The 60948-nt window shown below is 36.6% G+C and overlaps 4 protein-coding genes across 6 annotated transcripts; 2 read left to right on the forward strand and 2 right to left on the reverse strand.

Moving 5' to 3' along the window:
• Positions 1 to 29661: 29661 nt before the first annotated feature.
• On the reverse strand, positions 29662 to 33706 carry LOC104098944 (uncharacterized). The gene is made up of 4 exons (XM_009605803.4): positions 33361 to 33706; positions 31026 to 31323; positions 30676 to 30726; positions 29662 to 30285 (listed from the first exon to the last, which is right to left on the reverse strand). The coding sequence occupies exons 1-4, from the start codon at positions 33669 to 33671 to the stop codon at positions 29875 to 29877; spliced, it is 1071 nt and encodes a 356-aa protein (XP_009604098.1). The 5' UTR covers positions 33672 to 33706; the 3' UTR covers positions 29662 to 29874.
• A 2600-nt stretch (positions 33707 to 36306) lies between these two features.
• On the reverse strand, positions 36307 to 47864 carry LOC104095676 (protein DECREASED SIZE EXCLUSION LIMIT 1). Of its 2 annotated transcripts, none has more exons than XM_070175363.1 (14): positions 47758 to 47864; positions 47527 to 47638; positions 47376 to 47438; positions 46865 to 46936; positions 46643 to 46699; positions 45317 to 45486; positions 44201 to 44259; positions 44020 to 44110; positions 42969 to 43035; positions 38020 to 38102; positions 37825 to 37916; positions 37243 to 37349; positions 36731 to 36794; positions 36307 to 36656 (listed from the first exon to the last, which is right to left on the reverse strand). In XM_070175363.1, exons 2-14 carry the CDS (start codon positions 47628 to 47630, stop codon positions 36495 to 36497), a joined length of 1191 nt encoding a protein of 396 aa, XP_070031464.1. In that variant the 5' UTR covers positions 47631 to 47638; positions 47758 to 47864; the 3' UTR covers positions 36307 to 36494. The 2 variants fall into 2 exon arrangements, with proteins under 2 accessions (XP_070031464.1, XP_070031465.1); XM_070175364.1 differs by having other exon boundaries at positions 36307 to 36593; positions 47758 to 47862.
• Positions 47865 to 48778: 914 nt separating this feature from the next.
• LOC104095675 (kinesin-like protein KIN-14R) lies at positions 48779 to 56920 on the forward strand. Of its 2 annotated transcripts, XM_070175366.1 has the most exons (18): positions 48779 to 49111; positions 49552 to 50103; positions 50206 to 50276; positions 50361 to 50544; positions 51579 to 51688; positions 51794 to 51893; positions 51972 to 52058; positions 52170 to 52346; positions 52444 to 52717; positions 52832 to 52993; positions 53097 to 53312; positions 53392 to 53429; positions 53568 to 53731; positions 53860 to 54111; positions 55312 to 55377; positions 55500 to 55574; positions 55665 to 55736; positions 56051 to 56920. In XM_070175366.1, exons 1-18 carry the CDS (start codon positions 48925 to 48927, stop codon positions 56624 to 56626), a joined length of 3363 nt encoding a protein of 1120 aa, XP_070031467.1. In that variant the 5' UTR covers positions 48779 to 48924; the 3' UTR covers positions 56627 to 56920. The 2 variants fall into 2 exon arrangements, with proteins under 2 accessions (XP_070031467.1, XP_070031466.1); XM_070175365.1 differs by having other exon boundaries at positions 55500 to 55736.
• A 1097-nt stretch (positions 56921 to 58017) lies between these two features.
• On the forward strand, positions 58018 to 60562 carry LOC104095674 (HVA22-like protein e). Its single transcript, XM_009601849.4, has 5 exons — positions 58018 to 58192; positions 58460 to 58486; positions 58596 to 58718; positions 59053 to 59251; positions 60314 to 60562. Exons 1-5 carry the CDS (start codon positions 58146 to 58148, stop codon positions 60332 to 60334), a joined length of 417 nt encoding a protein of 138 aa, XP_009600144.1. The 5' UTR covers positions 58018 to 58145; the 3' UTR covers positions 60335 to 60562.
• The last annotated feature ends 386 nt before the right edge of the window (positions 60563 to 60948 follow it).

The following is a 60948-nucleotide window of genomic DNA, read 5'->3' on the forward strand; positions in this document are numbered from 1 at the left end:
TTTCAAGTTTGACCACGGGGTTGACTTTTTGATATCGGGGCCGGAATTCGATTATGAAAATATGAATAGCTCTGTTATGTCATTTATGACTTGTGTGCCAAATTTGAAGTCATTTTGGATTCATTTAATATGTTTTGGCACAACATTTGCAAATTGAAAAGTTTAAAACTCAAAATCCGAATCGAGGTGTGAATTGCAATTTTGATGTTATTTGATGTGATTTGAGACCCCGAGTAAGTCCTTATTATGGTACGGGACTTTTTGGGATATTTGGATAAGGTTCCGAGGGGCTCGTGTGTGTTTCGGATAAGCCACGAGATGTTTTGAACTTAGAAAATTTTATTGGTATAACTGAACCTGTTGCAGGCCTCTGATCTCGTAATTGCGAGATCAGGCATCGCAAATGCAAACCAAGCAGGTATGGCAATTGCGAGATTTTTATCGCAATTGCGAAGAAAGCCTAGCCTAGCAGTTCTCGCAATTGCGAGTTTATCTTCGCAATTGCGAAGGGCCAATTATCGCAAATGCGACATAATCTTCGCATTTGTGAAGGCAGCGAGATTATGAAGGGAATCGCAATTGCAAGTGTTTCTTTGCATTTGCGAACCTCAGGTCGCAATTGCGACACCTGCAGCTGAACAAAATGACTTTTGGACGGTATTTTTGATTCATTTCCCAAATCTTCAAAACCTAAAAACTCAAGAGGCGATTTTGGGCGATTTTCACGGGAAAACATTGGGGTAAGTGTTCCTTATCCTATATTGATTATATTTCATGATTTCATACTCATTTATATCATGAATCCGTGAATTTATGGAAGAAAAATCAGATTTTTCTAAAATCTTCCAAAAATAAAAATTTAAGATTTGAAGGTCCATTTGATATCGGAATTGGATAATTTTTGTATGGTTGGACTCGTCTCGGAATGGGTGTTCGAATTTTGTAAGTTTTTTCGAGATTTGAGACGTGGGTCCCACTGCCGAATATTTTAATGAATTTCAAATTTTATCCGAAAAATTAGTAAATTCATATGGAATTAATTCTTATGATTAGTATTGAATATATCGAATTGTTTGTGATAAGATTTGAAGCTTTTGGAGTCAAATTTAAAAGAAAAAGCTGTGGTTGAGTAATTGGTTGGAATTTGCAAAGCGAGGTAAGTGTCGTGTTTAACCTTGACTTGAGGGAATAGAACCCTTAATTTAATTGTTATGTGAATTGCATGTGAACGGCGTATAGGCGAGGTGACGAGTGTCTGTACGTCGTCAAATTAATTGTTTGTCTGCTTACTTGAAAATTCATAAATTATTTTAAATCATAAATTAATTATTATAATAACTGTTTCTCTCCTATTCTTTGTCAAATATTAATTCTTGAATTTCTGCATTAATTGTTACATGTTATTTGAATTATGTGTTTTAATTGTTATTTGACATTTATCATATTAAATATTAAACTGCCTATTTCCTCCTTGAATTCCTTATTTTATATTAATTATTGTATTTATTGGGGAAATTTCTTTTATAAGAATTGGTAAATGAATATGTTGGAGGAGCGGGTTGCACGCTGCAACAGAATTAATTATAATGAATATATTGGAGGATCGGGTTGCACGCCGCAATAGACTTATGAAAAGTCCATATTGGAGGATCGGGTTGCACGCCACAACAGACTTATGAAAAGTCCATATTGGAGGAGCGGGTTGCATGCTGCAACAGGACTAATTATAATGAATATATTGGAGGATCGGGTTGCACGCCGCAACAGACTTATGAAAAGTCCATATTAGAGGATCGGGTTGCACGCCGCAACAGACTTATGAAAAGTCCATATTGGAGGATCGGGTTGCACGCCGCAACAGACTTATGAAAAGTCCATATTGGAGGATCGGGTTGCACGCCACAACAGACTTATTAAAACATCGACATACATATATATATATATATATATATATAGGGGGATCGGGTTGCACGCCGCAACAGATTTGATTAAAGGAATATATTGTGAGGGCGGGTTGCATGCTGCAACAGAATTGAATGTGAATATATTGTGAGAGCGGGTTGCACGCTGCAACAGAATTGAATGTGAATATATTGTGAGAGCGGGTTGCACGCTGCAACAAAATTGATGGAAATGATAATTGGTTATGACTGCTGAGTTGGCTTCAATTATTATAAATGAGCTACCTGATTTATTTCTATTATTGTTGTTGTTACTAATATTGCGTACAGGTAATGTAAGTGACCCGCCTTAGCCTCGTCACTACTTCGTTGAGGTTAGGCTCAGCACTTCCCAGTACATAAGGTGGTTGTACTGATACTACACTCTGCACTTCTTGTTCAGTTTTCAGAGTTGGTCCCAGCGGCATGCCATAGACTTGCTCGGATTTCAGCTATTCAGAGGAGACTTAAGGTATAACTGCATGGCGTCCACAGTTCTGAAGTCCCCGTCTATTTTACTTTAGCTGTGTGTTTATTTTTAGACAGCATTATTTTATTCGGATCTTTATTTGTATTTATTCTAGAAGCTCATGCACTTGTGACACCAATTCTGAGATGGTATTTAGACACCGTTATTTTTATGGATTATTTCACTATGTTACAAACTTTGCTTCCTCTTTTGTTTTCTTGATTATTAATAATTTAAAAACAGTTTAAAATTTGTTAATATTATTCTAACATTGGCTTGCCTAGCAAGTGAAATGTTAGGCACCATCACGGTCCGAAGGAGGGAATTTTGGGTCGTGACAGTTGGTATCAGAGCACTAGGTTACATAGGTCTCACAAGTCACGAGCAAGCTTAGTAGAGTCTGAAGTATCGGTACGGAGACGTCTGTACTTATCTCTTTAAGGCTATGAAGTTTAGGAACAATATCATTTCTTTCTTATTCCGTCGTGCGATTTTATTCTATCATTGATGATTGAACCATTCTACTCTTATTCTCTCGCAGATGGTGAGAACACATAATACCTCTACCGATGGACAAGGACCAGAACCCCCGGTGGAAACTATGGCCTGGGGTAGAGGTCGAGGTAGAGGTCGTGCTAGATGCCGAGGCAGAGGCCGAGGTAGAGCTCAGTCCAGAGCTCGAGCAGCTGCACCTGTTGAAGAACCTCGGGTGGACCTTCAGGAGGAGGTTCCAGTTCAGAATGTACCAGTTGGACCAGTTCAGGTCCCGGAAGGATTCATAGCCACTCCAGTACTTCAGGACGCTCTAGTCCGTTTGGTAAGTCTTATGGAGGGCGTGGCCAGAATAGTACATTTTCAGTGGCACCAGTCGTCTCACAGGCTGGGGAAGGAGCACAAACTCCCACTACTCCCGCTCCGGAGCAGATGACTCCCCAGAATCAGGCTCCAGCAGCCCCGCCAGTTGGGGTAGTTCAGCCAGTTGTTGCGGCACAGATCGGTGATAGGCCCGCCATGTATTTTGAGGCCTTATTTAGACTGGATAAGTTTACCAAGATCTTTCCAGTTTACTTCAGTGGTACACCTTCTGAGGACCCACATGATTATCTTGAATGCTGCCATGAGGTGCTGCAGAACATGGGTATAGTTGAGACCAATGGGGTTGATTTTGCTGTATTTCAGATGACGAGTTCTGCCAAGAGATAGTGGAGAGATTATACATTGACCAGAACAGTTGGATCGCCTACTCTTACATGGGAGCAGTTCTCTCAGCTATTTCTGGAAAAGTTCCTCCCATACTGATAGAGGAATTCCACAAACAATTTGAGCGTCTACAGCAGGGCAGTATGACTGTTACTCAGTATGAGTCCCGTTTTATGGATTTGGCCCGTCATGCTCTCCTTTTACTACCTACGGAGGGAGAGAGAGTGAGGAGGTTTATTGAGGGACTCACTTACCCTATCAGACTTCAGATGGCCAAGGAGACCGGAAGTGATATTTCTTTTCAGGTGGCTGCTAACGTCGCAAGAAGGATCGAGATGGTTCTTACACAGGAGAGAGGGTAGAGGTCCGATAAGAGGCCTCGTCAGTTCGGTGGTTTCAGTGGTGCCTCGTCTGGAGGCAGGGGTAATTTTGGTAGGGGTCATCCTCCCAGACCATTTCATTCAGCATTTCATGCATCTCCCGGTGCTTTAAGGAGTCACGGTCCTATTATGCCTTACTCTGGGCAGCCAGTATTCAGTGCACATTCAGCTCCTATCAGTGTACCACCACTCCAGAGTTACTACAGTGGTTATCCGGCCCATCTGGGTCAGCTTCAGCTTCAGCAGCCACGGCATCATGATGGGTGTTATGAGTATGGAAACATTGGTCACATCAGGAGGTATTGCCCTAGATTGGCGAGTAACAGATCTCGGCAAGATTCTCGTGCCAACATACCGGCACCGGTTACTTTACCGCCTGCTCATCCAGCTAGAGGTAGGGGTCAGGCAGCTAGAGGTGGAGGTCAGGCTATTAGAGGTGGAGGTCAGGCCATTAGAGGTGGAGGTCAGACCGTTAGAGGTGAAGGCTAGCCGGTTAGAGGCCATCCCAGAGACGCAGTTTAGAGTGGTGGGGCCCAGCCCCGATTTTATGCTTTTCCAGCTAGGCTTGAGGCCGAGTCATCTGATGTTGTGATCACAGGTATTATTCCAGTTTGCCATAGAGATGCTTCAGTTCTATTTGATCCAGGATCTACTTATTCGTATGTGTCCTCCTATTTTGCTTTATATTTGGTTGTGCCTTATGATTCTCTGAGTGTTTCTCTGTGTATCTACACCGGTGGGAGACTCTATTGTAGTAGATCATGTTTATCATTTGTGTGTGGTTACTATTGGTAATCTTGAGACTAGTGTGGATCTTCTACTTCTTGATATGGTAGATTTTGATGTCATATTGGGTATGGATTGGTTGTCCCCTTATCATGCTATATTGGATTGTCATGCCAAAATAATGACCCTAGCTATGCCGGGGTTACCTCGGTTAGAGTGGAAAGGAACTCCTGGTCATTTTGCCAGCATGGTTATTTCTTATATGAAAGCTCGACGTATGGTAGAGAAAGGGTGTCTAGCCTATTTGGCTTATATTCGCGATCCCAGTGTGGATGTTCCTTCTATGGACTCAATACTAGTTATTCGTGAATTTCTAGGAGTATTTCCTGCAGATTTGCCGGGGATGCCACCCGACAGAGATATTGACTTCTGTATTGATTTGGCTCCGGGCACTCAGCCCATTTATATTCCACCATACCGTATGGCCCGGCCAGAGTTGAAAGAATTGAAAGAGCAGTTACAAGACTTGCTTGATCAGGGATTCATTAGACCCAATGCCTCGCCCTGGGGTGCACCAGTTTTATTTGTAAAGAAGAAAGATGGCTTTATGCGGATGTGTATAGATTATCGACAGTTGAACAAAACCACTATCAAAAACAAATATCCGCTGCCAAGAATTGATGATTTATTTGATCAGCTTCAGGGTGCCAAGGTATTTTCGAAGATCGATTTGAGGTCTGATTACCATCAGTTGAAGATTAGGGCATCTGATGTCCCTAAAACAGCTTTTCGAACTCGGTATGAGCATTACGAATTCCTAGTGATGTCATTTGGGTTGACAAATGCCCCAGCAGCATTTATGGATTTGATGAATCGGGTGTTCAAGCCTTATTTGGATTCTTTTGTAGTTGTATTCATTGATGATATCTTGATTTATTCCAGCAGTCGAGAGGAGCATGAGCAGCATCTTCGAAGTGTGCTTCACACCTTGAAATATAATCAGTTATATGCCAAGTTTTCAAAATGTGAGTTTTGGTTAGACTCAATTGCCTTTTGGGGGCATGTTGTATCGGTAGAAGGCATAAAGGTGGATCCTAAGAAGATTGAGGCTGTTCAGAATTGGCCTAGACCTACTTCAGTTACAAAGATCCGGAGTTTTCTGGGTTTAGCAGGTTATTATCGTCGGTTCGTGGAAGGGTTTTCATCTATAGCAAGACCATTGACCAGATTGACCTAGAAAGGTGTCCCATTCAGATGGTCAGACGAGTGTGAGTTGAGCTTTCAGAAGCTCAAGACCGCTTTGACTACGGCGCCAGTGTTGGTATTACCCACAGATTCAGGATCGTATACGGTATATTGCAACGTATCTCACATTGGGCTTGGTGTAGTATTAATGCAAGATGGAAAGGTAATTGCATATGCGTTGCGACAATTGAAAGTTCACGAGAAGAATTATCCAGTTCATGACTTAAAATTGGCAGCCATTGTTCATGCGCTGAAGATTTGGAGGCATTACCTCTACGGTGTCTCGTGTGAGGTATTTACTGATCATCGTAGCCTTCAGTATCTGTTCAAACAAAAGGATCTTAATTTGATACAGAGAAGATGGTTGGAGTTGTTGAAAGACTATGATATCACCATTTTGTATCACCCCGGAAAGGCCAATGTGGTGGCTGATGCTTTGAGTAGAAAGGCTGTGAGTATGGGCAGTCTTGCATATATTCCGGTTGGTGAGAGGCCATTAGCTGCAGATGTTCATACTTTGGCTAATCAATTCGTGAGGTTAGATGTTTCAGAACCCAGTCGGGTTCTAGCTTGCACAGTCGCTCGGCATTAGAGAGAGGTAGTATGATGATCCTCACTTACTTGTCCTTAAGGATACGGTGCGGCACGATGATGCCAAACAGGTTATTATAGGGGAAAATGGGGTTCTGCGAATGCAGGGTCATATTTGTGTGCCTAATGTGGATGGGCTTCGTGAATTAATTCTTGAAGAAGCACACAGTTTCAGGTATTCTATTCATCCAGGTACCACCAAAATGTATCAAGATTTGAGGCAACATTATTGGTGGAGGAGAATGAAAAAGGATATAGTTGCATATGTAGCTCAGTGTCTGAATTGTCAGCAAGTTAAATACGAGCATCAGAGACCTGGTGGTTTGTTTCAGAAGTTAGAAATTCCCGAGTGGAAGTGGGAGCGTATCACCATGGATTTTGTTGTTGGGCTCCCACGGACTCAGATAAAATTTGATGCAGTTTGGATCATTGTGGACAGCTTGACCAAGTCAGCACATTTCATTCCAGTGGCAGTTACCTATTCTTTAGAGAGGTTAGCTGAAATTTACATTCGTGAGATTGTCCGCCTCCACGGTGTGCCTGTGTCTATTATTTCAGATCGAGGTACGCAGCTTACCTCACATTTCTAGAGGGATGTACAACGTGAGTTAGGCATGAGGGTGGAGTTGAGTACAATATTTCATCCACAGACAGACAGACAGTCAGAGCGCACTATTCAGATATTGAAAGATATGTTCCGCGCTTGTGTTATAGACTTGGAAGGTTCTTGGGATCATTTCTTGCCACTTGCGTAGTTTGCTTATAATAATAGCTACCAGTCGAGCATACAAATGGCTCCATATAAGACATTATACGGAAAGCGATATCGATCGCCAGTTAGTTGGTTTGAACCGGGAGAGGCTCGGTTGTTGGGTACCAATTTGGTACAGGATGCCTTGGATAAGGTCAAGATTATTCAGGATCGACTTCGCACAGCTCAGTCTAGGCAAAAAAGTTATGTCGACCGTAAAGTTTGTGATATTGCATTCATGGTTGGAGAAAGAATATTGCTCCGAGTTTCACCTATGAAAGGTGTAATGAGGTTCGGAAAGAAGGGCAAGTTGAGCCCTAGATATATCGGACCCTTTGAAATTCTTGAAAGGGTGGGTGAAGTAGCTTGCAAGCTTGCATTACCACCTACTTTATCAGTGGTTCATTCGGTGTTTCATGTGTCTATGCTCCGAAAATATCATAATGATCTGTCCCATGTATTAGATTTCAGCTCACTCCAATTGGACAAAGATTTGACTTACGAGGAGGAGTCGGTGGCTATTCTAGCCTGGCATGTGCAAGACAGTTGAGGTCTAAGAGTTATTCTTCAGTTCGAGTGCAATGGAGAGGTCAGCCGGTAGAGGCATCTACCTGGGAGTCCGAGTCGGACATGCGGAGTAAATATCCACACCTTTTCTTCAGCTCAGGTACTTTTTCTAATTCCGTTCGAGGACGAATATTTATTTTAGAGGTGGAGAATGTGATGACCCAAAATGTCATCTTTAAATTTAATAAGTAATTCTGTGTTTTAAGACCTCGAAAAGTACCATTTATCATTCCTCGACTTGCGTGCGCAGTCCGTAAAATTTTTCGGAAAGTTTTCATGTGAAAAATGGATTAAAATGTGAAATAGAGCTTTAAAACTCAACTGAGTTGACTTTGGTCAATAGTTTTAACAAACGGACCCGGATCAGTATTTTGACAGTTCCAATAGTTCCGTATCGTGATTTGGGACTTGGGTGTATGCCCAGAATTTAATTTGGAGGTCCCTGGCTCAAGTTATGGCCATTTAACAGAACTAGCAATTTAAACACTAAAGACTTCCAAGTTTGACCAGGGGGTTGACTTTTTGATATCGGGGCTGGAATCCGATTTTAGAAATGTGAATAGCTCTGTTATGTCATTTATGACTTGTGTGCCAAATTTGAAGTCATCCCGGATTCATTTAATATATTTTGGCACAAAATTTGCAAATTGAAAAGTTTAAAACTCAAAGTCCGAATCGAGGTGTGAATTATAATTTTGATGTTATTTGATGTGATTTGAGACTCCGAGTAAGTCTGTATTATGTTACGTGACTTGTTGGGATATTTGAATAAGGTTCCGATGGGCTCGGGTGAGTTTCGGATAGGCCACGAGATGTTTTGAACTTATAAACTTTTGCTGGTATAACTGAACCTGTTGCAGGCCTCTGATCTCGCAATTGCGAGATCATGTATCGCAAATGCGAACCAAGCAGGTATGGCAATTGCGAGATTTTTATCGCAATTGCGAAGAAAGCCTAGGCCAGCAGTTCTCGCAATTGCGAGTTTATCTTCGCAATTGCGAAGGGCCAATTATCGCAAATGTCACATAATCTTCACATTTGCAAAGGCAGCGGGATTGTGAAGGGCATCGCAATTGCGAGTGTTTCTTCGCATTTGCGAGCTTTGCATTTGCGAACCTCAGGTCACAATTGCGACACCTGCAGCTGAACAAAATGACTTTTGGACGGGATTTTTGATTCATTTCCCAAATCTTCAAAACCTAAAACCTCAAGAGGCGATTTTGGGCGATTTTCACGGGAAAACATTGGGGTAAGTGTTCCTTATCCTATATTGATTATATTTCATGATTTCATACTCATTTATATCATGAATCCGTGAATTTATGGAAGAAAAATCAGATTTTTCTAAAATCTTCCAAAAATAAAAATTTAAGATTTGAAGGTCCATTTGATATCGGAATTGGATAATTTTTGTACGGTTGGACTCGCCTCGGAATGGGTGTTCGAATTTCGTAAGTTTTTTCGAGATTTGAGACGTGGGTCCCACTACCGAATATTTTAATAAATTTTGAATTTTATCCAAAAAATTAGTAAATTCATATGGAATTAATTCCTATGATTCGTATTGAATATATCGAATTGTTTGTGATTAGATTTGAAGATTTTGGAGTCAAATTTAAAAGGAAAAGTTGTGGTTGAGTAATTGGTTGGAATTTACAAAGCGATGTAAGTGTCGTGGTTAATCTTGACTTGATGGAATAGAACTCTTAATTTAATTGTTATGTGAATTGCATGTGAACGACGTATAGGCGAGGTGACGAGTGTCTGTACGTCGTCAAATTAATTGTTTGTCTGCTTACCTGAAAAATCATAAATTAATTATTATAATAACTGTTTCTCTCCTATTCTTTGTCAAATATTAATTCTTGAATTCCTGCATTAATTGTTACATGTTATTTGAATTATGTGTTTTAATTGTTATTTGATATTTAGCATATTAAATATTAAACTGCCTATTTTCTCCCTGATTTCCATAATAATCTGCTATTTGTCATTGTTTGTTTCATAATTAAATTATAATTATTGTATGCTTGTTGTCTTATAATTTTATATTAATTGTTGCATTTATTGGAAAAATTTCTTCTATAAGAATTGGTAAATGAATATGTTGGAGGAGCGAGTTGCACGTTGCAACAGAATTAATTATAATAAATATATTGGAGGATCGGGTTGCACGCCGCAATAGACTTATGAAAAGTCCATATTGGAGGATCGGGTTGCACACTGCAACAGACTTATGAAAAGTCTATATTGGAGGAGCGGGTTGCACGCTGCAACAGAATAAATTATAATGAATATATTGGAGGATCGGGTTGCATGCCGCAATAGATTTATTAAAAAGTCGACATACATATATATATATTGGGGGATCGGGTTGCACGCCGCAACAGATTTGATTAAAGGAATATATTGTGAGGGCGGGTTGCATGCTGCAACAGAATTGAATGTGAATATATTGTGAGAGCGGGTTGCACGCTGCAACAGAATTGAATGTGAATATATTGTGAGAGCGGGTTGCACGCTGCAACAAAATTGATGGAAATGATAATTGGTTATGACTGCTGAGTTGGCTTCAATTATTATAAATGAGTTACGTGATTTATTTCTATTATTGTTATTGTTACTAATATTACGTACATGTAATGTAAGTGACCCGCCTTAGCCTTGTCACTACTTCGTCGAGGTTAGGCTCAACACTTACCAGTACATGGGGTCGGTTGTACTGATACTACACTCTGCACTTCTTGTGCAGATTTCGGAGTTGGTCCCAGCGGCGTGCCATAGACTTGCTCGGATTTCAGCTATTCAGAGGAGACTTGAGGTATAACTGCATGGCGTCCGCAGTTCTGAAGTCCCCGTCTATTTTACTTTAGGTGTGTTTATTTTCAGGCAACTTTATTTTATTCAGACCTTTATTTGTATTTATTCTAGAAGCTCGTGCACTTGTGACACTAATTCTGAGATGGTATTTAGACACCGTTATTTTTATGGATTATTTTACTATATTACAAACTTTGCTTCCGCTTTTGTTTCCTTGATTATTAATAATTTAAAAATGGTTTAAAATTTGTTAATATTATTCTAACGTTGGCTTGCCTAACAAGTAAAATGTTAGGCGCCATCACGGTCTGAAGGAGAAAATTTCGGGTCGTGACACTTGAATTGACCTCCAAATGCCTCGAATCTAACAACAAATAATTTGATTCAGTCAATAAAATTTATTGGAATTAATTCCGTAAGAAAATACTAATTTTCCAACAAAAATCCGAAATTAGCTCAAAAATCGTCTGTGGGACCCACATCTCGGAACCCGACAAAAATTATAAAATGCAAAAGCTCATTCAACCACGAGTCTAACCATACCAATTTAACCAAAATCCGACCTCAACTCGACCCCCAAATTTTCAAATCTTATTTTCAAATCCCTAAGTTCAAACCCCCAATTTACACCTCAAAAACATGTAATCTAGTCGGATTAGTCGATGATAATTCAATATTATGGAGTAGAAATGATCACAAGTGGCTTACCTCAAGTTTCCCTTTAATTCTCACTCAAAATCGCCCCAAAAACCGTGCTTGAAAGCCCAAAAATAGCAAAACTCGGAACCCCTCTGTTTTTAACATTCTGTCCAGGATTTTCGCACCCACGGTGATTTCTTCGCACCCGCGATGATTTTTTCGCACCCGCAATGCTTTCTTCGCAACCGCAGTGTCTGGTCAGCCAATGCATTTTCGCTTCTGCGAATTATTCCTCGCATCCGCGAGCTCGCACCTGCGGCCTTTTTTCTTGCAGGTGCGATCACACCAGATGCCCAGCTGCTTCAGCTCCTCCTCCAAATCCAAATTCGATCCGTTAAGCATCCGAAACTTACCCGAGGCATTCGGGACCCCATCCGAGCATACCAACACATTCCATAACATAACACGGACCTACTCGAGACCTCAAATCATATCAAAACGACGAATCGCACCTCAAATCAAAATCTTTGAACTTTGAACTTTCAAATTCTATATTTTGTGTCGAAATATATCAAATCAATGCGGAATGACATCAAATTTTTCACACAAGTCATAAATGACATAACGAAATTATTCAAATTTTCAGAATTAGATTTCGACCCCGATATCGAAAAGTCAACCCCCCGGTCAAACTTTCTAAAATTCAACTTTCGCCATTTCAAGCTTACTTCCACTACGGACCTCCAAATAATTTTTCGGACACGCTCCTAAATCCAAAATTACCATACAGTGCTACTGACATCATCAAAATTCTATTCTGGAATCGTTTACTCAAAAGTCAACTCTCCAGTCAACTCTTTCCATTTAAGTTTCCAAACAATGATTGTTCTTTTTATTAAATTCCGAATTTTCAGTAAATCAAATTCGACCATACTCGCGGGTCATAAATACATGTTGCGAAGCTACTCGAGACCTTAAGTCCCTGAACGGAGCGTTAATTCTTAAAACGACAAGTCGGGTCATTACAGTTCAATTCCCCGCCTTATAAATTCCTCCCCTCTTTCCCCATCCACTACCCAAATTTTCTTTTCTTTTTTTAAAGCTGCATCGGCCAATTAATACATAACACGTGTATTCACTAATTCACATACAATTTTAAAATTGAGAAATAAAGAATAAAAATTCTCAAGATGTTATGAATGCAATCACAAAACAAAACTTAAATATTGTTATAACAAAACTCTTTTCTCACATACCCCATAAAATACTATCACGTGAATCTCCAGAATTTTGATTGTCATCTGCATAAAATTAGTGGACGAAGTTAGATCAAACAATAGAAATGAGATTTATTTTAACAGCTAGATTTAGGTCATGCTTCAGTATTTATTTATGAAGCATGACCGCATAAATATTCAACAACAAAGGTAAAAAAAATAAAATTAAAGAGAAAATAATCCATTTAGTATTTTGTTGAAGTTTATCTACAAGCAGCTGATGCAGGCAGGTTGCAAGCAACTCAATGAAATGATTTGCAGCAGCTTCTTATTAAACAGGCAGGTTGCAAGCAGCTCATGCAGACAGCTTACAAGCAGCTCATGCAGACAGGTTGCAAGTAACTCAATGAAATGATTTGCAGCAGCTTCTTATTAAACAGGCAGGTTGCAAGCAGCTCATGCAGACAGCTTACAAGCAACTAAAGAAAAGCCTTGCAGCTGCTTCCTGAAAAGCCTCGCAGCTGCTTCCTTTCTTCTATAAATAGAGGAGTTTTCAGTTCATTATGAACATAACTTTGAAAGTTGAATAAAATATCAGTCTCCCTCTATACTTGTTTTCAGTTTATTTCTTTTATAGTCTTTATTTTATAACAAATATGACTCTTTTTATGTGAATATATAAGTTATTAAATATATGAGTGGAGTACGTTGCAAGAAATTATATTGGAGTAGCCTTCAAGTTATTTATTCGGATATGGAACTTCAAATTTATTTGGAGACTTACGGCAGTGCAAGAAAGGCAAAATTATATTACTATACCAATAAAAATGATATGATTGGAATCGTTTTAATCACGGGCAAAGATAGTAAAAGATGGTATCTATTACTATTTAATTTTGTATTATTTTTTTAGTAAGTTTGTTTTCAATTTTTTATATTTGATGAAGATAAATTTATCTATCATCGGAGTAAACAATGTTTATTATATATTTATTAGTAATAATTTTGGTTAGAATATTCCTAAAATTGTCTATACTCGATTATAAATTTTAGTTATTTGTATAGCAAAAACAAATTTTATATATATAAAAGAGTTTGTTTTTCAGAAAGACTGTTGGGTTTTTTGGTTAAAGCGTGAATGAAAAATGGAGAAAAATTAAATATTTGAAATAATTTCTTTTATAAAGGAACTTTGTCCTTTATTGTAAATGAAGAGAGATTGTTGTGCTTGTCCATATACTATATTAAAAGCACGAAGGCCCTTAGCGAAATGTCGTTCACCTCTTTTACCCTTTAAAAATATAGTTCATACTAGACAAAATAGTCATTTAGTTATTTCTCAAATATTTAGAAAAATAGTTATTTAACTAATTCCCTAATATTTGGGATTAGACATTTAATTATTTTTCTACTTTTTAGAACTTTGATCTTTCAATTCCTTTTAGTTTTAGAAGTCCTTATTTTCAACTCCATTTAAATTTACGAGACTAAATTTCAAGTATTTTCAATTTATATTAGGAAAGTTTCGACCACTTTATACTTTTTTTAGATTTAGGAATTTCTTTTTTTTTTTTTGTAAATGAAATTTCCGTCACTTTCAACTCTATTTAGTTTTAGGTGTATGATGAAAAATGTAACTATATTAAAACAGTGAAGGGCTTCATATCAACAAAAGGGTATAAAACTCAAGCTATATAATTTTGGTTTTGGCATTCTACAAAAATTATGTATTAAAATACAAATACACATTCTAAAAACATATAATTAGATATAAATTATCTCAATATTTATAATTATTATAACCATTAACTCAACATCAAGTTCTAGAGTTACTTTTAAAATGACACTTAACAATTGCACGTCAATTATACATATAATATTTATATAATTTTTAAAAGTTTACACTTATTGATACGGGATACACACGCAAAGCGTGCGTATTGTAAGACTAGTATATAGAAACATGTACGTCTTCTAGCTGTTAAAAAGTTGAGTAGAAAGCAAGCATCGTGCCATCGGTGCTTTGGCTTTCGCTTTAGATTGATATACTTTTTGGATTAAGTTTATTTATCCTTTTTCATTATTTATTTTTTTGGTATTTTCACGTGGAATTGTAGTTTAAAATTCGCTGTTTCTTTTCCCAATGGTAATTTGTGTCCAACTAATACTTAACAAAATTTTGAATATTTTTTCCGAAGAAACATCTTTACATGAACAAGCATCTTTGCACCTGATAACACTCCAACTCGTTGGCTATAAATTTAGAGGCTTAACTTTATTTTTCACCATAAAAAATCTGCAAACTCTCCCCTCTCTTTACTGCATTCCAGCATCATTTCAAAAGCACATTACTTTGTGATTTGAGTTCGCCGAAGTTCTGTAATTTGTACTGTCGCTATTACAAAATAGTTTTCCGTTCTATCCAGGGATGAATTAATCCAAATACCTTGGGCGACAATAAGAGAATTAAATTTATTGAGGACACACAAGAAATTTGTGGGCTCGAAATAAATTCACATTTCTGTTTTGACAATTTACGTTTTTGTTTTTCTGTTTATGAATAAAATTTTGATTACGTATATGGTAGCCGGTTGTGGATTTGTTTGATTTTCAGTAATTTTTATCCTCCATTTAAAACAAACATTTAAAAGTATGTGGGAATTGAGGAGCCATTTCACAAGGAAAACAATTAGACTAGGGAAGTTGATTGTGCACTCTTGGCCATCTCTCAAGACGGATAAAAACAATTAATTTGCTGTGCTTTTTTCCATCATAATTTGTAAACATAAATGAGCTTGAAATTAGTATAACGTATTTCAAGGGGTGTTTAAATTTCATCTCATCCCGAATTTATAGTACTCACTAATAATTTGCAATGGGTTATGAAAGTAATCTGAATACAAAGTCAATCGTGATAAGGATATAAATTAACTAGGGAGTATATTAAATAGCTAGAACAACGGCTAGCAATATATGAAAAAGGAGGAATAAACTGTACAATTAAACATCTTTCAAATAGATTTAATTTGCATCAATTTGCTGTATTTTTCTCGGCATGATTTCCAGCCACTTGAGTTATAGTTCTCTTGCATGCACTGCGTTGAGATAACATTCATTTGATTATTAAATGAAGGCAAATAAATAAATACCATAGAAAACCAAAGTCACTTTTTGAAATAGCATTCTCAAGTCTTTTGTTGGAGTGTGTGTATATATATATATATACACATACACACACACACAAAGGATAATAGTAGTTTTGTGTGATGACCCGATAGGTCAACTTTAAATTTAATACTTATTTCTATATTCTGAGACCTCGAATAGCACCATTTAGCATTCCTCGACTTGTGTGCGCAGTCCGTATATTTTTTCGGAAAGTTTTTATGCGAAAAATTGATTAAAATGTGAAATAGTGTTTTAAAACTCACTTAAGTTGATTTCGGTCAACATTTTGAGCAAACTTACCCGGATCAGTATTTTGACAGTTCCGGTAGGTCCGTATCGTAATTTGGGACTTGGACGTATGCCTAGAATTTAATTTGGAGGTCCCTAGCTTGAATTATCGCTATTTATTGAAAAATACAAGTTTGAAAGCTTAAAGATTTCAAAGTTTGACCGTGCTTGAATTTTTCCCTACTCACACTCCCACTTTCATCACTCATGTCCCATACTCACACTCACACTCCCACTTTCACCACTCATGTCCCCCCACTCACATGCCCATTATCCCCCTCCATCACCTACACACTCACGCCTCACTCCCCACCCCATGTACAAACATTGTACAAATATTCCCTATATAGCACATAAGAGACGGGAAAAAAAGGAGCAGCCAAATCCAGCTGCTAAACAACTCAAAAACGACCTCAAAAACAGCTTTGCTTACGAATGAAATCAAATGCAAAACCAGCTACAAAATAGCCCCAAATATTAGCTAAAATCTCCAACAAAAACAGCCATGTGAAGCCCCATGTTCTTCACCCAAAACCAGATCTAAAACACCTCTAGATCACCAAAAACAACGCAGCCAAAAACTAGCCATCAAACAGTCCCGAATCAGCTCCAAAACGCAGTTGAAATCTCTCTCCGAAACAACTCCAAAATGCAACAGCAAGAGCTGATCGAAGCCATTCCAAAACGTTGCCACAAAACTACAAAAAATACAGTCAAAAGCGGCCTAAAAATCAGTCCAAAAACCTCCGCAAAAGTTATCGTCCTTCACCCCAACGAGCAGCTCCTCCACACTACATCAACTGCTACAAAGCGAGCCGAGTTCGAGTCGATCGGGATAGTCGAGGTTCATTGAGGTCTCCAGCGAGCCAGACTCCAGTCAGATTTTCTTTCTTTATTTCATTCGATTTCTTGAGAATTCGTGTCGAGATTCGAGGCATTCAGACACCAATTCGCGAGGCAAAGATATATTGGAATCATGAGTTGGTTGTAAATCGAGGTAAGTGTCGTGGTTAACCTTGATTTGAGGGAATAGGACTTGTTTGTCTATTTGCTATGTGATTTAATGTGCAGGGTATAACGTATATGTGAGGTGACGAGTACTTATGTGTTGTGGTTGAGTCAAAGCATGCTGGTGGAATTTGTTCATTGTGAATAATTACCTATTTAATTAAGATATTCTTGCTTAAGTTTATTATTATTTATTTAATCATTTTCATGAAATTATTGCTAATTTAATTATTGCTGAATATTTTGGAAGGTGAGGTCGGTATTCTGGTATGGAATTGATTGATAAGTATAGATCCCCACATTTAAAATATTCTTCCAAATTTATATTATCATTTCATGGAAAGGAAGAGTGTAAAAGCATGAAGGGTGATGTCGTTCTATGTATATTATTTATATTAATATTGTCATGGTAAGGAAAAGTGTAAAAGCACAAAGGATGATGTTGTGCCATTTTCACATCATTATTTATTGATTTATAAAGTGAGAAAGAGAGTTAAAGCAGAAGGGTGATGTCGTACCATTTAAATTATTTAACCATCATACTGTGACAAGAAAGTGAGTTAAAGCACGAAGGGTGATGTCGTGCTATTCATATAATTTATTTATCATGTAATGGGAAGGATGAGAGTAAAAGCACGAAGGGGGTGTCGTACCATTTTATTATTTCAGCTACCTAGTTTGTTGTTGGTGAATTATTTGGCTGCTACATGACACTTCCCTAGCTAAAAATTTTTATACCATTTTCCTTCACATGTTCCTTCCCAATTTTTGTAAAATTTGTTAATTTACTGTGTTCAATATTGCTTCATATATGTATACACTTGCACAAGTTATTGACGTATGTATCTTGTCATAGCCTCGTCACTACTTTGTCGAGGTTAGGCTCGACATTTACGGAGTATATATGGTCGGTTGTACTCATACTATACTTTGCGCTTCTTGTGCAGATTTTGGAGTTGGTCCCAGCGGCGTACCATAGACTTGCTCGGATTCAGCTACCCAGAGGAGACTTGAGGTATAACTGCACAGCGTTCGGAGTTCTGAAGTCCCCTTCTACTTTATCTTAGCTGTGTATTATCTTTCAAGCAGGTTGGATTTTATCCAGACCTTTATTTATATTATTCTAGTAGCTCGTGCACTTGTGACACCAGATTCGGGAATGTATTTGGATGATTCGGTGTTATGGTCTTCCGCATTTTATTTCGGTAATTGACTTCCGTTTAATTTGATTTGTTTAAAAATAGTTAAGATTATTCTAACTTTGGCTTGCCTAACAAGTGAAATGTTTGGCGCCATCACGGTCTCCAAGATGGGAATTTCGGGTCGTGACGTTTTGGATCCTCGATCGGTAATTGATAAATTTTGATTTTGTGATATGTGACTTAACATATTTAATCTTCAATCAATTAAAAAGTGTGATTTTAGTCCTTTGTATAAAAAATATAGTATTATATTTGGACTATTTTTAAAAGTATATTACCCTCGAATATATAGTAAGTAATTAAATGAGGTAATGAGTTCTACAGGTGTTTTGGGGCAATGTCCTTGGGTTTTTGGTGGTCTGCTTAGCTTGGTTGAGTTAGAAGGATTCAGTCCTGATGAATTGGTTTTGTACCATTGGGGTTCGGAGAGAGTTCTTGATGGTTTTGAGAACAACTCTTGGCACGTTCGAGGAGGAACGTTTGTTTAAGAGGGGGAGGATGTAACGACCCATCCATTCGTTCCGAGAGTTATAGCCATGTTTCTCCCATTTCTTCTTCTTTATGTGTTGTTCAGCGGTGTTGAGTTGTATCGAGTTAGTAGGTTTGGGTCCGAAGTAGTTTTGGAGTGAAATGAGACAGTTAGTCTCTTAGTTAGAAAGCTAAGTTAGAAAAGTCAACCGGAAGTTGACTTATGAATAAACGAACTCGTTGGGTGATTTTAGACTTAGGAGTGTGTCCAGAATATAATTTGGAGGTCCGTGGTAGAATTAGGCTTGAATTGGCAAAAGCTAAAAATTTGGCGATTATGGTCGGCAGTGGAAAATTAGGTATCGGGGTCGGAATGGAATTTCGGAAGTTGGAGTAGGTTCGTAGTGTAATTTGTGATGTGTGTGCAAAATTTGAGATCATTTGGACGTTGTTTGATAGGTTTTGGCGTCCTTGGCGAATTTTGGAAGTTTAGAAGTTCTTAGGCTTGAATTCGAGGTTGATTTGGTGTTTTGATATTTTTTTGGGTGTTCCGAAGGTTCGACTAAGTTTAGGTAGTAATATATGACTTGTTGGAATTATTGGTTGAGGTCCTGAGGGCCTCGGGTGAGTTTCGGATAGGTTTGGGTTGTGTTGCGCTCATTTTTCTTATGTTTCGACGTCGTTTCTTCAACCATAAATGATATCATATTGAAAGAATGAGCTTCGATTTTCTTTTTGATTGAAGCATTAGATCCGTATCCTAATTACGGACCCGTAGCAAAAAGAATCATTAAATTTGGATATTTTATGATCATTTTACTAAGAATTAGGTTGCCAGCTTTTTCAGATTAATTACAAAATTGTCACTGACGGCGTATTTAAAAATCTGCACTATTTGTAAATATTGAAACCAACATATCTCTTTCATTATAAGGTCAAATTGAGTGATTCAAAAGTCTAACTTGACTAAAATTTCACGCAGAATCCATTGGAGGCATAAAAAGAGAGTTTCGAGATTGTTTGACATGAGAAACGAGGCAGAATAGCTGGCAAAAAAATATATAAAATGAGGGTTTGTTCATTCGGTCATATTTTGAGTTTGGGAGCTCGGATTGGGGTAAGTGTTCTCTACTCAATTTTGGTTATATTTCATGAATCCATCTTCATTTTTGGGATTTGATTGATGATTTCAAAGTGAAATTGAGGGAGCTAGGGTTTGAGTTTTAGAGAGTTTAAGTGAGGATTTGAGGGACCAAACGGAGTCCGATTTTGATGAATTTTATATGATTAGACTCGGGAGAGGACGAGGTGTATTATTCTGTCATTTTTGACTAATTTCAAGACGTGTACCCGGGGGCCGGGTTTTGGCCGATTTCGGATTTTGGCATATTTATGTAGTTTTTATTGTGAATTCGATTCTTTAGACTATGTTAATAGTAGTATTCTGATTTTTGGTTAGATTCGGAGCTTTTGGAGACCGGGTCCAGATACGAGGGCATCCCGGAGTAGGATTTTACGTTGTTAAGGTAAGTAACAGTTTTAACTCTAGTTTTGAGGGTATAAACCCGGAGAATTTGATATCGTGTGACTTTTTGGAGGTGATACCCACACTAGGTAATGGGCGTGTGGGTGTATACCTCGAGGGATTGAGACTTGGTCCGTCCCGTGAGGCCTCATGGCCATCATTTGTGTTTATGTAGTTACTTGTTGTTGAACTTGTCTGCCTTCATGTTAGAGATCATGCTTAGGCCTTATTCATGCTCACATTATTTGTACTCAGTCATAGAAACTATTGTACATGTTTACCTCAGTCCTTATTATTTGCTAATATGTTGTGATACTAGATGTGGGATGTGTTCCCTTATTTGTTGATGATGGTGAGGCTAGTGAGGTACATGATTGAGCGAGGCCGAGGGCCTAGTTGTGAGGATATTAATACCATAGCGCGTGAGTTGTCCGCGTAGCACGTGAGTTGACCGTGCGGGTCCAGGTATTGATACCATAGCGCATGAGTTGTCCGTGTAGCACGTGAGTTGACCGTGCGGATCCAGGTATTGATATGATGGCACATGAGTTATCCGTGCTTAGCGCTTGGGCTTTGGGAGCCCATCCGGAGTCTGTACACACCCCCAGTGAGCGCAGAGTGTTGAGCGTTGAGTGCTGAGTGTGAGTGCTGAGTGATGGAGTGACATTGCTGTGAGGTTGCATTTACTTTTGCTGTTGGTGCATTTACCTGTTAATTTTCCTTGTAGTCTTACTGATTTATGAAATTACATGTCTACTCATGTTTGTACTTAATTGTGGAAATAATAATTGGATTATTGTGCTTAGCTCGTCACTACTGCTCAGTTCCTTAGTTATTTCTGTTACTACTGAGTAGGTTGTACTCATACTACACCCTGCACTTTATGTGCAGATCCAGGTGAGTTAGAAGGTGGCGATCGTTGAGTTCAGGCCGGCTATCTTTGGAGACTGCAAGGTAGTTGTTAGCGTCTGCAGGACCTTGTTACTCCTCTTTTCATTTCTTCTTTTGGACAGTTAGACAGCTTATATATCTTAGTTCATAGTTTTAGATGCTCATGACTTAGTGACACCCCGATGTTTAGGGCTCGTTTCCGTATTTTTTATATTATATTTAGAATTGATTTAGTTTATGAGAAATTCAAATGTTGGTATTGTTTTATTAAATTCTTATAATCGATTTAGTAGTAATGTTTTGGAATATAGGCTTGCCTTGTAACACGATAGGCGCCATCATGACCATGGCTAGATTTTGGGTCGTGACAGGTTGGTATCAGAGCCTAGATTACATAGGTCTCACGAGTCATGAGAAGGTTTAGTAGAGTCTTATGGATCGGTACGGAGACATCTGTACTTATCTTCGAGAGGTTGCAGAACCCTTAGGAAATTTCACATTCTTGGATTTTTATCGTGCGGTATTGATTCAACTTGAAGTGTAACTCTTTGAATTCCTTCCACGCATTCGTATGCACACATGAGCGCTCAGTATCAGTTGTGCCTCGACGGCTTGTGATTCCCTGGATGAGGTACGATATGTGATTTCTATTTGTTGATGTTGGGCCAGTCTGGAGGACTTGAGGCCGGGGTTTGACTATAGCTTGAGCACTGAGGTGTTGATTGTGTGAGCGCATGCTTGTGGTACTTTTGGGGATATTTAAGAGAGTATTCAGCGGCTTATGAGCCTTAGGACGGTGTGGTTTTATGCTTGGGTCTCGTGTGGTGAGTCTGGGTTGAGGATTGTGGTGTTATGGTGGGGCAAAGTATCAATTTGAAGGTAATTCAGAAGAAACTCGGATAGATAAGACATCTTGGTAGCAGGTTGGATCGGCATGGTAATGGGTATGATTAGTTCTTTGGGTGTGTATAAGGTAATGAGTTCTACATGTGTTTTGTGGCAATGTCCTTGGGTTTTTTGTGGTCTGCTTAGCTTGGTTGAGTTAGAAGGATTCAGTCCTGACGGATTGGTTTTGTGCCATTGGGGTTCGGAGAGAGTTCTTAATGGTTTTAAGAACAACTCTTGGCACGTTCGAGGACGAACGTTTGTTTAAGAGGGGAAGGATGTAACGACCCGGCCAGTCTTTCCCAGAGTTATAGCCTTGTTTCCCCCATTCCTTCTTCTTTATGTGTTGTTCAGCGGTATTGAGTTGTATCGAGTTAGTAGGTTTGGGTTCGAAGTAATTTTGGAGTGAAATGAGACAGTTAGTCTCTTAGTTAGAAAGCTAAGTTAGAAAAGTCAATCGGAAGTTGACTTATGAATAAACGAACTCATTGGGTGATTTTAGACTTAGGAGTGTGTACGGAATATAATTTGGAGGTCCGTGGTAGAATTAGGCTTGAATTGGCGAAAGTTAGAAATTTGGCGATTTTGGTCGGCAGTGAAAAATTAGGTATCGGGGTCGGAATAGAATTTCGGAAGTTGGAGTAGGTCCGTAGTGTCATTTGTGATGTGTGTGCAAAATTTGAGGTCATTTGGACGTGGTTTGATAGGTTTTGGCGTCGTTGGCGAATTTTGGAAGTTTAGAAGTTCTTAGGCTTGAATTCGAGGTTGATTTGGTGTTTTGGTATAGTTTTGGGTGTTCCAGAGGTTCAACTAAGTTCAGGTAGTGATATATGACTTGTTGGAATTATTGGTTGAGGTCCAGAGGGCTTCGAGTGAGTTTCGGATAGGTTTGGGTTGTGTTGCGCTCGTTTTTCTTATGTTTCGACGCCGTTTCTTCAAGCATAAATGATATCATATTGAAGGAATGAGCTCTGATTTCCTTTTTGATTAAAGCATTAGATCTGTATCGTAATTACGGACCCGTAGCAAAAACAATCGTCGAATTTGGACATCGTATGAGAATTTTATGGTCATTTTACTAAGAATTAGGTTGCTAGATTTGTTAGATTAATTATGAAATTATCACTGACGGCGTATTTAAAAATCTGCACTATTTGCAAATATTGAAACCAATATATCTCCTTCATTATAAGGTCAAATTGAGTGATTCAAAAGTCTAACTTGACTAGAATTTCACAAGGAGTCCATTGGAGGCATAAAAAACGAGTTTCAGGATCGTTTGACATGAGAAACGAGGCAGAATAACTAGCTGAAAAATATATAAAATAAGGGTTTGTTCATTCGGTCATATTTTGAGTTTGGGAGCTCGGATTGGGGTAAGTGTTCTCTACTCAGTTTTGGTTATATTTCATGAATCCATCTTCGTTTTTGGGGTTTGATTGATGATTTCAAAGTGAAATTGAGGGAGTTAGGGTTTGAGTTTTGGAGAGTTTAAGTGAGGATTTGAGGGACCAAACGGAGTCCGATTTTGATGAATTTTATATGGTTAGACTCGGGAGAGGACGAGGTATATTATTCTATCATTTTTGACTAATTTCAAGACGTGTACCCGGGGGCTGGGTTTTGGCCAATTTCGGATTTTGGCATATTTATGTAGTTTTTATTGTGAATTCGATTCTTTAGACTATGTTAATAGTAGTATTCTGATTTTTTGTTAGATTCGGAGCTTTTGAAGACCGAGTCCAGATACGAGGGCATCCCGGAGTAGGATTTTACATTGTTAAGGTAAGTAACAGTTTTAACTCTAGTTTTGAGGGTATAAACTCGGAGAATTTGATATCGTGTGACTGTTTGGAGGTGATACCCACGCTAGATGACGGGCGTGTGGGTGTATACCTCGAGGGATTGAGACTTGGTCCGTCCCGTGAGGCCTCATGGCCATTATTTGTACTCAGTCATAGAAATTATTGTACATGTTTACCTCAGTCCCTATTATTTGCTAATATGTTGTGATACTAGATGTAGGATGTGTTCCCTTATTTGTTGATGATGGTGAGGCTAGTGAGGTACATGATTGAGCGAGGCCGAGGGTCTAGTTGTGAGGATATTAATACCATAGCGCGTGAGTTATCCGCGTAGCACGTGAGTTGACCGTGCGGGTCCAGATATTGATACCATAGCGCATGAGTTGTCCACATAGCACGTGAGTTGACCGTGCGAATCCAGGTATTGATATGATGGCACGTGAGTTGTCTGTGCTTAGCGCTTGGGCTTTGAGAGCCCCTCCGGAGTCTGTACACACTCCCAGTGAGCGTAGAGTGTTGAGCGTTGAGTGTTGAGTGCGAGTGCCGAGTGATGGAGTGATATTGCTGTGAGGTTGCATTTACTTTTGCTGTTGCTGCATTTACCTGTTAATTTTCCTTGTAGTCTTACTGATTTATGAAATTACTTGTCTACTCCTGTTTGTACTTAATTGTGGAAATAATAATTGGATTATTCTGCTTAGCTCGTCACTACTGCTCAGTTCCTTAGTTATTTCTGTTACTACTGAGTCGGTTGTACTCATACTACATTCTGCACTTTATGTGCAGATCCAGGTGAGTTAGAAAGCGGCGATCGTTGAGTTCGGGCCGGCTATCTTTGGATACTGCAAGGTAGTTGTTAGCGTTTGTAGGACCTTGTTACTCCTCTTGTCATTTCTTCTTTTGGACAGTTAGACAGCTTATATATCTTAGTTCATAGTTTTAGATACTCATGACTTAGTGACACCCCGATGTTTGGGGCTCGTTTTCGTATTTTCTATATTATATTTAGAGTTGATTAAGTTTATGAGAAATTCAAATGTTGGTATTGTTTTATTAAATTCTTATAATCGATTTAGTAGTAATATTTTGAGAAATAGGCTTGCCTTGTAACACGATAGGCGCCATCACGACCATGGTTAGATTTTGGGTCGTGACAATTACCCTTGAATATATAGTAAGTAATTAAATGGTGAAACGGTTAATAATTCTTAAGCAAAGGGATCAAAGTGCACAATTTAAATAATTGAAGGTTAAGGGTGTGTTTGGTATGAAGGAAAATATTTTTCGGAAAGGGGTCATTCTTTTTGGCACGGATTAAAAAGAAAATAGGTTCACATAAATTGAAACAGATGGAGTAATTTCTTTTCATGATGTAGAAAAATATTTTTTTCATTTCAACAAAATGATGTGGTAAAAAGTATTTTCTTTCATTTCAACAAATGAGTATCTTTTTTCTTTTTTTATTTTCTTTTCATAATGTAGAAAAAGTATTCTTTTTTTCCATTTCAATAAAATGAGCACTTTATTTTCATGTTGTAAAAAGGGTACTTTATTTTCAACAAAAAAAAAGAGTATTTTCTTTTTAGTTCTGGAACACAAATTTCAACTTTGTTTTTGTGTAAAAAAGTAAAGCAATCCTTTGGGTTTGTGTGAATTTTTAGAAAAATAATTAAATTCTTGAAGAAAATAAAGAGACTCACATTTACTAAATACTTTCACAAACACTATGAACTTGGCTCATTTAAAAACATAAAAATGCACCTAGATAATGCTAAAAAATAAGAAGAATTAATTAACCTAAATAGCCGCTCATCCCACCCTTATACCATCCCACCTTACACTAAAAATAGTCGACAAATATATAATTCATATATAATATATATAATCGGCTATTTATATTTAGATCCTTTGCACTGCAAGTATCAATAGTGAGAATATAGAGTGATACAAGGAAAACATTGATGCCACTAGAAATACTTTTTTAAAAATTATATTATTAGGTTTGTAATTAAAACTACCGTTCAGAAGCTACTCCAAATGACAAACCTAATAATATAATTTTAAAAAAAAAGTATATATAAACCATAAGCAAAAAACGTTGACATCTATATATAGAGGAGCATAACGAACAAATTGAATAACGACAGGTAAAATAGACTCTCAATCAGCTCAACATCAATGTATCAATCTATGCTCCAATATTATTTTAAAACTTTGCTCAGGCGAAAAAAAGAAAATTATCATACTTTAATGATCATTACTTATACGACTAGAAAGCCGCCAAAATTCTAATCACATTTTTATTTTGCGAAATATGCTCAAAATGTTTACCTAGTGAGACGAGAGTAATCATATAATTAAGAAATCAAAAACACAAAAAAATGTAAGTTATTTAAAATATATTAGAAAAAAAAAGCAGACGATGAATTGAAAAATAAGTCTAATATGCATACCCCAGAAAATAGCGTCACCACATCTATATAAATTGATGAATAATGTTACTATATACGCGAAATAATAGGTAAAAGAGTTGCATAAATAATTGAACAACGATATAAATCTCAATTAATTGGACCTTGAAGGGCAAAAAAACCGAAAAGAAAAAGCAGGTTTAAAGGGAAAAGATTAAATTAATAGAATGAAGAAGAAAATTTGAGTAACAGAAACAAAAATATAAGTAAAAGCTCACCAGCCATGATTTTCGTATTAGTTAGAAGTTGTATAAAGGTGTAATCCGAGAGATAAATGAAACTCCTCTTATAAGCATAGTATGTGTTAAATTAAAATATGGTTTGGAGTATACTCCAAGAAATTTACGTCAAGTCCCGAACTACCTCCTAGACGTGACTGACACCCAACTAACACCACCCGCCAGGCAAACCATATTTTCATACCTTAATCATTATTTATCATTTGATTAATTAAATGAGTATCCAAATAATTTAATAATTTAATTACGAACAATTAATATCTCAAAATATTAAACTAAAACTCTAGCCCAAATCCCACACTAGACCATGGAGCATCTAAAAAAATTACAAAAGACATCATATGAATAAATAATAAAGACCTTTTTAGCAGCCTCCACGAACAATGCGACGGCTCACCTCAATAACTGAATCAACTCTAGCTAACTCGTCAGCTATTGGCTCCGTTTTCACCAATAGTATTTGCATAGTCATGCAGGTAAGGAGTATGTTATATGTAAATATAACCCAGTAAGATCCTCCGGAACAAGTGTTAGAAAATACAAATACAAACGAGTACAGAAATAATATGCACAAAAATTCTTTTACTATATAGTTACTCTATATATCCAAACAATTATTCAACAACAACACTATATATCTCAGCACAATCTACACTAAGGACTCATCATACACGGCAGTACAGGAAATTAACGAAATACCCCAACGAGTCCACGACAGCATACACAATACCCTAAATCTACCACGACGGCATACACAATGCCCCAAATATATTACGGCAGCGAAGAAATAATTTCTAGCGCTCCAACACCATAGCACGAGGCTACGCCATATCACACCGCCAAGGGCGGATCCACGGTGTAAATCGTGGTTCACGTGAACTTGTGGTCCTCCGACGATATCAAATATATTATGTATTGCGAAAAATAACTTATTATTACTTGATGGCACCCATGGTCAAAAGAGGCAAAGTGGTTCACTGATTTTGGTCCCTTATTTCTTGCTAACTTAAGGTCATGGGATCGAATCACTTCAAAATTACCGCTTTATTTTCTTATTCTTAAGCCTTTCTTTTTCTTTTTTTTTTTGACAGCAACACATCCTTTTATTTTAGTTTTCCTGAAGTATCAATGGTGCACTCATGTTCTCGAAATCCTGGATCCGCCTCTACACAGTGCACCACAAATTACTTATTAAATAATTTTAGCTTTTTATAAAATAATATATATTTACGACTGGTCAAAAACTACCGATTCTGCCAAGCGCACGCTCGTCCCAACACATGGAACAGACACACAAAACATACTTTCAAAATGGGTTTTGAAAAAGCAAGCATCAAAGTTTAAAGTCTCACTTACCTCACTAACGGGAAGTTCCCCAACCTTTTATCGCTAGAACACAAACCAAACGGCCTCCAATGTCCTCAATCTATTCAAAATATTGAATAACACGTCTTAATTAGTCTAGGTGAATAATTTCCATAATCTTAGGACAAGTAAAAATCAAAGCCAACCCCCGGTCCAATTACTAAAAATCTGTACAAATTATCAAACGCACAACATGAATGCCGCAGCAGTGCAACTGTAGAATGCATTACAATGCCTTAATCCACCCAACCTCATTATAAACCATTCTAATCATTGAATCATCATTACTTTATCTATGTGAATACATGCGCGTACAACTGGATTGCCCTGATTTTAGGCGCTTTTTACTATTATATTCATGAATACAGCAGCGCGAATACATGTGAATACATGCGCGTACAACTGGACTGTCCTGATTTTAGGCACTTTTTACTGTTGTATTCATGAATACATGGTGCGAATACATGTGAATACATGCGCGTATAGCTGGACTGCCCTTATTTTAGGTGCTTTTTGTTGTTGTATTCATGAATACAACAGTGCGAATATATGTGAATACACAACCGTAACAACTAAATAGTAGCTATAGAAAGTATTTATATATATGGTAGCTATAAGAAGTTAACAGCCACTAAACAATAGTGGTTTCTGAAAATTCCTTTTCTTTTATTAGTTAGCTAGAGCCCAGAATTATCCAACTATCCCTCTATAATATGAATTGGTCCACTAATAAATTAACTAGTACACTATTTTATATATTATAATAAATTTTCTCCCATTAACTTAATAGTTAACCCAATAGCTATAAATAAAAATTAATTCTCTAATCTCATAATTAATAAGTATATTAAGAAAAACATATTGGGTTATTACAATTTCTTTCGGAGTTTTGGTTGGAATAGCTTCCAAGTAATTATGTCATATATAAAACTCTTTTCTTGGAGCATAATTTTTAACCTAAATAAATTAATTTGTACCTTAGTTTAACTCAACAATTATCTAATAAGGTGGAAACACTATTTGTCCATATTTATTTTGCCTATTGGCTAGTTTCTCATTCACGCTCCGTGTGCGAACATCAACCCGATAAATACATGTCATTTATTTTTACAAACATGATTAATTATTAAATCATAGTTAATTAATACACATGCTCACTCTTAGTTTATGATTTAACCATAGTAAATTAATATAGTTTGATATAAATATTCTGTGCATGTGAGTTCTTAACTTCTTACCTCCCAAGGACTCTATGAGAAGTTCTCATCTCAACAAGCAATAACAAGTCTACAAGGAATTACCTAAATTTTGGGACTGGAAAATAATATTTCATTCTAATATTGAATGAGACGAAAAATATTCTAATTAACTAAACATTCATAAAATAAAAACACTAATTATTTAACAAATTTTTATTGTTTACTAAATTTAAAAGTTTAACAAAAAATTTAATAATTTGAAAACTCTAACTAATTAAATATTCACAAGATCGATTAATAGTTATTTCCCGTTTTCTAGTTGAGCTCTACAACTCCTCCATAAATACTAAAATCTTGACAAATATTTGATATTGAATCCATAATTTCAATGATACAATAAGTTAGTGCTAAGAATTAAAGGTTGAACTCGTCAAATTTAAATCTTAAATCCGCTTCAGCTCGTAGGGAAAATGCATGTTAAGGTTTGATTCAATATGTGAAGTGTCCAAGGTTGGCTTTTGTGTTTTGTTGCAAGTAGGGACGGAGGCACAAGCCGACCTACAAGTTCGGCCGAAGCCAATAGTTTTTGCTCAAACAGTGTATTTGACGTTTTGAATTTATGAAATATGTATAAATATTAAATCTAGAACACAGTCATTAACACATGAAGTCGTGGTCCTAAAATCCAGAATCCATAAGGTTGAAATCCTGGCTCCGCCTCTGCCGGCGAGCTTCTTTAGGTCATTTAATTTGGTGACTATATTTGTGTCTAGTTCTTTCAAAATCCTTGCTGGTTAAAATAAGATGAGAATGCTTCAAACAGGGCTTAAAGATTTATGGTTTTCAGGTTGTAACATGTACAGGAATATTCCACCAGCTACTGAAACATTAAGAGACTCGAATTCTCCTGCCATTGGAATAGTCACAAGCTCACTTGCATCCTTAGCTTTCTCAGAAAGGCCACCTCCTTCACTGCCCAAAACCAAACACAACGGCTCCTCTGCTAAAGAATCTGCAAAGTCTCGCGATAGCCTAGAAATTCTCCTTGGCCTTTGATCATTTGCAGGATGGCCGGCCAGCATCTTCATGTTATAATGGTTTCTCAGAGCATCTAAGTGGAGCCAACCACCGGAAACTAAGGGGAGCTGAAAGGAAGCTCCTCGACTAGCTCTAAGCGCCTTCTCATTGAATGGATCACAACAGCCAGGTAGTAGAAAGGCACCGCCCTGCCAAAAGATGGAGGAGTTTTACTTAGTTGGCGAATTATTCCAACCCATGGAAAGGTAGATCCAATTTGTAGATGGTTCGTGCTTTAGCATATTATTGATGTCCAATAGAGCCTAGAATGTTTATCCTATGACTTTGACAAGATAATTTTGCAGTTACACAAAGCATTACTAATTCTTGACCACAAGTATCAATTGACATGATCATAATCCGAATGGAACCCCTAATGAATAAAGATAGTTTAGTGAAGCAGTAACCACACTGAGAATGTGAAAACGTCAAACAAATTCAGTGTATACGCAGTACTAAAAAGCACAAAGGGAATTGACCATTGAAGGAAATAAAGGACAATATCTCTGAAATCAAAATTAGTTAAAGTATCTCCTTACCCATCCAAATGCCATCGCTGATCTAAGTAATGTGCCAAGATTACCAGGGTCCTGCATCAATCAGTATGGAAATTAAGAAAGCCTTGAACAAAGAAATATTAGTGTCACTAAATGGATTGTAAATCAGATGATTTAGCACTACTTATCGATTTTTAATTTTTCATATACTCTTGAATTTGCACTAGGTGAAGACAAGGACACTTTTTGTTTTCACATCAATAACAGAAGAAAAGTATAAAAAAGATTTAACTAGCATTCGTTCTTGAATTAGCAGTTCTAGTCACTGCTGATTCTTCTGAATAGAAGCAGCAACGGATTCTAAAGGTAATCAAGATTAGAATCTAAATAACCTGGATTCCGTCAAGAACTAGAATACGATGAGCATTCTGGAACCATCTAGTGCAGTCTTCTTCTAGAAACTCATCATCAACACTGTGAAATGTTGAGGGAATTTTCATTAACGCAATCATTTCAATAGAATCAATGGACTGTAAACCAGAGAGTTTCTTCATCACCGTTGATCTGATGCGGACAAGGCGAACTGATTGAAGATTTAGGTCTTCAGGTATATGAGCTTCATCAAGTACGAGTAAGCATTCTAATGTAATAGGTCTCTCTTGTACTCTTTCTTGAAAACTATATATTTCCCTGAGAAAGGTCAGATAGATGAGTTTAATCAGCACCAAGACAACATTGTCCAAATCCGAACTAATTCAAGAGATTTTCCTTCTACTTAGTCGAACTTTTACAGGAAGATGTACCTCTTCAAAGATCAAACGTTCAAATGACGAACCAAAAAGTATCTCTAGACTCTAGGGCCACGTCGCTCAAAATTTCAAATACGCGGGGTTGAAGAATGCAAATAAAATAAAACAAAAATAAAATGAAAAGAATGAGTAAAAAATATGAATAAGTGCAAAAGATAACAAACCAACAGTTCATAAGGGAGCACGTAAGAAAGGACATAGCTAAGAAGAAAATACTCAGCAGAAAGTTATCCACAACAAGATTCAATGTTGTCCGCATCCTCTCATTTCTCCAGTTGATATCAGCAGAGCCAATTATAAGAAGGAACGATAGTCTATTATAAGCATTCAATTGGAAACATGAAAAGCACAAGGCAACTCAATATTGTTCCAATGAGATAAGTATTTTGAGATTAATGCTCCGTCATTTCTCACTACATCATCACACATTTCAATCATCTCTGCTATTACTCTCTCAAGTATTTCGAGTTTCTATGATATATCGAAAGAAAGCGAGCCCGTATGGAACTAATAGCCTATTTGGCCAAGCTTCTGAGACGCCAAAAGTGAGCCCGTATGGAACTAATAGCCTATTTGGCCCTAAGCGGGATTGAAGAATGCAAAGAAAATAAAACAAAAATAAAATGAAAAGAATGAGTAAAAAATATGAATAAGTGCAAAAGATAACAAACCAACAGTTCATAAGGGAGCACGTAAGAAAGGACATAGCTAAGACGAAAATACTCAGCAGAAAGTTATCCACAACAACAACAACAACAAGATTCAATGCTGTCCGCATCCTCTTATTTCTCCGGTTGATATCAGCAGAGCCAATTATAAGAAGGAACGATAGTATATTAATAAGCATTCAATTGGAAACATGAAAAGCACAAGGCAACTCAATATTGTTCCAATGAGATAAGTATTTTGAGATCAATGCTCCGTCATTTCTCACTACATCATCACACATTTCAATCATCTCTGCTATTACTCTCTCAAGTATTTCGAGTTTCTACGATATATCGAAAGAAAGCGAGCCCGTATGGAACTAATAGCCTATTTGGCCAAGCTTCTAAGACGCCAAAAGTGCAGTGTTTGGCCAAGCTTTTAGGAAAAAAATAAGTGTTTTTGGGTAGTAGTAGAAGCTGTTTTCCAAAATTACTAGCCAAAGACAAACTGCTAAAGTACTTTTCGAATAGCATTATAAACAAAACACTTGTCAAAATAAACAGATTTTGGAAGCTTGGTCAAACATGCTATAAATAATCTTCTAAGTTCTAACTCAGCATTAAGGCAAATGGCTTCACAATCCAACTACTATAACAGCTTGGCATTAAAAATTTTGAGTCTCAAGCTAAAGGACTTAGCCTTAGCAAACAACAATCAACGAGGACTAATACATCAAGTTAAGGACATGAGATGGCAAAACTCAGTATAGAAGTTAGGTAAAAAAGAAAACAAAAAAAATAAAAGAATAAAAAAGAACCATACATATGGGCAAAAGAAAAGGAGAATTGTCTAACTCCTAATAAAAGGGCAGCATGGTACGCTAAGCTTCAGCTATGCGCGCGGTCCGGGTAAGGGCCGGACTACAAGGGTCTATTATACGTGGTCATTGCATTTCTGCAAGAGGTTGTTTACACTGCTCGAACCCGTGACCTCCTGGTCACATGGCGACAACTTTACCAGTTAAGCCAACGCTGCCCTTCAAGTATCTCATTCTTTAAGTAAACCACTACTAGATAGTTATTTTGAAATTAACAAATTCCATTGTCTTCAATACATGGCTATTAGTGAATAGCAACCCAAATCAAAGATACGTAACAAAATTAAGTAACTTAAAATTTTACTGATTAAATCAGATGAAATAATCCAAACCAAAGACAAAGAGCCACTTAAAGTTTCAAAAAAAAAATGCAATTAAAGAAAAAGAATTTACCTAATAGGGGTAGAGCCAACAAGAAGAACAGAACCCTGAGAATGGCGATAAGAGGAACTCTGGCGAAGCTTAAGGCAGTGTTTAACAAAAGGGTTTGAAGTACTTGTGATTGACTTCACATGAAACGGTAAAGATTCAACCTTTTCAGATATATTCTCAGTATTAATAATATCAGTTGCAGAATTTGGCTTTGAGCTACAAGGTTGAATTTTGGTTCTGGGTTCTAAAGTTAAAGACTTCAAATCCAAATTTGAAGCATTAATTTGTGGGAAATGTGGGGGAGAAATCCAACAAGTGTTTATGGATTGCATTGTTGAGTCGCTTTGTTTTTCATTTGTCTACTGAAGAAGTGTATAAATGGGCACTCCCGCTGCATCTTTATAGAGGACATTGTTTAGTAAATTACAATAAAGCCTACGTACATGGATTAATTGCAAATAGGTACTTTTGTTTTGCACATCGTCCATTTGGTCCCAATTTACTATTTGTTGTTTGATTCGGTGACAAAGTTATGCCGAAATTATAATACGAACACTATCAATACCGGAAGTACTGGATAATTAAGTGCATATACTTTTTTGACGAATGTTTATAATGTGTATAATGGAAACTATATTTTGATTTAAGTTAGATAAAGTTTTGTTTATAATATTACCCTTATTCTTAAAGAAAAAAAAGAGTTAATCAATGATACTGTTGGTTGGTGACAGTTTTATCCAAGGATGGCTAATTTCGATATTAGAATCTCATGTTAAATATGATATTTGAATTATGGTATAAGATAATTTCAGCATTGCTTATATTGAAAATAAGAATTCAATCAAATACAGGATAAAATAATTCCAAATTTTATACGTAGATCATGCTTCTTTACTTCATGATTTCTTACATTTATTATTTTTATTGTTTTTCTTCCTATTTTTCTCCCGAAGGATCTCCAAATTCGTCATCATAAATCATGAGATAAAATCGAAAGGCTCATACAAATAAAAGCTTGATCAAATATTTCTTTTATTTAAAAGCAAAAAAATAGAGTTTTTAAAATAAATTCACAACTATGTTTCTTCTTACAACTTGAAAGGCGATTCCCGTTACAATCTACACCTCCAGATACTACAAGAGTACTTGTGTCCCAAAAATAGCTCGAGTCCCTGCTCTTCCTGATAGGGATGGCAAATGGGACGGGCGGGTACGGGGCGGGTTTAAGGCTATGCGGGGCGGGGCGGGACGGGTTGAGACTATTTTTTAAAAGACTGATGTGGTGCGGGTCTATGCGGGTTTGCATAAGTTTTCTAGATTTGGCCTATTGTACAAGTTATCCGGTGAGGCAAACCTTAAAGACCAGTCTGTTTAAATATTTTTATGATTAAATTATTAACGTTTGTCACTCAAAAATTATCTAATGAAGGTTCGTTGGACAAAAATCACTATTTTACTTTTTGTCACTTAAAATATCATACAACTAAATCCTGAATTTATATTATATTAAACTAAACTTCATTTTTGTTTCGAAACTAAAAGCATACAACATACTGGCAGCCAACCAGAATTGTAGAAGTTTGAAGCCTATTCCCACATTTGTTTTCAAATTCCAAAACCATCGGCAAAGTGGGTGAAAAAAGCACGGGCTAGCCAGTTTTCGAACTGATAATTGAAAAATAACTAGCGTTTGCAAAGTCATTGAAAAATAGCCACTATTTTGCTGCAACACAGAAAGTTCCAGCATAATATAATGAAGAATGGTACTTGTGTATGAACTTCCAACATATTATGCTGAAACTCCAACACATGAAAAATTCCAGCATAATATACTGGAGATTGGAGCACATGTGTATGAACTTCCAGCATATTATACTAAACTAGTATATTATACTGGAACTCCGGTATGTTATGCTGGAAGTCCAATATATTATACTACAACTCCAGTATATTATGCTGGAACTCCTAGCTTGCCCCTTTCCTCTTACTTGATCGGTGCTTCCTTTTGCTTTCATGCGGAAGGTTCCTCCTACCGGCCTGAAAGAAAGAATGATTTTTAGATAGAGCGTTGGCTATGGCGCCGTCCTCAAGATATGTTTTCAGATACTGCTATACACTACCTCACGAACTTCTTAATGGGGCAGTACTATAATAGGCATTTGCGAGTGTTTAGATGCACGTGTTTTGTTCATATTCCTATGCAGTTAAGAGCAAAATTGTCCCCAAGGCGACCACTTATGTCTTTCTTGGATATGCTCAGCCCGAGTATATATATGCTATAACGTGAAATCCAAGAGAGTTGATGTATCCTTAATGCTCTCTTTAATAGGGTCGCCTCATATTTTCCTTAACCTAATTAATATTCTGAAATATTTTTTGAATTTTGAACAGTGTTTTCGTCCAGATTTATCTTTATACGAAAAGTGGCTAAATTTCGATTACTTTTGAAACTATGGTTATTTTTCAATTACCACTTGTAAATCTAGCTATTTTTGAATTTCACCCGCAAAGTGGCTCGCTCTTTTTCAATCCTCAATTCTAATTGAACAAATTCTTTAAAAAAAAAAAATTGAACAAATTCAGTACATGAGCAACAAAAGACCTTTTTCATTTTTTGGTTGATGAAATTGAAAATCCAGCAAAAAATTAATTAAGTAAAACTAGGAAAATGAAAAGAAATTAATTATGAGGGGCGGGGCGGGTGGACGCGGGAGTAGGTGTGGGGTGGGTGGATGCGGGTGCAAATGCTATGCGGTGCGGGGGCGGGGCGGGTTGAAACCTTCGCAGGATTATGCGGGTTTGCCCCGCACCGCACCACACCGTTTGCCATTACCTGATGATCAGGAATTTTTTCCAGCAACTCCATCTGCTCATCTGGAGACTACTCTTTGTGCAAACACTTGCCTTATCAGCAAACTTAGTACATTAACCCTGATTCCTTTTTTCTGTAGAAAGAATGGCATGATATTGAAAAATAACCATTGGAATTTTGTGCAATAGGATTTAATTTCATTACAAACACTCCACGCTCGAGACAAGTAAAAACCACAAGCGCTGTTTATAGAGGTCCATCATAACCCACAAAACACTGTTTGTATAGAGGTTCGTCGTTGTCTAAAGAACTACTTTAGAAGAGGATTAAGAACTATACAACCTCATGTTCTAGGAGGATAAAGTTCCCATAGAGCCACTGTCGTGTCTTCAGATGCAGAGGCCAATAATTTACTGTCAGCAGAGAATGAAACAGCGTTGCACTGCAAGAACATAATGTGCAGGAGTGCGATAGAGACCAGGATCCAAGAGCGTGAGAGACAAAACTATGGAATGAAGTCAGTTTGATAATTGTTTTAAGGAGAAACACACTCAACAGAAAGAGAAGGGAATTGCATACCGTGGCGTTATGATATTTCAAAATAGCCAAAGGTTTTCCTTTGCGATAATTGTAAATCCTAACCCTGACAATTAAAGATAAGATCAGCTAATGTTAGAGTGATACTTAGAACATGACCTACAAGCTTAAACACAATGCTTAAAGAACTCACATAGCAACAATTACTAGAGGTTCACAACCAGCTATCTTAAAGAAATTGATGAACTGCATCAAAGACATCTATACTTTCATACAAGATCAAATATGTGAATTTTCAACTTTGAAAAAATATGTGAAGTTTTCAGGAGAGTACATTCAATATTTAATACTGTCTGACCTTTTAAACAAGATCACAATGTAAACACTAGATTCATGTTTCCTTCTGCATTAACGTTAATAGAATGATCATATCATGTTCTTTCATCGACAGAATACTATACACATATGCTTATAAAAAAAAAGTTCCTTCATTGACAGAAGGGCCTGCAACAACACCCACAAATTGACAGTTTGAAAGTCTCTGAGATCCCTACCGGTGATCCCAACCAGCAGTTGCAGCAATTTTCCCGTCTGGCCGGATTGAGGTTCCAGCTATTCCAGGTCTCTCCAAAACAATTTCTTTTCTGATCAAACAAGAACCCTAAAAAGTAGAAAAATTACATTCAGCAGATAATAAACCTGCAAATACAAAAGAAAGCTTTGTACAAATGAAGCCACGATATGCAAGGTCCACAACTAATAACTACTGTAGCTGCTGCAAACTGCAGAAATATATTTACTTAGTGTGGACGATAGTTTTCCTTGGGTTGACAGTATATGCTGCAACCGGAAAACTACACATATTCACAGATCTAACACAATATCACACAGGATGACCAGCTCCAAACAATTGACCAACTTATCAATGCATGTGGATAATGAGGTTCAAACATCAGAACCAAATTGTCCTCGCGGCATTAAGGCATGTACATTCGAAAATCAGTTTCAAATCACTACTAAGACACTTAGTAACATTTTCTTGCTACAAAAGAAGAGTTTATGTGTTAAATACATGCACATCAACAGCACCATCCAACAATAGCATATCTTGCAACTAGAGAACAAGTTGGGGTTACCATAGAATGGTCCAATGTAAACATCAAAATTTTCTCATCAGCAGCTCCAGAAAGACCACCTTTGCATGATCCATCTATGCATAAGCTTAAAACTGTATGGAGAAGACAACATGTCTTTCATGCCTGCTTTAAGAACGAAAACAGAACTATAAAAGGTGTATTATAAAGCACTTTATGTATGGTAGAATGATATGCCTGGTTCTGAATGGAACTTGACTGAAGTCAAGGGGACACCCGGATTACGCAAGTCCCACCAAGCAATGGATCCATCCTCGTACCTGTAGGGATATGTAATCTAGTTTGGTGAGTCAAGCATTTTGATGAAATACACATATATCATCTTTTAACAGAAATTCAACAGGAAAAAGAATCTACTAATATCAGGTCTCTCCTCCGTCAAGAGACGAAAAGAATAGCATGATCACTCTCTTCTATGTAATGAATCGTCATTTTCCAAGCATTGTACAGTAATCTTACTCTTGAAAATTTGAATTATCCTGCTGTCAAGTACTGAAGATCCTTGTATCGTTTTCTCATTCGAATTCACAATTCTTTGATAACAGTGATAATTTTATGTACGTGATTTTATACGGTGAACCCATGGAATATACAGACTTCTCATTAGGGAAGGGGGCCGGTCTTGTAGAACCTGCTTGGCCACATTGGGAATGTTGCACCTAGTTTAGACCAGTCCAAAAAGGGTTTGCGCGTGAAACCTAGAAGCTGCTGGTCCCACTGGCATTTTCGTCAACCCCACATGATAGGGAAGCATTTCTTATTTCAGACACCATGAATGGCTCCCTTGAGAAGAGCGACATTCCTTGCTATTCGTCATCAATTTGAATATCTATTTTATATATTTTATTTTACTTTTACAAAAACTTTACAAAAAATGGAAACATTTTCTTGTTGCTATTTGCTTTCTGGCTATTTGGGTCCAATGCACATGATATCCAATTGGATAGTTAGTATGGAATAAATTTTCTCGATAATGAGTGTTCTAAATGCAGTTGTAAATGCTAGTAAAAACTGGAGTGAGATGGGTAGCTTAGGAAATTGAGTTGGAATGCAATAACGCATTTGGCTGAGAGTGGAAAGAGGATGTATGAGGGTTTAGAAACAAACCAAAGAAATAATGTAGTTGTGATCAGCAGTGGCGGACCCAGGATTTTGTTCAAGCGGGGTCAATTGGACAATGCAATATTTTTGTGATAACAGTCGACAATAGAGATTTCCATGTATAACAAAGTGAATTTTGTATGTTGCTCTTTTTTACTATCATGCCCCTGAAAAATGTCATTTTCAAGTGCTTTTTTTTTTCTACATAAAAAATGGTTAGACAAGAAATATCCAATTTTCTTAATGTTCCACTAAATTTTATAAAATAAATCTTACAATTTTTAACCAATTATAAGAAATTTTTCTTTACAGTCTTCTATTTAAAAAACTATGTTTTACTCTCAATTAATCTAGCCATTTAAAAAACTATAAAAAAATAAAAGTAAAATAAACAAATAATTTACTAAAACAATAACTAAGTAAAAATTTAAAACTAGTTCACCTTCACGTAACCCCAAAAAGAGAAAAAAAGCACAGAACTATTTAAATAAAACTTCTCGTATGTGCTATAAATGATTTATGACTTGTGGGGATGGTTGGTTCGGGATTTGGAAGTGTTTGAGTTGAAATCTGAACACTTGGTTCCTTAAGTTGGGTTTAAAAGGCCAAGTTTGACTTTGGTCAATACTTTGAGCAAACAGACTCGGATCAGTGTTTTGACAGTTTCGGTGGGTCCGTATCGTGATTTGGGACTTGGGCGTATGCCCGGAATCAAATTCCGAGGTCCCTAGCCCGAGATATGGAATTTTGATGAAAAATTAAAATGTTTAAGTTCAAATAGTGACCGGATGTCTAATTATGTGAAAAAGACCCCGGAATAGAATTTTGATGATTCCAACAGCTCCGTACGGTGATTTTGGACTTAGGAGCGTGTTCGGAATTTTATTTCGAAGTCCGTAGTTAAATTAGGCTTGAAATGGCTAAATACAAGAATTTAAGTTTGGAAGTTTGACCGAGGAGTTGACTTTTCGATACCGGAGTCGGAATCCAGTTCCGAAAATTTTCATAGCTCTGTTATGTCATTTATGACTTGTGTGTAAAATTTGAGGTCAATCGGAGTTGATTTGATAGGTTTCGACATCGAATGTAGAAGTTAGAAATTTTAAGTTTCATTAAGCTTGAATGAGAGCATAATTCGTGGTTTTAGCATCGTTTTATGTGATTTGAGGTTTCAAATAAGTTCGTATGCTGTTTTAGGACTTGTTGGTATATTTGGTTGAGGTCCCGAGGGCCTTGGGTGAGTTTCGGATGGTTAACGGATCAAAAATTGGAGTTAAAACAGCTGCTGCAATTTTTCCTTTCTGCTGGAAATTCTGGCCCAAAATCGAGGCCCCAAAAAAATCGAGCTCCCAAAATCGAGGCAGAGGATAGAGGCCGAAGATCGAGGCCGAGGATCGAAGCCGAGGATCGAGGCTGAGGATCGAGGCTGAGGATCGAGGTTGTGGATCGAGGTTGTGGATCGAGGCCGAGGATCGAGGCCGAAGATCGAGGCTGAGGATCGAGGCTGTAGATCGAGGCTGTAGATCGAGGCTGTGGATCGAGGCTGTTGATCGAGGCCATGGATCGAGGGCTGCCTGGGCAGAATTATAAAAGAGGGCATTCGTCCCATTTGCCATTTTTAACAAATTGGAGCTTGAGCAGAAGCGATTTTTGATAAATTTTCAAGGAAAAGACATTTGGGTAAGTGATTCTAATTTGGATTTGGTCTATAAACATAAATATATCATTGTTTTCATCATTTAATTAGTGTTTTGAGATTGAGATTTGAAAAATTTTAGAAATCTCATATAAACGAATTTTTGAGATTTCGGTATCGATTCAGAGTCGGATTTGAGTGAAACTGGTATGGTTGGACTCGTAATTGAATGGGTTGTCGGATTCCATAACTTTCGCCGGATTCCGAGATGTGGGCCCCACGGACGAATTTTTAATCAATTTCGGGATTTTTATTAAAACTGCAGTATTTTCTTATAGAATTGATTCCTATAATTTTTAGTGATTGTATCGAATTATTTTGGCTAGATTCGAGCCAGACAGAGTTGGATAATCGTGGAAAAGGCCTTATAGTGGATTAAATTGGAGCAAGACAAGGTAAGTCTCTTGTCTAATCTTGTGAGGGGGAAATTACCCCATAGGGATTAAATTGAATAATTGTTGTTAATTGCGGAGGCTACGTACGCACGAGGTGACGAGAGTCCGTGTGTAGCTACTATTAATGCTAAAGTCCCGGTAGTTTAGGACTCAAAGCATGAATTACTTGTGTAAATTGTATTCTTTGTTTAATTAATATTAATTGATATATATATGAATATATTGTGAATTTTCAGATTAATTGTCAAAAGAAATTGTTCTCCTCCCAAATTTATCTTATAATAAACATACTGTCCTTCCGGAGGCACATAAGAAAATGTCCTCCTTTCTTGTGGAGCGGGCCGAACGCCTCGGCAGGATAGATGCATCTATGGATCGCGCCGCACGTCCCTCGGCAGTGTACACGACACTCTGGATCGGGTCGTACGTCCTCGGCAGAAATCGTGCTTAATAATAATAATAATTACACGATACTTGGACAGTTTATTACAGCTTGTAAAGCTATTTGATAATTGGAATTTTTATTGAAATTGAAGGATTTAATTAATAGATTAGAAATTATTTGAATTGAAGGAATTTAATTAATATATTGAGAATTATTGGAATTGAAGGAATTTAATTACTTCTGCTGGTTCAATAAAATTATTGTTAACTCTGTGAATCACGTTGATATAAATATTTCTATTTTCATGATTATTTAATATTATTGACCCATAGTGAGTGTCATAGTCGGCCATCTCGTCTCTAGCTCTTCGAGATTAGGCTTGATACTTACTGGGTACACGTTGTTTTCGTACTCATACTGCACTTGCTGCACATTTTATTGTGCAAGTACATATATGTATAGCGGCCTTGTGGGCGCAGAGGTGTGGTTAATAATTGTGGGAACATAGGTGAGCTGCATTCTATATTACGATCTGCAGCTAACAGAATCTCCTTCAGAGTTACTATATTTTCCTGTCTAATTTGTATTCTGGACAGATGCTGTATTTTATTTTAATTCCCTAGTAAATGTTCATGCACTTGTGACACCGGGTTTTGGGATGATTATGGGTTGCATTATATTGGAAATTTTTAAAGATATTAGTACGTATTTTGTAAATGTCATCTTCTGCTATTTAATTGAGGGGAACAACTATGACTTCAAAAATATTAAAATGAGAATTTATTTAGTATTTATTGTTGGCTTGTCTGATAGCGGTATCCGGCGCCATCACGACCTATAGGTGAAATTGGATCGTGACAGTAGTTGACGAGAGAAGTCTGTGCTCCTTGCCCTTAAATTGTTCTAAAGTACTACCGTGACTTCAAAATATAAAAATGTACAAAAGATTTCTGCACAGAGCAGAATCGAACTCATGACTTCTCAGACTAAAATGAACCAGCTTGACCACTGAACTATCAATCACAGTTGTGTCAAGTGGGTTCATTTTGTGTATATTACTGCTTTCACATAAAATTCACATATCTAAATAGTAAAATTTTACGACGAAGCGGGTTCAGTTGAACCCACCTGGGACAAGGTGGGTCCGCCCCTGGTGATCAGTCAGCTAGAAGTAGATAGAGTATCCTTTGTTATTCCATCTTGAAATCGCTAGATTCTCAACAAAAGTAGATAGAGTATCCTTCACATTGCAGGGCATGCTAAATCAACATGTGCGCCTTAGAATCACTTCACATCTGAATGATCAAAGAATGATTGTAGCTTTTACCATAAAAGCATTTCAAATGCTCCACTATACTTCAGAAATCTTTTCTGAAGTCATAGGGAATTAAGCATTCAGGGAATTTTGACAGTGTACGAAAAGCTATTTCATATAGGTACACAAAAGCAGATACAAGTATACAAGGAAAGACGGACATATGAGTACGAATGTAGAGACAAGTAGACAATACTATGTAACAAGGTTATTACTGGAGATATGAGAACAAACCCTGCCATAATACTTAGGAGCCCCTGAGATTCAGAAGGTAAAAACGCTTGAACCGCCATGCACATTCCTGAGGGTACTTACTTTATAAGCAAATGCAAATGGATACTTTAAATCAAAAATGAAAGGCGAAAAGGCAGTAACTATCCAGAGGGAGAGATAGAGAAACCCAAGCAGATACCAAAGTATGTAATACAAGCTAGAGGAAGAGAATCATAAAGTACCTAAATAAGCAAAATACAGTAAACTCTCAATTTGGGTAGTATAACATCGCATCTTAAAAATGATTTCTCCCACCAATCGTCTCCCCTTCTTATCCCCAGGTCTTGGAACTGGTAGTTTGGGAATTCCAATTTGTGGAATGGACAAGAACATTTCGTTCTTTCTGTAGAAAATCACAAGTTGTGCAATTTGTAGGTCTAACTTGTCCAGGCACCAAATTGGATTTCAGAAGTTTCAATTTCCCTTTTGAAAATTTTCCATTCTAAAATACCCATTGAAGGTGCTCCAAAAGCTACTGAAAGTAAACTTGGAAGCTTTAGATGCATTTTCAATTTATCTTATTGTTTAAGCACTAGTATTATACGGCTCTTCTCAACAATCATGTCAATTGGAGCTTTTTAGTGATAACTGTATGCTTCCAAGCAGTAATACCCAAATTTCTATTATGTAAGTGCCAAGCCTAGGAAGTCTCTAAGAATGTATATTGCTCCTAATGAAATTAGTAATATTGATATTGCTATCCCTTCAAGCTCCTACGTTGATTAAGATCACAAATATCTAATGACATCTAAGAAAAGATACGAGTCTTGACACGAAGATGTCACACCTCAGGGACCTATATTTTCTAGTACCTTCTCACCACCACTTTAAATCCACCAGCATCCAGAGATACCACAAGATGGAAAGGCAGTAAATAAATCTCATAAAAATCTTGAAGTTCAACATACCTTATAAGAAGTAAACTATTTCGAACTTATCCAGAACACAATAAGATCTCAGAAAACTAGTTTTCAAAAGTAGCTTACGAAAATATTTGAAAAATAAAACTAACCTCTTTGGTTCGGAGTCTGATTTGATGGGCTGCCAGAGCTATGAGGCAGCTGTGCAATTCTTTCTGCAGTATTGACATCCCAAATCTCAACCTTTGCAAATGGATTGGTTATTGTTCAGTAAATTGCATAAAACAAAGTCAAAAGAAAAGAATAAAGTATCAGAAATAACCATCAACCAACCACAGAAGCTTGTTCCCCTGCTATAGCAACATATTTTGGTCCTTCAATGAGCTCCTTACCTGAGAATTTCAATATGTTAAACAATCTTATCACCCAAACATTGTTTAAAGCCATGCAGACAACCAACCAGATCCAGGTAAACAAAGAAGCATAAGTTGGTTGAGAACCACATCAATATATAGGAAGGGAATAGCATTAAAGATTTCAAGCAACAATAAGCACAAGTGTAAACAACACTCATCATCGAGTCTTTATATACAACAAAAACCACAACAAGCTGATTTTCTTGAGTATATTGATTCCATTCCTTGATATTAAGTCTTGATCGTATTTATAACATGTTGAGACTTAACAGTATGGCACCATAATCTGACCGCAGATGTACTTGCTACCAGAAGGCCTTTGTCAAAGCGTCACGTGAAAGACCTTTGACTAAAAGCATATTTGACGGAAGTCCTGTCATTAAAGGGAATTTTGGACAATTGAAGTGCTTAGGAAGCTTTCTGCTGACCTACTCACACCATGGTGCCTATGCCCTATAGATGTTAACAAATTTGATTCCTTCAAATTGGACGAGATCTTATAATAAACGTTTGAGGATCTTTTTATCTTTTATAGAGAAATGACAGTGATAATTAGCATGTAGTACAGAGAGAAGTATTAGTCTATTCCTTAAGTACAAGACACATGGCTTTCAAAATTGACTTTGAACTTTCTCTAATAACATGTAAATCATACCCAAAATCTTAAGGACAAGACTGCTGAGGCAAAGATGAACAATTTCTGCAACATTTACTAATGCTGTATTCAGTTTGTTCTCATTTTTTAAACTCAGACATACTCGAATTGGATGCGGATAGACTTTAAAATGAACATAAAATCCAAAACACTTGCCGTGGTTCTGATTTTTTTAAAAAAATTTAAAATAAAACCAATATTGAGAGACTATAGAAGTCAATTAAATACATCATTTAGCTGACCAATATTTCAAAATCTGTCGTAATCTAGGTGCGTGTATATTCGAACTCACCTCATTCAAATTTCAGAAGTGATAGACAGAGCTTAATTAAAAACTGAACTGCAAAGTGAAGAAAAGGCAAGCAAAAGATAGAAAACCTTTGGATTTGGTGGAATCAGTGGGTTGATCTCCTTGTTCTTCTCTTTGCATGCCATCAACAATTTCGTTGACCTCCGGATCATCAATCTTCATTGCCTCACTTGGTGACTTTGCAATCGATAATTTGCAGAAATGATAAGAGTTTGTCTTTATTGTAAGTAATGGTGTCCTGTTGAAAGCACAGAGTGTATTCCTAATCATAAGGCAAACGGAGATTGAACACCACCACAGGGTAACAATAGTCAAACTAACATGACAGCAAATAGTAAGGCAACTAGTAAAATAAAGTAAAGGAATGAGTATTGAAAAGATAATGTTGCAAATATCTGTCCAGCAAAGTTGATAAACAATATCCACTGCACCTAGAATCCATTCCTTATAATGGAATCGTAACATGATTTTACAGTCGCTGTCATGAAATGAGTTAGACATCACCAATATAACACTGCATCCATATTGCTGAAAAAGATTTTGTTTTTGCTGATATAGATTTGGCTGAAAAAGATTTTTAAGCAACAATATACGATGCATGACTAGTGCAATATAAAGGCCTAGGAAAATTTGAAACCTGCAGCACTAGCCACATTTAAAGTCTAACTTCCCAAATACAATATATTGGACTAAAAGACAAAGATTAAAAAAAATAATTGTCTCCTCCCCCCCTCCCCCCCACAAACCCCCAAAAGACAAAAAACGAAGAAGAAATTGACCATGTTTGCCTCACATAATATATAGGACAATAAATCTCTTATTCTTCAATTAGACTTTTCATAATAAGCATAGTCATGTAGTTGTCAAAGTTTGGGAGTTTCTGCATTTGTCCTTCAATTTCCTGCTAATTGATTTTGATTAAAACTGATGCATTGGGAACACTCTTTCTGTTGATACCCTGAGATATTACAAGTCCATTTATTACTATAGATCCTTCAAGTTGCAAAGACTTTTTAGATGGTTTTGTACATAAAGTTAAAAAACAAATATTGGTATGGAGGGGTACTGCCCGAGCTTCCCCATGCTCAGCCCCAAGGGAGAGCGTCTTAAACTCTCTAAAAAGGGGGCATAATGTGTTTGGTTTCTTAGAAGTGATGATGGTTAAAAGGCTGTGATTAACTTTGAACCAAGAATGCAGGGCAACAAGCTATCTTTCATAATCACACCAAATAACTGTTTCATGTAAACATTCCACAGAACCCCATCATAGGCTTTGTAAGAAACAAATGAATAAAGATGCAACTAATGAGACTCTATGTAAAGTATCCAGTAGTAACGAAATCTGAGAAGACACCAAAATTTATGTATAATTTAAACTATGTAAACCTGAATACCTGGACAAACCTCCTCCTCCAAAATCCCAACATTTGACAGTACCATCTCTGCCCTGGCTGTGGAAATAGAAAAGTCAGACATTCAATCAAATTAACCCACCTATCCAGAATAAAAGACGGACCAAAACATCCTTCATTCAAACTCAAAGGCATTGTGACAATATTACTGAACAAAATATCAAACAAATTAACAAGGATTAGAAAGAGAGAAATGAGGCACACCTGATAACTTTATTATCTCCAAGAACAGGACTTGCAGCAACACAAATAATCCCATGTGCTGCACTATGCACCCTGCAGCTAACAGTAATCAACTATTAAACCCAACTGTGTTATGATTCCAAGCAGTAATTCAGAGTACTACGAGTACACCTCAATCCCAAACTAGTTGGTTAAAAAAAAGTTCCAAGCACAACCACAGCTAAGCCTCAGTCCTGAACTAATTGGGGTCCACTACAAATAAGTTCTCAATACAACAACAACTAGGGCCACAGTCTCAAACTAGTTAGGGTTGCATAAAGTTCATAATTAACAGTTACTACACCTCAATCCGAATTAATCTGGGTGGGAAAAGAAGAAATTCAAAATACAAAATGAAACTCGGGAGCCAGCCAAAGCATTATACCGTCCCATTTTATGGGGTAGTGTTTGACTTAGCACGAAGCTTTAGTATAAAAACAAGTCATAAAAAGTGTTTCACATAAAACGGAATAAAGGAATTATAAACTATTACCAAGCAGATGAAACTGTACGATGCTGTACGGTATTCCAAATCCGCAATTCTCCATCAGTTGACCTGAAATGTAAACCGAAGTATTTAACTAATTCAGTTTGATTTACGATCAATGTAAAAGACCTTAATAAATAATTTGAAAAGTTCATACCCAGAAAATAATATGCTTTTAGAAGGATGAAAACAAATGTCAGCGACAGAAGCGCGGTGACCTCGTAGCACTGACACCGGGTCCGGCGCTGTTCTTTTGCTCATGCCTTGTTCTGCCATTGAAGCATTTTGTCAAACAGTTTGGACTTTGGTATAATGCTTAAAACTATTTTAAAAATTCGAATTAAAAGTTCGTGGATTAATAATTAATATTGTGTTTTGGAGATTATACCTTGCTTCGTGAAAAGAGAGAACGCCTATCTTCTAGTTCTATGATCTATGCCTCTTCGTTTTAAAACTCTTGGTGTAACTATTGTGAAGTTTGATGAGCTACGCATATTTAAATGTTGTGAGTTGTGACATAAAAAACGAAAACAAAAAGTTAAATGTTGCATATTTAAAAGCACTTTTGGCCAATAAATTTCATTATAATGTTGTTTTTGTGGATAAAATACAAACAATGTTCCCCTCATAATCTTATAACTAGTCTCCTCACTCAAACCTCGTCACATTGCGCTTGTCTAGTTGGTTTACATCTCTTGTTTAGTTTGCGAGCTATTGAGTGAGCAGGTTACTCAATGCGCTACGATTTCCCTTAAAATTTTCTATAAAAAAAAAATACAACTTACATGACTCGGACAAAAGGATAAGAAGGTATAAAATAAAAATAAATAGCATTCAACAAATGAGATATGTAAAACTTAATTACTAAAAGCAATTTGTAAGTCACAAGTGCGGAAAATGATTTAGTAACTCATTCAATATTCAAAATGCAACTTCAAATACAATTTGTACATCACAGTAATTTAACTTTAGCAGTTAAAAATTAAAGTAAGAATAAAATATATCTTGAATTTTGATGCGGGGGAGTAAGTTTTCAATTAAAAATTTCACTTTTTTTTTGTGATCAAAGTATTTACTCAAAGTATTTAGGGATTTTTACACAAATAGTCGGTCATATTAATTGTTTACTTTTTCTAGTCATATACATTTATTATATATAATTATATACATTTAATACATAAATTATGCATATAATATATATTCGTTGGTTATTTTTAGTTTAAGTTCTAGGGTGAGCGGCTATTTGGGTTAATTCATCAAGTATTTAATTCTGGGTCATGGCCCATGGGCACATTCAAGCCCATAATTAATCTCTTGTACTTCCCCGGCCCAATTCAGCTAGGCCCAAAGTTGACCCAGACTTCAAAAGTAACGGTAATCATCATTTTTTCTTTTGAACGGTCAGAAGATTGAAATTTGAATGAAACATTTCCGCCACTAGATACAAGAAATACCCAAAAAAAACACCTCCATTAAAGACTTAATCTTTAAGCTTTTTTCACTCTTTGTTTTTTCAGGATTCTCAGATTTTCAGACACCCTTTACAAAATTCTCCATGGACAGCATTCAATTTAACCCTTTTGAGCAAAATCCAGAAACCCCTTTTCAAGATTTACCCAAGAATTTTGAATGGGAAAAACCCTTAGAGCAAGATGGAACATTTCAATTTTTAGCCGATTCGATGGTCTGTGACTCGGGTTCAAGATTAATCCCGAGTGGATTTACAAGACCTAGCTGTACAGGTATGACAAAATCATTAATCTCTTTGATTTGATTTTCTAGTGCTTGAGTTAGGGTTTAGTCTATGGTTTGCAAAAATGGGATTTTGCTAAATGCAAAGTACATGTTTTGCCGGAATGTGGGGATTTTTAGTTCAAATGACGTTAATAGACTTTTAATTTAATTTAATGTCTATGTTAAATACACTGATTAATTTTTTTAAACAGCCGACCACAACTTGTTTGGGACTGAGATGTAGTCGTTGTCGTATCATTTCTTAACGGTTTGTGACATGAGTTTGAGAAAGCCAATCAAGGGGAATATTATAAGTTAATATGAAACAATTCTATGTGTTACTCACATTTTCTTTTTCTTAGTCTTTCTCTTCTCTTCGTGCTTGCTTTTGAGGCAACTATGTTTAGTAAGCTATAGACTAACATTTTACATGGTTTGTTGAAATAAGAGGACCTTGTGCTTTTTCTTAATGCTGGATCGGAGACTTCAGTAGAGTTGGATTCCAGTCTGAGCTTTCTGGCTGATAACTTTTACCAAGGTGGAGATACATTTCAGACGGAGGAGTTCATAACAGAGGGCGGTGAACATGCTTTCATTTACCAGTCAGCACGATTAGGAAACTTCTGTTATCAGATTGACAATCTTACACCAGGAAATTACTTTGTTGATCTTCATTTTGTTGAGATTATAAATGTTAATGGGCCTAAAGGAATGAGAGTGTTCAATGTCTTTCTACAAGATGAGAAGGCAAGTTTATTTTGGCATGGAACGTTACTTGTTGGTGCCTTTTGTTTTGATTTAGAATTAAGAAGTTGTAACAATATGCAGGTTCTTAATGATTTTGACATCTTCTCCGTTGTTGGAGCCAATAAACCTCTGCAATTAGTTGACTCAAGAGTTTCCATCAAAAACAATGGGGTACTTCTGATAAAATTTGAAGGCATTATTGGCAGTCCTGTGGTTAGTGGGATATGCATAAGGAAAGCACCAAAAATGTCAGGTATTTCCCCAGTTGCCTCTAACTATTTTATTAATTTGTTGAATGGAGTAAAAAGAGTTGAGGGGGAGCTAATTTCTGGAGCTATCCTTGACTGAACTACAGCTTCTCAAGTAGAACATGAGCGCCTTACATGCAAAAACTGTGCAGCGCAGATAGATCTTCCATCCACGCAGGTATGGCATAACAGATCCAGAAATGTTACCTGTAGGACTCTTGAAATTTCCATGGCTTAGGCTTGACCACTTGGATGAATACAGAAAAAAGTGGCAAGATTGCAGGCAACAGCCAAGTACGAGAAAAAAATACAAGAGCTTGGTGAATTATTGGAGCGCAAGACGGATGAATGTTATCAATCTTGGATGTCTTATACTGCCGCTAACCAGCAACTAGAGAAGGTTCGGATGGAGCTGGACAATAAGACATTTGACACATATTCACTTGGTAAGGGATATGAATATAAAACTTATATTAATTTTTATTTTGTTCAGGTTTCATTAGGGTTGTAGGCTAGGGGATAGTCGAGCTTTTCCTACTTCATACCGGGGGTGAGGCGGGGTTGGATAGAGTTGATCTTAGACGACTTGTGGTTAATATTGAGTCCACACTATCCTTTCTATTTTTCTTAGCCCAGGGCCTTAATTACTGGTTACTGTTATTGCATGTCATCTATTTTTTGGTTTTTATGCTTCTGTTACTATTTCTACGGTTTATGCTGACGTTACTGATGAATTGTCTCTTCTTGTTTTATTCCCGTCTTCCTGAGCCGAGGGTCTATCGGAAGCAGCCTCTCTGTCCCCATCGGGGTAGGGGTAAGGTCTGCGTACACACTACCCTCCCCAGACCCCACTTTGTGGGATTTTACTGGGTCGTTGTTGTTGTTGTTGTTTCATTAGTGGGAACTAGGATCATGTATGACTCCAAAAACCAATTCAGGGCTTCTCTTATAGATCTTGAAAGTATTACCAGAAATATGTATGCTGGCGTTTGAAGTGGTTGAATTAAAGCATTTGCTTTAAATGTCACTTTTGCTAATAGGTGTTCGTTTCTTGAAAGCCTATATGGACTTCAAGAAAGGGTGATTTGTTCAAACCACTTCAGCTTCTCACATTAAGATCGTTTCTCATTTTTACATAAATCTGGTCTTTGATACTTCTCTTAATTAGATTTTCTATTTGGTATGCTATATGGAAGAATCATTCCTACTTTCTCTGTGTGCCAAAATAGGGATGATGGTCATGGTATAACCTTCACGCTAAATTAATGATGATAGAAATTTCTCCTTTTTTTATAGAAAAAAAAGACTATTTGCATGCCAATTTCCATAGACTGAATATTGGATGAACTACTGACAGAGTTTGCTGTCTGCTTTTAGTGCACAGAGTCCAGTTTGGGCTATCTCTTTAGTTTATTGATGAGTCTATGATAATATCTTTAGTTTTTGTACAACAATTTGAAGCGACATTAACCTTTAACAGATCAGAAATTGGAGAAACAAGCTAAGAATTTGACAGAGATGTCAACCAAGTACGAGCGCGACAAGAACTATTGGCACATGGCAATCAATGATTTAGACATGAAAGTAAAGGTACTTATGAAATTCCTATTCTGTGACGGCCTTGTAATTTCTTAGAGGTTATCAATGTAGTCTGAAATTATTGCATGTGTGACATTCTTGGAAAAAACAATGCAGAAAATGAAACAGGAGCACTCCCAGCTCTCACGCGAGGCACATGAGTGTGCAGATTCAATCCCTGATTTGAATAAAATGGTGTTTGCAGTTCAGTCATTGGGTTAGTTTGGATTATTCTCAAATCACCATAACCTAACTTTGAATCATGGACTGAATAATCTCTTTGTATAATCTGCAGTTGAACAATATGAAGATCTTAAGATGAAGTATAACGAAGAGCAAGCAAAGAGGAGAAAGCTCTTCAATGAAGTTCAGGAGGCGAAAGGTTGCAATGATTTTCCTTTGAATATTCATTAAATCGTTGATGGAAGTTGATAAATTATGATTCCCTTTCTTCTTTTTTTTTAACTTATTCACGACAAGCCATCTTTTCCAGGGAATATTAGAGTATTTTGCCGTTGCCGTCCATTAAGCAAGATTGAAGTCTCAAATGGGTGCTCAACGGTTGTGGACTTTGATGCAGCCAATGATGGAGAACTTGGAATCTTAAATAGCAGCTCCATGAAAAAAACATTCAAATTTGACCGTGTATATACACCCATGGATGACCAAGGTGTTCCCTCAGTACAACTTAGTGAATACAAGCTTGAGAAAAACAAATAATAGTAAAGGTTTTCTCCCACTAATAGTTTTATCTCGTCTTTTAACAGGTGTTGTCTATGCCGATGCTTCACCAATGGTTATTTCAGTTTTAGACGGTTACAACGTATGTATCTTTGCCTATGGACAAACGGGAACAGGCAAAACATTCACCATGGAAGGTACTAAAGGGAACAGGGGAGTCAACTATCGGACTCTCGAAGAGTTGTTCAAAATTGCGAAGGAGAGGAGTGAAACTTTCAGCTATGACATATCAGTTAGCGTGCTTGAAGTTTACAATGAACAGATCAGGGACCTATTGTCTCCACCTACAACATCAAAAAAGTATAGTTGTTCTTCTCTTATATTCTCTATTTTGTCATGTGCCACGAGTGAAATGTTGTTACTTTGGCGCAATAAGGTTTCTAATTAACTGTTAATTTTATGAAATCGTTTTAGGTTGGAAATAAAACAAGCTACGGAAGGGCTTCATCACATTCCAGGAGTTGTGGAAGCCAAAGTAGAGAATATAGAAGAAGTCTGGAATGTGCTACAAACTGGAAGTAGTGCACGGGCTGTTGGATCCAACAACGTGAATGAGCACAGTAGCCGCTCTCACTGGTAAAATAGATTGAGTTTCTAACTGTCTTCTTATTGCTCATTTTCACTGATCTAGTTTCACTAACTAGCTATTTTTTGGCCAATCTTTTCCACTTTTTTCCAGCATGCTTTGTATTATGGTAACAGCCAATAATTTGATTAACGGCGAGTGCACAAAGAGCAAGCTTTGGCTTGTGGATTTAGCTGGCAGTGAGAGGCTTGCAAAGACTGATGCCCAAGGCGATAGGCTGAAGGAAGCGCAAAATATCAATAGGTCACTTTCAGCTCTAGGAGACGTAATATCCGCTTTAGCAAATAGAAGCAACCATATTCCATACAGGTAATATGTGATCTTTATTGCCTGAAGGTTACAGTTGGGTCATTGAATATTTTTGCTGACGTTCTACCTTTGTCAATAGGAACTCCAAGCTGACACATCTACTGCAAGATTCATTAGGTAATTAAATAGTTCTTTAACCTCTAGGACATAGTGAAGTTTGGTTTCAGAATATCCACAATGTTCAAAGCTGTAAGATTCCGATCTTCAAAGCTCGCCTTTTTTTCTAAGTTTGTACTTAATTGGTCTTTCCTGTAGGTGGAGATTCAAAAGCCTTGATGTTTGTTCAAATCAGCCCTTCTGATAAGGATTTAAGTGAAACTATAAGTTCATTGAACTTTGCGACAAGAGTTAGAGGAATTGAGTTGGGTCCTGTAAGGAAACAAGTTGATACCAGCGAGCTCCAAAAGTTGAAAATGATGGTTTGTAGAATGTTTTCCAAGTGTAGTTTTATGTTCATCTGCCTATAAGAATTCTTAGGTACAAAAAGCTACTCAACCACTAATTGTAGTCCTCTCTCCTTTTTCCTTTTTTTCTTGTTTGGTGGCAGCTTGACAAAGCAAGGCAGGAAGCTAAATCCAAAGATGAGTCCCTGAAGAAACTTGAGGAAAGCCTACAGAACTTAGAGAGTAAGGCTAAAGGGAAGGAACACGTTAACAAAACTCAACAGGATAAAATTAAGGAACTGGAAAGCCAGCTCAATTCAAAGACATCATTACATGGTCAATCAGAGAAACAACTTTCACAGCTTTCAGAGAGATTGAAGGGTCGGGAAGAAACTTGTTCTGCTCTGCAACAGAAGGTATCCTTTATCGAATCATATTCTGCTTACTTACACATGATGATTAAGCTTTGTTCTATAACTAATTAGGTGTCCTGTCTTTTGTTGTCCATATATCTAATTAGAGTGATCGTTACACTCTATGTCCCTAAAAGAGGACATTAGTCATTTAGTCTCATCAGAAAACTTGAACTTATAATGCGTGAATTGGAATTTTAGACTCGCTAGTATAGTTTAAACTGTGATATATAAGAGGCATTAGAAGATATGGCTTTGTAGTATAATTTCAGAGTTAACATACATAGCAGCATTCTAGAAGAACTAGCCATTAACCAAAAAACAGTGCATCAGTATTTAACTAGGAGATGTACATTCATAATAAGTCAATTTTAACAGCAACATCCAATCTTAAAGCTCGCAAATACTAGCAAACAGTTAATTACTAGCACAGTAGTTGGGGAAGGATTAAAGCCACTTTGGCCAACATCTTTTAAAGGACCAAAGAGTGATTTGGGAAAAAGAATGAAAAATAATATGTGCCCTCTGGCTGAGAATGAAAAATAATATGTGAACTTGAAGCTGACTTGGTGTAAGCTGATTAATTATTTGTCTCTCTGATAAAATCCAAATAGGAGCAGACTTCTACAATTTAGTGAACTGGTGGTCGAGACGAATTGTGACAAAATAATAAAAAGACAATTTTCTCGGACACAGGAATATTCAAGAGGATCAAACTGATACATCTTCCTTTATCACAGACAAGCTTGCAAATTCAACATAGTTTCAAGAGGGTAATAAAGTGGCGAATTGTTCTACCAATAATGCTAGGGAATACATTACACTCATATTTGTGAATTTGGAGGAAGTCGCAACTATTATGTACCTGGATGTATGTCTTAAGTTTTTTGTTTTGCACCATGTCCTTTTAACCTTTATGGTTTGCCTTGCCCCTTAGCTATTTATTTCTTTTCAAAGTCATTAAAGAGATCATTTCTTAACAGACACAATAGGAAAAATATAGTCACAAAAAATGAAGATGTACTTATTATGATTCTCATCAATAAGCGCTCAATATCTTTGTTTACCTTCTCTTAAACTTCAAAGAAAACTAACCAACGCCATTGAAGGAAATGCTTTGCATATCATTCTGATTTCAACCTGTTTTAATATGGTAATGCTTTGCATATTATTCTGATTTTACCTTTTGCATCTTTCATAAAGGTTTCGGAGCTAGAGAACAAGATGAGGCAGCAACATCAATTTGAGTCTGAAAGCCTCAACAATAAGGTTCCTTCAATCGGCTAATAGCAATTTAATGCAGAAGTTTTATATAACACATTCAATATTGTGAATCCTCAAAAACACATTTGATATTCATAAGTTCATTTGTTTAATGCTCATAAAAGCAGGTCAAGGATCTTGAGATCAAGCTGAAAGAGCGAGAGCAAGAGTTTGTGTCTCAGTCTAACATCCTTCAGCATAAGGTTCTCATTCTCAAGCATATTACCAGCTTGAAGTTTCCCATAGAATTTAGCAAGAACCTAAAAGTGACGCAGTATTTCCTGGTTTTTCAGGTTGAGGAGCTCGAGGAAAAGTTGAAAGCAAAAGAACAGAATGCAGAGGAGTGCATTCTCCTCCGTCAGAAGGTTTGTTGCTTTTATCTTTCTATGATATTGGCAAGAGTGAAGGAGAGCCTTGGCGTAACTGGTAAAGTTGTTGCCATGTAACCAGGAGGTCACGGGTTAAAGCCGTGGAAACAACCTCTTGTAGAAATGTAGTGTAAGGCTGCGTACAATAGGACCCTTGTGGTCCGGCCCTTTTCCGGACCCCGCGCATAGAGGGAGCTTAGTGCACCGGGCTGCCCTCGATATTGGCAAGAGTGAAACATAACAATGTTTAAGTATATTATGTACTTTATTTGGCAAAACCGTCATGAAATGACAATGTCTTACACTTCTAGATTAAGGAACTTGAAGACAAAATCAAGGAGAAAGAACAACAGTTGGCATGCGTGCCTGTTATAGATTCTGATGCCAACTCTTTAAGATCAATCCCACTTGAAAGCAAAGAAGAAAATTTAACAAGTGAAATTGAGCAACGTATTTTGAGGAGCTCAAATTCTCTGAATCGCCAGGCATGTCAGCAGCCTAACTTGCTGAAGGGAAAGGACTCGGTCCAACAAGTTAGACGAAAGCGGTTGTCAACAAATAGTGAAACAGAGAACAACGGTATTTTGCCAACTTCTTCAGTACATAACAGGACTGAACAGGATTTCCTTCAAGAGGCCAGAAGGAAGCGGTTGTCTAGAAATGGTGAAGCAGAGAACAATGCTGCTGCCGTATCAGCTAGTGATAGAAGGGGCAGACAATCTGATCCACCTAAACCATTTGCTAGTGGTGTTTCAAGAGGAATGAAGCCAACAACTACAACTACCACCAATGCTCAGAGGCCACTTATTCGTAACAAAACGAGCAGAGAGCCCGTTGTTCAGGGAGCTAAAGAGAGGGACGCGAAGAAAAGGATGTGGTCAAGATAGTCTAGAGATAGCAAAGAAGCCAACTTGATTCTGTTGTCTTCACAACTAATTCCTCTTTCAATATTAGTGTATGTTTTATTGGTTTGTGGTGCATTTTTTTTTTAATTGTGCTGCATTTTGTATATCCATTTTAGAAACTGGATTCTGTTTATCCATACAACTAATGCAACTTGGTAGATTGAGTATGTTATATTAAATCTACTGTATCATTGTATGTCATATTAAGAAGGAAAAAAAGTGGATGATTGTGGCTGGTTGACTTCAGGAAATACTTAATAACCTCTCAACAAATTATCACAGGATGTTAATAACTAAAATGCTTACCACTGCCTATTTGAAACTAGGTCTACTAGAAACAGTCTCTCTACCTTCACTAGGTAGGTGTAAGGTCTGCGTATATACTACCCATGTGGGATTGCATTGGGTTTGTTATTGTTGTTGTTATTGTTGTTGCAAACTAATCAACAGGATTTCACATAAGATAAGCAGCTAATGATACTAATTGAATTATAGTTGGATGTGGAAGATGTCTATTATTCAAAACAAATTGTTGTCTATTATTCAAAACAAATTGTTCATTCTTTTGTTTCTAGCTACTAGCTAATAATTTCTCTTTTAAAAAGAGGAAATAAACGGATCAAGATGCAACTCGTTCAAAATTTTACATAAACTAAAATAAGTTAAGAATTGAGTTGTAAGTGAAACTTTAAAGTAAGTTGATGAAGTAAACGGATAAGGATTTAACTCGTTCAAAGTTCATTTAGGTGAAAATGAGCTGAGAAATGAGTCATATCTCAATTGTTCCCAACTTAAAAAATATTGATGCTTGGCATAGTATAGTTTATGTGTCATATAGTTTATGTGTCAAATAATTGAATTTAAAGTTCGAACAAATGTAAATGAATTTTAAGTTTAAAAATCAATTTGTTCAAGGTTTACTTATCTATAATATCAATTTCTGCATTTAAAAGTGATTTTCACCTCTTGATGCTCATAGAAAATTTTCAATAAATTAAGGGAAATGAATTCTTAGAGCAAAAAGAAAGATTTGTTTAAATAATCCCAATTTAGGACATCCCATTTTCTATCAATTCCTTCTTCAACTGTTCTTCATGTATGAGTACACGTGTTCCTCGAAGAAAGATAAAGTAAAATTCTAAAAAATACAAATGTTCTCCTTTTAACACAATTAAATTAAATAAACATTTAATTAATCAATTAAATGTCGTTTACTTTTTAAACTTTGGTCCCATGGCCGGTGCTCAACCTAGAACACTACGTTAAAGTAAGAACCTAATACCGACCTACCATCTTAGATATTGACACGTGTCCCTTAGTCATTTTCCTATATAACCTGCTGTCCACAAATATTGTCCTCTTTTAATTAACATACTGTAATTCTAATTTTGTCCTCCTTTCTTCTTCTTCTTAAGGTTTGATAAATAAGAAGCTTTCCATTTTCTTTCTCTTCTTTTTAAGTTTTCATTTCATTAGTAGCTTCTCAATTTCAAGAGGAATTATGGGTTATTTCTGGACTTTGATGTGTCATCTTCATATTCTTGCCGGGTAAATTTTACAGTTTATTTATGGGATTCTTTAATTTGCTATTTTATTCCTTTCATCGTTTTATTTTATACATGTCAGTGTTAGGATGGGCACGAATATTAAAATTCTGTATTTATAAAAGTATGTCACTAAGAGTATAACATAAAGAAAATTATAAAGTTAAGTTGCTTCTAATAGTGACATATAAAATGGAATAGAAGTAATATTATATATTTTCAGATATATCTTGAAAAATGATTTGTTTTGTTTTTGAACTAAATATTGCAGGCCAATGACGATGTTGCTCTATCCTTTGTAAGTATTTTAAATTGTTATATTTATGTTAAAAAATCCTCTTTTTTTCTTATAAAATCATTTTTCATGATAATTTTTTAAAATTTTCCTGGGGTGATTTATTGAATAGGTATGCATCAGTAGTAGCAATTGAGACAACTGACAAGTTAGATGATGAACAATGGCTTGCTTATTGGATTTTTTATTCTTTTCTTACACTCATGGAAATGGTCCTTCAACCAGTTCTTGAATGGTAAGTTAGCCTTTTCAAAATTATTGAGAAAGGAAAAAAATGTAGTCCGGTCCACGAATCATCCCGCATTCATGTAGGGTCGGGGAAAGACCGCACCCCAAGAATACTGTGATGTAATCGGTCTAACCTAATGCGAGCATTAGTGGCTGATTTTACGGTTTGACCCTGTGACCTGTAGGTCACATGGAAACAATTTTACTGTTGTTCCAAGCCCCTTTCAAAATTGTTGAGGAAGTAATTAAAAATTGAAAGACTAGTAACTATGGAGAACTATTTTTTTTTTCTGTGGGGGGAGAAAACTGATTGATTATTTATTTGTTATTTGGAATAATAGGATACCAATATGGTATGATGTGAAGTTGATATTTGTGGGATGGCTAGTTCTACCACAGTTCAGAGGAGCAGCTTTTATATATGATAAGTTTGTTAGGGAAAGGATAATCAAGAGATATAGAGAATCACAGCAGCACCATAACAAGTCTCCTAAAGGCAAGTCCAAGACGAAATTTGTGGACTTCATCACTTCCAAAAAGGTCAGTTCAAGCTGGTAATTAGAGTTAGGCTATAGGCCTATAGTAAACAATATTTCATATACAAAGTAAATTTACACACATTTCAATTCACAAGCCCTATATTACGGTCTTGATTGGTGAAGAAAATTAAAATAACCTCATAATATTCCACCTACCTATGTTGCGGACTTTCCAAGATGTCGCCGCACCGCAGAATGACGGATCCTCCAAAAATAAAGTACTTTTGGAGGATCTGACACGTACCGACGACATTTTCAGAGATCCCGAGCATCATAGCCACCTATACAAGTAGTTGATAACTCTATTCATCGACGCTCAAATGGAACGAAATTATTTTGTGTTTTTGTCTCCACCAAGTTTTAAAGTTTGTATCCATTGTATTGATCATTATATAACTGATCTTGGAGGGTTTTGATTTTGAAGTTATTGATCCTGATCTTTAGCTAATACTCCCTCCGTACACTTTTACTTGGCACGTTTTATATTTTATTGGATTTGAGAAAATGATTTAAAATGAGTAATAAATAATGTGGGTATAACAGGAAAAAAAAATTTGTCTTTCTCTTGATATGCGTAAAGTGACAAGTAAAAATGAAAATCTATTTTTAGACATGCCAAGTAAAAGTGAACGGAAAGAGTATGATCTAAAAGAAAAATATTTTACTTTAAATAGAAATAACAAAAACAACTACTCCAATTCTTATTTGTTGCATTACCTTATAGAAAAATATTTTACTTTAAATAGAAATAACAAAAACAACTACTCCAATTCTTATTTGTTGCATTACCTTATCTAGAAGGGGGCGTTGGGCAACGGTAAAGTTGTCTCCGTGTGACCTATAGGCCACGGGTTTGAGCCGTGGAATCAACTACTAATGCTTATATAAGGATAGACTGTCTGCATCATACCCCTCGGGGTGCGTCCCTTTCCGGATCCTAGATAAACGCGGAATGCTTCGTGCACCGGATTGTCCCTCTTTTTTTCTTTTTTTCTTTTTTTGCATTATCTTATCTACTTAAGTTTATCAGGTTATTGATAATAATGTATATTCTCTGGAACAGGGAGAGCATGAGGCTTACTGAATCCGTACTTATAAAGAGTGACAGATGAAGTGCCACCTTAGAGATTGCCTAATTTTGTTTATTAACAATGAAAATATTGTATAGGCAGTATTTAGCTTGTTAATTACCTTAATGTATAAGGTGTAATTATTTGCTTCCACTCTGTAATTTTGGCACTGTGGCTAAACTTTGTACTATAAAGAAACCTACTGTGATGAGTTAGATTGATGCTGTGAATATTAATGTTAATATATACTTAATAGTAGTATATATTACTATGTATTTGCCAGCAGAAAAGTGGATTAATCTATGTTTTGCTATATTGAACTTGATCTGCCACCTGCGTAGTGCTTCCCTTTATTATTTATCAAGTATGCGGATTACATCTTTTACAAGGTTAATAAATAAAAATGAGATAGAAATTAGTAAGGTAATAAGAGTTTGAGAAAATAAATTTATTAAAGGTTCTATAATATCAGGTTACTTTTAAAATCTTTTCACATTATCAGGTTACTTTTAAAAGGTGAGTAACGTGACCATTCGTAATAACTAGAATTAGAAGAAGAGTTCTCGCCGTTAAGAACTATACCTCGACTATAGCTCGAGTCATCTTGAGGTGAAAATTTTGAGAAATT

The sequence above is a fragment of the Nicotiana tomentosiformis genome, chromosome 5 (genome assembly GCF_000390325.3).
Source record: "Nicotiana tomentosiformis chromosome 5, ASM39032v3, whole genome shotgun sequence".
In the NCBI taxonomy this organism is placed as follows: Eukaryota; Viridiplantae; Streptophyta; class Magnoliopsida; order Solanales; family Solanaceae; genus Nicotiana; species Nicotiana tomentosiformis.

Excerpts from the sequence above, each read along its gene's own strand:
- LOC104095674 (XM_009601849.4), top strand. The coding sequence starts at position 58,146 with ATGGGTTATTTCTGGACTTTGATGTGTCATCTTCATATTCTTGCCGG. Across the intron at positions 58,193-58,459 it reads CATCTTCATATTCTTGCCGG|GCCAATGACGATGTTGCTCT; the intron begins GTAAATTTTACA and ends TAAATATTGCAG. Across the intron at positions 58,719-59,052 it reads CTTCAACCAGTTCTTGAATG|GATACCAATATGGTATGATG; the intron begins GTAAGTTAGCCT and ends TTGGAATAATAG.
- LOC104095675 (XM_070175365.1), top strand. The coding sequence starts at position 48,925 with ATGGACAGCATTCAATTTAACCCTTTTGAGCAAAATCCAGAAACCCCT. Across the intron at positions 50,104-50,205 it reads GAAAGCACCAAAAATGTCAG|CTTCTCAAGTAGAACATGAG; the intron begins GTATTTCCCCAG and ends ACTGAACTACAG. Across the intron at positions 53,430-53,567 it reads TCTACTGCAAGATTCATTAG|GTGGAGATTCAAAAGCCTTG; the intron begins GTAATTAAATAG and ends TCTTTCCTGTAG.
- LOC104095676 (XM_070175363.1), bottom strand. The coding sequence starts at position 47,630 with ATGAGCAAAAGAACAGCGCCGGACCCGGTGTCAGTGCTACGAGGTCAC. Across the intron at positions 37,917-38,019 it reads CAAGTTCCATTCAGAACCAG|TTTTAAGCTTATGCATAGAT; the intron begins GCATATCATTCT and ends TTCTCCATACAG. Across the intron at positions 37,350-37,824 it reads TTACATTGGACCATTCTATG|GGTTCTTGTTTGATCAGAAA; the intron begins GTAACCCCAACT and ends TCTACTTTTTAG.
- LOC104098944 (XM_009605803.4), bottom strand. The coding sequence starts at position 33,671 with ATGCAATCCATAAACACTTGTTGGATTTCTCCCCCACATTTCCCACAA. Across the intron at positions 31,324-33,360 it reads GTTGGCTCTACCCCTATTAG|GGAAATATATAGTTTTCAAG; the intron begins GTAAATTCTTTT and ends GACCTTTCTCAG. Across the intron at positions 30,727-31,025 it reads TAGTTCTTGACGGAATCCAG|GACCCTGGTAATCTTGGCAC; the intron begins GTTATTTAGATT and ends TGATTGATGCAG.